This window comes from Oncorhynchus keta, chromosome 14 (genome assembly GCF_023373465.1).
Source record: "Oncorhynchus keta strain PuntledgeMale-10-30-2019 chromosome 14, Oket_V2, whole genome shotgun sequence".
Classification (NCBI taxonomy): Eukaryota; Metazoa; Chordata; class Actinopteri; order Salmoniformes; family Salmonidae; genus Oncorhynchus; species Oncorhynchus keta.
Window position 1 is genome coordinate 30,098,300 of NC_068434.1, and position 72,089 is coordinate 30,170,388.

The 72,089-nt window shown below is 44.1% G+C and overlaps 2 protein-coding genes across 6 annotated transcripts; one reads left to right on the top strand and one right to left on the bottom strand.

The window, feature by feature from the left end:
* Positions 1-6,588: 6,588 nt before the first annotated feature.
* Positions 6,589-27,634, bottom strand: LOC118393182 (indoleamine 2,3-dioxygenase 2-like). 3 transcript variants are annotated; one of them, XM_035785590.2, is made up of 11 exons: positions 27,614-27,634; positions 24,224-24,321; positions 23,572-23,667; positions 23,066-23,185; positions 9,172-9,290; positions 9,044-9,058; positions 8,761-8,860; positions 8,399-8,516; positions 8,253-8,304; positions 7,451-7,599; positions 6,589-7,197 (listed from the first exon to the last, which is right to left on the bottom strand). In XM_035785590.2, the coding sequence occupies exons 2-11, from the start codon at positions 24,314-24,316 to the stop codon at positions 6,827-6,829; spliced, it is 1,233 nt and encodes a 410-aa protein (XP_035641483.1). In that variant the 5' UTR covers positions 24,317-24,321; positions 27,614-27,634; the 3' UTR covers positions 6,589-6,826. The 3 variants fall into 3 exon arrangements, with proteins under 3 accessions (XP_035641483.1, XP_035641484.1, XP_035641485.1); XM_035785591.2 differs by lacking the exons at positions 23,572-23,667; positions 27,614-27,634 and having other exon boundaries at positions 24,224-24,454; XM_035785592.2 differs by lacking the exons at positions 23,066-23,185; positions 23,572-23,667; positions 27,614-27,634 and having other exon boundaries at positions 24,224-24,465.
* On the top strand, positions 25,661-38,894 carry LOC118393180 (rho-related BTB domain-containing protein 2-like). Of its 3 annotated transcripts, XM_035785587.2 has the most exons (11): positions 25,661-26,206; positions 26,310-26,434; positions 30,315-30,516; positions 30,849-30,952; positions 31,061-31,246; positions 31,496-32,439; positions 32,523-32,641; positions 32,862-33,012; positions 34,117-34,205; positions 34,393-34,498; positions 34,681-38,894. In XM_035785587.2, the coding sequence occupies exons 2-11, from the start codon at positions 26,370-26,372 to the stop codon at positions 34,884-34,886; spliced, it is 2,172 nt and encodes a 723-aa protein (XP_035641480.1). In that variant the 5' UTR covers positions 25,661-26,206; positions 26,310-26,369; the 3' UTR covers positions 34,887-38,894. The 3 variants fall into 3 exon arrangements, with proteins under 3 accessions (XP_035641480.1, XP_035641481.1, XP_035641482.1); XM_035785588.2 differs by having other exon boundaries at positions 25,661-26,434; XM_035785589.1 differs by lacking the exons at positions 25,661-26,206; positions 26,310-26,434; positions 30,315-30,516 and having other exon boundaries at positions 31,122-31,246.
* The last annotated feature ends 33,195 nt before the right edge of the window (positions 38,895-72,089 follow it).

Consider the following 72,089-nt stretch of genomic DNA (forward strand, 5'->3'; position numbering starts at 1 on the left):
TTAATAAAGATATTTATTTATTTTTCTGGTAAAATAATCAGTGTTTCTATGTCAAACAGTTTTGTTATATTTCAGTCTTCTGTGATGTACATACAGTGTAATATTGGGATGATAACTAAAAATTGAATATGTTTTATCTGACATGGTACAGGTGTCTTGTTTTTTTAAGCCCATAACCATGTGTGTGAGGTGTATTCTTTTGCTTCAAAGTAGATTTTTTAAAGACTTCCAAGAATCTCTCTGTGTGACCCTGACTTATCCCACTGCACAGCAGGTTAAAAAGAGATCCTCCTTTTCTATGTCTCCTTTTAAGCATATACCACATTTTTTTCTCAGGGAATATAATTTAGGTATCCAGTACATGATTTTAAAATATACTAAATACTGTACATGAAGAGTACACCGTGGGTGGCTAGCTGAAGAAATAACTTCAGCCTTGAACCAATATTTCAGTTGGATCTCTCATGCTCTCTTCTGCAAATAATTTGCTTAATATTTTTTTTAACGATTTTGTAATATGCTTATATCACTGTAGTAAGTCACAATATTTGGTTTCCAAATTCAGGGACTTGTATATCGCATGGCATAATATTTGAGTTTTGAGTTTTATTTTGGTTGTGTTTGGCCTGAGTGGCGGACATGATTTGGCAGAACATGTTGTAATAACTTAGAGTTCTCTGTAAATATGTGTTTCCATGACCTTAGGAATTGTCCAGGAAGCCACTGAAGGAAGAGCAGAGACCTATTAGTACTACATACATCAAAGATAGCGGTGGTAGCACAATACATACAACCACAGAGGAGCGACTTGAGCTATGTTTGTTTACAAAGCTTGGCCTTGTCTAACCAATGTACCAAGTATCAAGCTACTATTATCACACTGTACTCATGAATGTGCTCTTTGAATGCAAGGATACTTATGGAGTTGGATAAGAGTGCATCAACAGATGTGGTCCTCTCCTCTGGGTCTCCAGGAGTACAGTGTACCCGAAGTGCACTTCCCTAACACCCTCGTGTCCTGGTTGTCCTGGTGTGTGCGGGCCCCCCTCATCCTGATCCTGCCGTGGCACGGCGGACTAGTCCCAATCCCCTGGGAGGAAGAGGAATGTTTTCCCAGGGAAGCTCCACTCCAAAGAACCCATCCCTTACATAAATAAAACATCACTATGGATTAATGAGGTTTATCCCACGCAGAAAAGCTAACTGTACAGTGTGTCCTACAGTACACAATGTTCTTGACTGTGTGTGCACCACCATGTGTCTTTTCTCTGTCTGGAGTTAGAACCTCTCCATCCCTCTACTGTCATAGGGTTTATTATCACACTTTTTTCCATTATCATGTATCATCAAGGTGATATATTACACTCAGCTACTTTTTCCGTTGATTGTAGATCCGTATAGTTTTTCCTATACAATATTACTTGCTGGAGGTTTAAGGAATTGATATGCGTAATGCGATGTTACTGTAGGATGCCTGATCAGAGCGATAAGCATTATGCTCTATGGGGCCAATTCCTACACATGCCCTTCTTATGCACTTCTCAGTGGTTGTCATGTAGACTTACCTTATGCATCGTTCTGGTGACTGGGTGTATTAATACACCACCCAAAGTGTAATTAATAACCTCAAAGGGACATTCCATGTCTGCATTTAGGTGCCCTGCTTTGCGAGGCATTGGAAATCCTTCTTGGTCTTGTGGTTGAATCTTTTTTTGAAACTCACTGCTCAACTGAGGGACCTTACAGATAATTGTATGTGTGGGGTACAAAGCTGAGGTAGTCGTTGAAAAATCCTGTTACACACTATTATTGCACACAGAGTGAGTCCACAGAGTGAACTTATTATGTGACTTGTTAAGCAAATGTTTACTCCTGAACCTATTATTAGGCTTGCCATAACAAAAGGGTAGCATAATTATTGACTTAAGACATTTTAGCTTTTCATTTTTATGAATTTGTGATCATTTGAAAATAAATCATTCGACTTTGACATTATGGGGTATTTTGTGTATTCCAGTGACGCAAAACCTACATTTAATCCATTTTAAATTCAGGCTGTACTACAACAACATGTACTACAACAACACTTTCTGAAGGCACTGTAACGTTTATGTGTGGTCTGAGTTCCATAACGATTCAAATAGACTACAAGTCCCAAGGTTAGCCTAATATAATCGACTAAAGCTTGCGACCCTCAGGATCATCCACACAGACGTGACAGAGGAATGAAAAGTAAACAGAATGGAATGGAATGAGCCTAAATGTATGCTACAATTGGAAGAAAACTAACACTGAAGTTAGAGTTATAAATGTATGTGCCTATTACTGACGGTGGCTCTGGATAGTAGCTAATATTTAACATGTTACAAATTGTAAAATAAAATAGAGAAAAGCCTGGGCATATAATTAAAACATACATCAACTCATACATCAACTCGGCAGGTTCAGCCCTATAACTTGTGTCTCATAATTTTGAGGGCACACAATAAAAATGTGGAATAACTGCACAGTTAATTACAGCCGACTTCCCTGTGGTAAAGGGTCCTTAATACCTGTCATGCTGATATGATTTTCAGTTTGTTTCCATATGACTGGTTTCACATTCGCCTCCAGGGCTCATAAAAACAATTGTGTAATCCCCTCTTCCAAACGGATTACTCATTCACCTCGCTCTTATCAATAGCTCTTATATATTTATAAATTACAGTGCATGTAGAATGCTGTTATTTCTATCAGGAAAAATTAAGTAGATTATTTTTTCACATGGAACCGATAGGTTCGCTCGACCATATTCAAGGTTTCTCGCACATAAAGGTGGTGGAATTATGAGGGAATTAAGTCAAGGTTAGAGTGTGGCTGACCTTGACACACCTCTGCCACACCTTTATTTCTTAGATCTCCATCCCGGATGAATAGCATGCTATTCTCATTCGTATTTAAGTTCAAGGTCAGAATACGCATAGAGAGAACAATGCGCAAAAAGGGAATTACGCTCCATTTACGAACACTTAACTCGGGTCAGAATCAGCCCCAATATGCACAGGGACGTACACTATATACAGAAAAGTATGTGGACACCCTGTTTCTGACAGGTGTATAAAATCGAGTACACAGCCATGCAATCTCCAAAAACAAACATTGGCAGTAGAATGGCTTTTCTGAAGAGCTCAGTGACTTTCAATGTGGCTCCGTCATAGATTGTCACAAGTCAGTTCGTCAAATTTCTGATCTGCTAGAGATGCCCGTTCAACTGTAAGTGCTGTTATTGTGAAGTGGAAAGGTCTAGGAGCAACAACGGATCAGCCGCGAAGTGGTAAGCCACACAAGCTCACAGAACGGTATTTGGAAGCAATGTCAGCACAGTAACTGTTTGTCGGGAGCTTCATGAAATGGGTTTCCATGGCCAAGCAGCCGCACATAAGCCTAAGATCACCATGCACAATGCCAAGCGACGGCTGGAGTGGTGTAAAGCTCATCACCATTGGATTCTGGAGCAGTGGAAATGATGAATCACGCTTCACCATCTGGCAGTCCGACGGACGAATCTGAAATTGGCAAATGTCAGGAGAACACTACCTGCCCCAATGCATAGCGCCAACTGCAAAGTTTGGTGGAGGAGGAATAATGGTCTAGGGAATTAAGGGAAATCTTAACACTACAGCATACAGTACAATAACATTCTATATGATTCTGTACTTCCAACTTTGTGGCAACAGTTTGGGGAAGGCTCTTTCCTGTTTCAGCAGGAAACAGTGCCCCCGTGCACAAAGCGAGGTCCATACAGAAATGGTTTGTCGAGATCGGTGTGGAAGAACTTGACTGGCCGGCACAGAGCCCTGACCTCATCAGTGCCTGACCTCACTAAAGCTTGTGTGTCTGAATGAAAGCAAGTCCCCACAGCAATGTTCCAACATCTACTGGAAAGCCTTCCCAGAAGAGTGGAGGCTGTTATAGCAGCAAAGGGGGACCAACTCCATATTAATTTGGAGTGAGATGATTTTGGAATGAGATGTTCGACGAGCAGGTGTCCACATACTTTTGGTCATATAGTGTATTTTTAAAGCCTTGTGTTAAAGGGCCACAGATCCAAACAGCTGTCACTCAACTGCAGCACAGGCTCAACAGGACTGCTTTTAGCTGGGTTTTGAACAGGCAGTTGTGTGAACACAACCTAATGCAAATTCATCACCCTCATACATAGTTGATCGGTGTTTATGTTCGATTACCTGCTGTGTAATCTATTCAGTTTCTACTTTAACTCTCAGTCATGCTCTCCATATCAAGCTATGTATCTTTTAGTGTATCTGCATGTACAGTACTCGTAGGCGTGTGGGGTGGGGGTGTGTGTCAGAGAGAGTGAGAGCGAGAGAAAGAGAGATTGATGGATAGATGGACATTCCCTCTCCATGCTGGAGAGCCCCCGAGAGCTTCCTGTAAGTTTGTTAAAAACACGGATGAGAAGCTGTTGATAACATGATTGTGTGGGCGCCATCAGGGAAGGTGACATTAGAGACAACCTTTAGTGGAAGAGGAAGTCAATCAGTGGAGCAGGAGGGAGGTGGACAGCCAGCAGTGGGACGTGTGGTGGTGCACAGGGGAATCTCTGGCTACAGGCCAGACACAGGAACATGCGGGTAGTCACGGGTGTTATGACTGTGTGTGTGTGTGTTTTTGACTGTGCACATGTGTGAGCACGTGCGGATGTGTACGTGTGAGTGTGTGTGACCCACTGGTTTAAAAAAAACAAGTAAATCAACACCTCACGGCACGTGACCTACTTGTTGTGTTTATGTACTGACATGTATGTGTACCTGATAGATCCACACACAAACTACATGTTAATATTTTTAAATGTATGGAAATTGTGAAGTATTTTGCCTGTAATATATTGTTTGTTATATGTTGGGCCCCAGTAAGACTAACTTTCGCCATTTGGCGTTGGCTAATAGGGACCCTAATAAATCAAATCAAATCATTGCCACTGTTTCTGTTCCACATCTGGCCATTGAGTCACTCACTAGTGGTGTCAGTGTGAGCCGCTATGCTCGTCACTCTGATCGTGGCTCTGTTAACATTTAAGACAAAAGGCTCTGACGTGCTCAGGCTCCTACTAACCTTGTGAGGGGAGGCGCCTTGAATTACATGTATTCTTCTCTCTTCCAACGATGGCTCATTTTATAACAACTGGAAAAAATATCTTGAAAATCTTTCATCAACTCTTTCACTCAACTAAAGGTGAATCATAAAAGCAGTTTTGTCTCCTTGTTTGTAATATAACAGATTGTGAAATTCCAGGTTGTTTAATACAGTGCAATACAATCATTGACAGCAATATTACGAAATTTACATTATCTTATGGAGGTTTGACAGCTGTTACAGGACCTTGTACCAACACTACAGAATGAGGACAGAGACCAATAAATCCCCCAGCTCTAGGTTGATTTCTATGGCCATAGGTTAAGGTGGGGTTTCACCATGTAGTTTTTCCATTGTGATCGCAAATGTTTTATAACAACATAGGCAATACAATGGACTAACCTTGAATTAACAACATATGAAAGAATAAAGGGTGTGCGTATGTTTTTGTGTGTGTTTGTATATCACGTCCCCCGAAAAAGCTCCACTGAACCCTCTCCCACGTGACAGACAGGCCCAACAGGCCCGGACACACAATGAACAGATCCTTAGAGATGACCAGTGTTTACTGGAGGGTTGTCAGGGACTCCTCCACGCTGAGGTAATAAGGAAGGGATTATTTGCTTTGGCTGCAGAAGAGGGCTCTAATCAGATCACTGCGACATGTGAGTGCAGTATTTTATTTTTCGCCAACCAATTCTCTCCCTCCCTTCTTATTCTCTACTCTACTCTCCTGTATGTCTGTCTGTCTGACCGTCCCTCCTTTCCTGTCATGTTTACTACTCAGTTTCTCCGATTGTAAAAGAGATATGTGTGAGTAAGTAAAGGAGCTCTTTCCTTCTCTGTTTGCTTGTTTAGTGAAAAATAACTAGTATACAGCCCATAAAAACATGGCTTTTGGGACAGATGCCTGATATAATTTTCCCCTCAATGACAATCTCTTGTTTTTGCATGTCCTCCCTATTCAGTATGTGGGAGAAGAGGGAGGGTAAGATAGATCAGTCACGTTTGTGGAATTGGATTTCCATGGCAGATTGACACACATCACCAGCTTTATCTGATGGTGCATGACAGTTATTGTAATGAAACGCCAATGGAGGCGAGCCAGGAAAGGTGAAGATAATGCCACGGCACACAGGCCATTCATGGCACAATCCAGCTCTTTATTTCTTTGGGTATTCCATGCTTTATCAATCCAGGAAGTGATAGCTGGGGCATGTGAGGTGTGTATGTGGGCAGGAGGAGCGCTGGTCTAGAGGAGTGAAGGAATATCTCTGGTAACTGATGGAGCTTCACTCCACTGCATTGTGTTCTGAAATAACTCCCTGATGGAGATAAGACACCTTTATATAGAGGACAGACAATGGCAGTTTATATCCACTGTGCTAAAAATGTTAGTGCCCTACTTGGAAATAAATTGTATACACAATGACTACAGACATTAAGAATAAGCCCGTTTTTCCTGAACACTTTATGTCTCATGGCATGTCTCTGATGGAATTTGGTGTGATGCTTTCGTCCATCCTATTATCGTCAAACAGAAGATGAAAACATAAGGCTATTTAATCAATTCTAGAATAATACTTAAACATAACAAAATGTAGAAAAAGTCAAGGCGTCTGACCCTCATGCAGGAATTGGGGATTGTGGTATGAGCACAGTCGGTCTGGACTGATACATATTTTACATTCTATTTTAGATTAAAGACATCCCGTGTGCAGTCCCTTACAGTCTTTAGGAAGTTCATGATGCCCGAGCCGCCGGTGCCCTTCTCCTCCAGTGCCGTGGGCGCCCTGCTGACAGTCTCTTCCTGGGAAATGTTCCCCTGGTTTCGGAGCTGTCGGGCACGGGCAGCGGGCACAGTGATGAAGCGGCTGACCACGTTGATGTGGTAGCTACGGAGGGCAAGCAGCTTGGTCACACAGAGCTGGAAGGCTGCGGTTAGCGGCTCACAGGCCTGCTGCTGGACAAAGCCTCGCAGGGAGGGCTGCAGAGAGATGTCCTGGATCAGACGCTTGTGGGAAGGGGGCATGTAGTTCCTCATACGGGTCAGAAAGGCACCTGTACATGTAGATAGCACATTCACCCTCACTGGAAATGACGTCTTTAGGATACCTAAGTGCAAAATATATGTCTATGTAGAATAAAACAGACGTTTATGTCTGTATAACACGTGTTACAACTCTTTGTGGTGAACATTTCCTTATTACATAAGAAAAGGCCTGTTAAAAAGTATCTCTGCATAACATTGATGGATTTTTGTGAGGTAATATCTTTTGTACACACTGACTCTTCTGGACCTTTGCTTTCTTACCACTCATTGCTTCATGTTTGACACCCAGCAGCTCATCAAAGCAGTGCAGCAGACTGCTCTGGGCAGCACTCCCACCAGAATACTCCATAGGCTCAGCCTGGACGCCCTCATACACCAACCCAGCTGGCATGGAGGAGTTGTCTTTCCACCTGACCAACATACATACAGGTATATAATACAATGAGTATACAAAAACGTTAATAACACCTGTTCTTTCCATGACATAGACTGACCAGGTGAATTCAGGTGAAAGCTCTGATCCCTCATTGATGTCACGTGTTAAATCCACTTCAATCAGTGTAGATGAAGGGGAGGTGACAGGTTAAAGAAGGATATCTAAGCCTTGAGACAAATGAGACATGGACTGTGTATGTGTGACATTCAGAGGATGAATGGGCAAGACAAAAGATGTAAGTGCCTTTGAACAGGGTATCGTAGTAGGTGCCAGGCACACTGGTTTGTGTCAAGAACTGAAATGCTGCTGGGTTTTTCACGCTCAACAGTTTCCCGTGTGTATCAAGAATGGTCCACCACCCAAAGCACATCCAACCAACTTGACACTACTATGGGACGCATTGGAGTCAACATGCGCCAGCTTGAATGCTTTCGACACCTTGTAGAGTCCATGCCCAGACAAATTGAGGCTGTTCTGAGGGAAACTCAATATTAGGAAGGTGTTCCTAATGTTTGGTATTCTCAGTATATAGTCATAAATTACATGTATATTATATGCGTCATTAACTTTTGTCAGACATAAAAACTCATTTTATATCGTCTAGGCCTAGGGGTATTCAGTACCTACCCAGACAGATAGATCCTCATAATGCCATAGAAGACTTCTGGTTTGACATACACTGGAACAACATAAGAGACATCTACATGCTGAGAATGCAGGTGAACTGGACTGAATGTCAATGCAGTAAAAAATCTAATCTGTTTCAACTGTACCATGCATCAGTTTAAGTGCATCTGTCATGCCCTGTATGGCCTGGCTGAATTCCTCTAGTGCTCTGGTTACAGTCTCAGCATCACCGCGCTGGACCCCATTAATAACCAAAGGAATACTCTGAAACACAACAAAGCATCACAAATCAACATAACACTATGGATATTATCTGCTCAGTTATGTGAGCTACTGTAGTATTTTTTATTTGTGTGTCTTGTCTATTTTGTCTTTACTAGTCACAACTAAAAGACCACTGTTTCCTCTGACGGTTTCATGCCTGTCCTTCTCAGAAAGTGCAATACATGTGTGACCAACTGGACATATGATTATACAGCTCTTTGTGTGTTTCAGGAGAGGCCTCCACCTTAATGGCTGGCACTGCAGCCAGCTCCACTTGCAGAGTGACCATGAAGAACCCTCTCACACTGTCCCCACCAGGTAGCGTGACAAGCAGTTCCAAGTTCCTGGGAAAGCGATGAAAACAACAACTATCACCAAGGCCACAATGACAGCTGGTAAGAAGTCAAAGTTCCAGCAAACATTTTATGAGATTTACAAATTGTATTAGCTAACAAGCAAAGACTATTGGAATGTGTGGAATCTACAAAGACAGCTTGTTGGAATCAGTTATTCAAGGCGATACTTACTCCATGTCAAACAGTCTGGTATGGAAGATGAGGGGGTGACATGAAAAATAAACACATTTTCCTTAAATATCACTGACAGACAAAAATAGAATTGTGTAACAGGAGATTGTTGAGTGTTCTAATCTTACCCCTGTGGATCCCTCTTCCTCCAGTTAGCCAGTACTGCATCTGCATGGGTAAGGATGGGAGGAAGTCCTAGGCGCTGAGACACCTCACAGTATGGAATGGCCAGGTTGCGGGGAAGCATCTTATGGGAGATAAGAGTTCATATCAGAGGGACTTGCTGTTATATAACAGCTGATACTCAGTGTATTGCATGATGACTGGGGTTACATTTACAGATAGCCAATGTACATACAGTAAGTCCCTAATGTGCATGGATCTAGTAATGATTTGTTGCTCTTCGTATCCCTGGTACCATCTCCAATTCGCACAGATCCACAGATGACGCAATCTCTGTTGCACTCCACACTGCCCTTTCCCATCTGTACAAAAGGAACACCTATGTGAGAATGCTGTTCATTGACTACAGCTCAGCATTCAACAACATAGTGCCCTCCAAGCTCATCACTTAGCTAAGGACCCTGGGACAGGATCCTAGACTTCCTCACAGACCACTTCCAGGTGGTGAGGGTTTGCAACAACAAATCTGCCACTCTGACCATTAATACGGGGGCCCCTCTGGGGGCGTGCTCAGTCCACTCCTGTTCTCCCAGTTCACCCACGTCTGCGTGGCCACGCACAACTCCAACATAATCATTAAGTTTGCCGATGACACAAGAGTGGTAAGGCCTGATCACCGACAACGATGAGACAGCCTATAGGGAGGAGGTCAGAGACCTGACCATGTGGTGCAAGGACAACAACCTCTCCCTCAACCGGATCAAGACAAAGGAGATGATTGTGGACTACAGGAAAATGAGGACCGAGCACGCACCCATTCTCATCGATGCGGTTGCAGTGGAGCAGGTTGAAAGCTTCACGTTCCTTGGCGTCCACATCACCAACAAACTAACATGGTCCAAGCACACCAAGACAGTCATGAAGAGGGCATGACAAAAACTATTGCCCGTCCGGAGACTGAAAAGATTTGGCATGGGTCTTCAGATACTCAAAAGGTTTTACCCCTGCACAATCGAGAGCATCCTGATGGGTTGCATCACTGCCTGGTATGGCAACTGCTCGACATCCGACCGCAAGGCACTACAGAGGGTAGTGCGTACAGCCCAGTACATCACCGGGGCCAAGCTTCCTGCCATCCAGGACCTCTATACCAGGCAGTGTCAGAGGGAGGCCCTGAAAATTGTGAAAGACTCCAGCCACCCTTGTCATAGGCTGTTCTCTCTGCTACTGCACGGCAAGCGGTACCGGAGTGCCAAGACTAAGTCCAAGAGGCTTCTAAACATCTTCTACCCCCAAGCCATAAGACTCCTGAACATCTAATCAAATGGCTACCCAGACTATTTGCATTGCCCCCCTTCTACACTGCTGCTACTCTCTGTTATTATCTATGCATAGTCACTTAAATAACTTTACCTACATGTACATATTACCTCAACACCGGTGCCCCCGCACATTGACTCTGTACCGGTACCCCCTGTATTTAGCCCTGCTATTGTTATTTACTGCCACACTTTAATTATTTGTTATTCTTATCTCTTATTTTTTATTGGGGGGGTATTTACTTAAAACTGCATTGTTGGTTAAGGGCTTGTAAGTAAACATTTAACTGTAAAGTCTACACCTGTTGTATTCAGCGCTTGTGACAAATACAATTTGATTTGATTTTGTAGGCCTGATCACTGACGACGATGAGACAGCCTATAGGGAGGAGGTCAGAGACCTGGCAGTGTGGTACCAGGACAACATCATCTCCCTCAATGTCAGCAAGATAAAGGAGCTTATCGAGGACTAGAGGAAACGGAAGGCCGAACATGACCCTATTTACATCGACGGGGCTGTAGTAGAGCGGGTCGAGAGATTCAAGTTCCTCGGTGTCCACATCACTAAGGACCAATCATGGTCCAAATACACCAACACAGTCGTGAAGAGGGTATGACAACGCCTCTTCCCCCCTCAGGAGACTGAAAAGATTTGGCATTGTTCCTCAGATCCTCAAAATGTTCTACAGCTGCACCATTGAGAGCATCTCGACTGGCTGCATCATCCCTTTGCATTGCATTCAGAAAGTATTCAGACCCCTTTACTTTTTCCACATTTTGTTACTTTACCGCCTTATTCTGAAATTGATTCAATTGTACACCATAATGAAAAAGCAAAAACTATTTTTAGAAATTTTTGCAAATGTATATTTGAAAAAAGAATGGAAATATCACATTTACATAAATATTCAGACCCTTTACACGTCACTTTGTTGAACCACATTTGGCAGTGATTACAGCTTTGAGTCTTCTTGGATATGATGCTACAAGCTTGGCACATCTGTATTTGGGGAGTTTCTCCCATTATTCTCTGCAGATGCTCTCAAGCTCTGTCAGGTTGGATGGGGAGCGTCGCTTCACAGCTATTTCCAGGTCTGTCCACAGATGTTTGATAGGATTCAAGTCCGGGATCTGGCTGGGTCACTCAAGGACATTCAGAGACTTGTCCCGAAGATACTCCTTCGTTGTCTTGGCTGTGTGTTTAGGGTCGTGGTCTTGTTGGAAGGTAAAACCTTCGCCCCAGTCTGAGGTGCTGAGCACTCTGGATCAGGTTTTTATCAAGGATCTCTCTGTACTTTGCTCCGTTCATCTTTCCTTCGAGCCTGACTAGTCAAAGAGGTCAAAGAGTTCAATCTTGGTTTGATCAGACCAGAGAATCTTGTTTCTCATGGTCAGAGTCCTTTAGGTGCCTTTTGGCCAACTCCAAGTGGGCTGTCAGGTGCCTTTTACTGAGGAGTGGCTTCCGTCTGGCCAATCTACCATGAAGGCCCGATTGGTGGACTGTTGCATGAGATGGTTGTCCTTCTGGAAGGTTCTCCCATGTCCACAGTGGAACTCTGGAGCTCTGTCAGAGTGACCATTGGGTTTTTGGTCACCTTCCTGACCGAGGCCCTTCTCCCCTGATTGCTCAGCCAGCTCTGGGAAGAGTCTAGGTGGTTCCAAACTTCTTCCATTTAAGATTGATGGAGGCCACTGTGTTCTTGGGGACCTTCAATGTTGCAAAAATGTTTTGGTATCCTTCCCCAGATCTGTGCCTCAACACAATCCTGTCTCGGAGCTCTAAAGACAATTCCTTCAACCTCATGGCTTGGTGTTTTCTCTGACATGCGCTGTCAACTGCGGGACCTTATGTAAACAGGTGTGTGCCTTTCCAAATCTTGTCCAATCAATTGAATTTACCACCAGTGAACTACAATCAAGTTGTAGAAACATCTCAAGGATGATCAATGGAAACAGGATGCACCTGAGCTCAATTTCAAGTCTCATAGCAAAGGGTCTGAATATTTATGTAAATAGGTATTTCTGTTTTTTATTTTTAATACATTTGCAAAAGTTTCTAAAAACCTGTTTTCGCTTTGTCATTATGTGGTATTGTGTGTAGATTGAGAATATGTTTTTTCATGTAATCAATTTTAGAATGAGGCTGCAACGTAGCAAAAAGTGTGAGAAGGAAAGGGGTCTGAATACTTTCCCGAATATACTGTATGTCCTGATTGCCTAGTCACTATGACCCTACCCACATGTACATACAGTACTGCTGTCACGGTTCATGAATCCACTGCCTCCTTCTCTCTTTCTCTTTCTCTCTCTCTCTCTCTCTCTCTCTCTCTCTCTCTCTCTCTCTCTCTCTCTCTCCCGTGTTTGTGTGGGCGTGGTTCCCAATCTCGGCCTGATTGTCTGCGCCAGCTGGAACCACTTATCTTCCCTTTATATGTTCTGTAACCAGTGTTTCTTGTTGTCAGATCGTTGTTACTTCCCTGAGGTTGTGTCGTGTGTCTGTGCTCTTCTCTCGCCGCCCTTGTGTGGATTATCTGCTGTGCTCCTTCCTACCCATCCGGACACACTCCCCTGGATTTCTCAGCACGCTATCATTGGAAGATGCGCCCTAGTCCCTGGGTCGGATTCCGTCTGAGTACAGTCTGTCTGTCCTGTTGCTGTTGTAAACTCTATTCATTAAACCATCGTTGCTTGCATCTTGCATCCGCCTCTGTATTGTCACAGAACGATCTGACCAGACCATGGATGCAGCGAGTTCAACGAGTTCATTTCCCGCAGTATCACGAGAATGGATCAACAAGAGGAGAACATCTCCAGCACAGGTCAGGCAGTACAAGCCCTTGCGACGCAGGTATCCCAGCTGATCCAACAATTACAACATCTGAGGGGTTCCGCTGCGCCACCTACACCGGCAGTTCAACCCGCCCCGCCAGAGCCGGATTCCCAGCTAGAGCCACGGCTACCGACACCAGAGGGTTATTCAGGTGATCCTGACTATTGCAGAGCCTTTCTTACGAGATGTTCCATGCATTTCTCGTTGCAGCCACGGACCTTCAACCGTGAACAGTCTAAGGTAGCATTCGTACTCACACTGCTATCAGGCAAAGCGGCTCTTTGGGGAACGGCGGTGTGGGCGAACCAGGACCCATGCTGCACCTCTTTCCAGACACTCTCCGAGGAGATGAGAAGGGTCTTCGATCGGGCCGTGGCGGGTAGGGAGGCGGCCAGACTACTCGCTGACCTTCGCCAAGGAGACCGTTCAGTATCGGAATACTCCATCCAATTCCGCACTCTGGCCGCAGAGTGTCAGTGGAACGAGGAGGCGCAGTGGGACATGTTCCTGCATGGGCTGGAGGACCGGATCCAGAAGGAGATTTATGTTCTGGACCTTCCCAGGAGTTTAAATGGACTAGTGGAACTAGCCTTGAGGGTCGACGCTCGTCTGAGTCGTATTGGCCGCCGAGCATGCCCTAACAGACCGTATAACGACACGGAGGGCGGGCATGCCAGCGGCGGGAACACGGCCAGTTCAGCCTCCGCTCACGAACCCATGCAGCTGGGGAGAGCTCGCCTCTCCCGGGAAGAGAGGGAGAGGCGGAGATCCCAAGGACTCTGTCTCTACTGTGGTAGAGCGGGCCACTTTATCCACTTCTGCCCGGTAAAAGATCAGGCCCGGTAGTAAACATGAGGCTACTATCGGGTGGTGTCACCACAGAGAAGACCTCATCATCTACTCTCCTCCCGGTAAGACTAAGATGGGCCACCCACACGCACGACACCCAAGCCTTACTGGACTCAGGAGCAGAGGGTAATTTCATGGACTTCAAGCTCGCTCACAAACTCCAGATTCCTATCACCTCACTCACGCACAAGATATCCGTCAACGCTCTCAATGGTCAAGAACTCCCCAACATTTCTCACACCACTGAACCTATCACACTCATCACTTCTGGCAATCACACGGAGACACTATCATTTCTACTCATGGACTCACCCCTTGCACCATTAGTTCTCGGCCACCCTTGGCTCACCCAACACAACCCCAGAGTTGACTGGGGTCATAACTCTATATCCATGTGGAGTAACAAGTGTCTTGAGTCCTGTTTAGTGTCTGCCTGTTCGTCTGTGTCTGATTCTGTGTTTCTAGAGGAGGCAGTGGATTTGTCTAACGTGCCCGTTGAATACCTCGACCTGAAGGAGGTGTTCAGTAAGTCCCGTGCTGCTTCTCTTCCTCCGCATCGTCCCTATGACTGTGCAATAGAATTATTGCCAGGTGAGTCTCCGCCTAAAGGCAAGGTATATTCACTCTCTGTTCCTGAGAGGGAGGCTATGGAGAGATACATCTCTGATTCTCTGGCATCTGGATTCATTCGTCCTTCCTCTTCTCCAGCGGGGGCGGGGTTCTTCTTTGTGGGGAAGAAGGACGGATCTCTGCGTCCTTGCGTTGATTACCGTGGGTTGAATAACATCACAGTGAAGAATACCTATCCCTTACCGTTGATGTCCTCAGCCTTTGAAAGGTTACAGGGAGCATCCGTGTTCACTAAGTTGGATTTACGTAATGCATATCATTTGGTTCGCATAAGGGGGGGGGACGAATGAAAGACCGCGTTTAACACCCCCAGAGGGCACTTTGAATATTTGGTCATGCCTTTTGGGCTATCCAACTCCCCAGCGGTTTTCCAGGCACTCGTCAATGACGTGCTGAGAGATATGATTGATCAGTTCATATATGTTTACCTGGATGACATACTGATTTTTTCTTCTTCTCTCCAGGAACACGTTCAGCACGTCAGACGAGTGCTTCAGAGGCTGTTGGAGAATGGACTTTTTGTCAAGACGGAGAAATGCATTTTTCATGCACAATCCGTTCCATTCCTAGGTTACATCGTCTCGACTGAAGGTATTCGCATGGATCCTGACAAGGTTAAGGCTGTGGTGGATTGGCCAAGCCCAGATTCCCGTAAGGCCCTACAGAGGTTTCTGGGATTCGCCAATTTCTACCGGCGTTTCGTTCGCAACTTTAGTCAGATAGTCGCTCCTCTTACCGCCTTAACCTCCCCCAGAGTGACGTTCAGGTGGTCCGATACAGCCGAGGCTGCATTCGCCAAACTCAAGAGCCGCTTTGTTTCGGCTCCCATCCTCATAGCTCCCGATCCCTCGCGTCAGTTCGTAGTAGAGGTGGACGCTTCAGAGGTGGGGGTAGGTGCGGTACTTTCCCAACGTTCCTCTTCTGACGACAAGATGCACCCTTGTGCGTTCCTTTCCCATCGGTTATCACCTGCGGAACGCAACTACGACATTGGCAACAGAGAGTTGTTGGCAGTGAAGTTAGCACTGGAGGAGTGGCGCCATTGGTTAGAGGGTTCGGGGGTACCTTTTATAGTTTGGACCGATCACAAGAATTTGGAATATATCAGAACCGCCAAGCGACTCAACTCCAGGCAGGCGCGGTGGGCACTCTTTTTCGGACGTTTTGACTTCTCTTTCTCGTATCGCCCGGGTTCCAAGAATGTCAAACCCGATTCCCTTTCTCGCATTTTTGACCATTCCGAACGCCCATCCACTCCCGAGTGCATCCTACCCGGGACCCTAGTGGTATCCACACTCACATGGGAGGTTGAATCGAGGGTCAAAATGGCCTTAGAAGGGGTAACGCCTCCGCCCGGTTGCCCGCCTAATCGGTTGTTTGTGCCGGAGGGGTGTCGGTCCGATGTTATTCGGTGGGGGCATTGCTCCAACGTAGCGTGTCATCCAGGAGTCAGCCGCACTAGCTTTTTGGTTAAGCAACGCTTTTGGTGGCCACTGATGGCTCGTGACATTCACAGTTTTGTCTTGGCTTGCTCAGTTTGTGCCACTGGGAAGACTTCTAATCGACCCCCAGATGGGTTACTCCAACCGCTGTCGGTCCCTTCGAGACCCTGGTCCCACATCGCGCTAGATTTTGTTACCGCCTCCCGCCCTCCCAGGGCAAGACGGTGGTGTTGACCGTGGTGGACCGGTTCTCGAAGGCGGCTCATTTTATTCCCTTGCCTAAATTACCATCTGCCAAGGAGACAGCGGTAGCTGTCGTGGATCACGTCTTTCGCTTACATGGCCTGCCGATGGACGTAGTTTCTGACAGGGGGCCCCAATTTGTGTCCAAGTTTTGGCAAGAGTTTTGTAGGTTACTGGGAGCGAGTGTCAGCCTGTCTTCAGGGTTTCATCCCCAGAGCAACGGTCAAACGGAGAGGGCCAACCAAGATTTGGAGAGAGTGTTGCGATGTTTGGTTTCTAAGAATCCCTCTTCCTGGAGTCAACAACTCTCTATGGTTGAGTACGCTCACAATTCGTTGCCAGTGGCAGCTACGGGTCTCTCTCCGTTTGAGTGTAGTTTAGGTTACCAGCCACCTATCTTTCCCAGTACGGAGTCCGAGGTCACTGTTCCTTCCGCTCACACTTTCATCCAGAGGTGCCGTCACGCATGGAGCAGAGCCCGTGAGACTCTTCTCCGGGTGGGGGCGCGCACCAAGGCTAAGGCCGATCGCCACCGGTCGAAGCCTCCGGTATACGTCGTTGGCCAAAGAGTGTGGCTTTCTACTAAGAACATTCCACTCCGATCCGTTTCGAACAAGCTTGCCCCCAAATTTATCGGCCCGTTCAAAGTCACCAGGATCATTAGTCCGGTGGCGGTCCGGCTCAAGCTTCCTCCGGCGTATAGGAGAATTCATCCTACCTTTCATGTGTCTAAAATAAAACCTGTGTTTCAGGCACGCATTAACCCGCCGGTCCTGGTTCCCCCGCCGCCACGACTTGTTGATGGGGAACCCACTTTTTCTGTCAATCGTATTTTGGACTCTAGAAGGAGGGGACGCGGATTCCAGTACCTGGTGGACTGGGAGGGTTACGGCCCAGAGGAGAGAAGTTGGGTACCTGCTAGGGACATTCTGGATCACTCCCTTATCGATGATTTCAATCGACAGGTAAATTCGCCTGGGAACGCCAAGAGGCGTTCCTAGGGGGGTATTGTCACGGTTCATGAATCCACTGCCTCCTTCTCTCTTTCTCTTTCTCTCTCTCTCTCTCTCTCTCTCTCTCTCTCTCTCCCGTGTTTGTGTGGGCGTGGTTCCCAATCTCGGCCTGATTGTCTGCGCCAGCTGGAACCACTTATCTTCCCTTTATATGTTCTGTAACCAGTGTTTCTTGTTGTCAGATCGTTGTTACTTCCCTGAGGTTGTGTCGTGTGTCTGTGCTCTTCTCTCGCCGCCCTTGTGTGGATTATCTGCTGTGCTCCTTCCTACCCATCCGGACACACTCCCCTGGATTTCTCAGCACGCTATCATTGGAAGATGCGCCCTAGTCCCTGGGTCGGATTCCGTCTGAGTACAGTCTGTCTGTCCTGTTGCTGTTGTAAACTCTATTCATTAAACCATCGTTGCTTGCATCTTGCATCCGCCTCTGTATTGTCACAGAACGATCTGACCAGACCATGGTTGCAGCGAGTTCAACGAGTTCATTTCCCGCAGTATCACGAGAATGGATCAACAAGAGGAGAACATCTCCAGCACAGGTCAGGCAGTACAAGCCCTTGCGACGCAGGTATCCCAGCTGATCCAACAATTACAACATCTGAGGGGTTCCGCTGCGCCACCTACACCGGCAGTTCAACCCGCCCCGCCAGAGCCGGATTCCCAGCTAGAGCCACGGCTACCGACACCAGAGGGTTATTCAGGTGATCCTGACTATTGCAGAGCCTTTCTTACGAGATGTTCCATGCATTTCTCGTTGCAGCCACGGACCTTCAACCGTGAACAGTCTAAGGTAGCATTCGTACTCACACTGCTATCAGGCAAAGCGGCTCGATGGGGAACGGCGGTGTGGGCGAACCAGGACCCATGCTGCACCTCTTTCCAGACACTCTCCGAGGAGATGAGAAGGGTCTTCGATCGGGCCGTGGCGGGTAGGGAGGCGGCCAGACTACTCGCTGACCTTCGCCAAGGAGACCGTTCAGTATCGGAATACTCCATCCAATTCCGCACTCTGGCCGCAGAGTGTCAGTGGAACGAGGAGGCGCAGTGGGACATGTTCCTGCATGGGCTGGAGGACCGGATCCAGAAGGAGATTTATGTTCTGGACCTTCCCAGGAGTTTAAATGGACTAGTGGAACTAGCCTTGAGGGTCGACGCTCGTCTGAGTCGTATTGGCCGCCGAGCATGCCCTAACAGACCGTATAACGACACGGAGGGCGGGCATGCCAGCGGCGGGAACAAGGCCAGTTCAGCCTCCGCTCACGAACCCATGCAGCTGGGGAGAGCTCGCCTCTCCCGGGAAGAGGGGAGAGGCGGAGATCCCAAGGACTCTGTCTCTACTGTGGTAGAGCGGGCCACTTTATCCACTTCTGCCCGGTAAAAGATCAGGCCCGGTAGTAAACATGAGGCTACTATCGGGTGGTGTCACCACAGAGAAGACCTCATCATCTACTCTCCTCCCGGTAAGACTAAGATGGGCCACCCACACGCACGACACCCAAGCCTTACTGGACTCAGGAGCAGAGGGTAATTTCATGGACTTCAAGCTCGCTCACAAACTCCAGATTCCTATCACCTCACTCACGCACAAGATATCCGTCAACGCTCTCAATGGTCAAGAACTCCCCAACATTTCTCACACCACTGAACCTATCACACTCATCACTTCTGGCAATCACACGGAGACACTATCATTTCTACTCATGGACTCACCCCTTGCACCATTAGTTCTCGGCCACCCTTGGCTCACCCAACACAACCCCAGAGTTGACTGGGGTCATAACTCTATATCCATGTGGAGTAACAAGTGTCTTGAGTCCTGTTTAGTGTCTGCCTGTTCGTCTGTGTCTGATTCTGTGTTTCTAGAGGAGGCAGTGGATTTGTCTAACGTGCCCGTTGAATACCTCGACCTGAAGGAGGTGTTCAGTAAGTCCCGTGCTGCTTCTCTTCCTCCGCATCGTCCCTATGACTGTGCAATAGAATTATTGCCAGGTGAGTCTCCGCCTAAAGGCAAGTTATATTCACTCTCTGTTCCTGAGAGGGAGGCTATGGAGAGATACATCTCTGATTCTCTGGCATCTGGATTCATTCGTCCTTCCTCTTCTCCAGCGGGGGCGGGGTTCTTCTTTGTGGGGAAGAAGGACGGATCTCTGCGTCCTTGCGTTGATTACCGTGGGTTGAATAACATCACAGTGAAGAATACCTATCCCTTACCGTTGATGTCCTCAGCCTTTGAAAGGTTACAGGGAGCATCCGTGTTCACTAAGTTGGATTTACGTAATGCATATCATTTGGTTCGCATAAGGGGGGGGGACGAATGGAAGACCGCGTTTAACACCCCCAGAGGGCACTTTGAATATTTGGTCATGCCTTTTGGGCTATCCAACTCCCCAGCGGTTTTCCAGGCACTCGTCAATGACGTGCTGAGAGATATGATTGATCAGTTCATATATGTTTACCTGGATGACATACTGATTTTTTCTTCTTCTCTCCAGGAACACGTTCAGCACGTCAGACGAGTGCTTCAGAGGCTGTTGGAGAATGGACTTTTTGTCAAGACGGAGAAATGCATTTTTCATGCACAATCCGTTCCATTCCTAGGTTACATCGTCTCGACTGAAGGTATTCGCATGGATCCTGACAAGGTTAAGGCTGTGGTGGATTGGCCAAGCCCAGATTCCCGTAAGGCCCTACAGAGGTTTCTGGGATTCGCCAATTTCTACCGGCGTTTCGTTCGCAACTTTAGTCAGATAGTCGCTCCTCTTACCGCCTTAACCTCCCCCAGAGTGACGTTCAGGTGGTCCGATACAGCCGAGGCTGCATTCGCCAAACTCAAGAGCCGCTTTGTTTCGGCTCCCATCCTCATAGCTCCCGATCCCTCGCGTCAGTTCGTAGTAGAGGTGGACGCTTCAGAGGTGGGGGTAGGTGCGGTACTTTCCCAACGTTCCTCTTCTGACGACAAGATGCACCCTTGTGCGTTCCTTTCCCATCGGTTATCACCTGCGGAACGCAACTACGACATTGGCAACAGAGAGTTGTTGGCAGTGAAGTTAGCACTGGAGGAGTGGCGCCATTGGTTAGAGGGTTCGGGGTACCTTTTATAGTTTGGACCGATCACAAGAATTTGGAATATATCAGAACCGCCAAGCGACTCAACTCCAGGCAGGCGCGGTGGGCACTCTTTTTCGGACGTTTTGACTTCTCTTTCTCGTATCGCCCGGGTTCCAAGAATGTCAAACCCGATTCCCTTTCTCGCATTTTTGACCATTCCGAACGCCCATCCACTCCCGAGTGCATCCTACCCGGGACCCTAGTGGTATCCACACTCACATGGTAGGTTGAATCGAGGGTCAAAATGGCCTTAGAAGGGGTAACGCCTCCGCCCGGTTGCCCGCCTAATCGGTTGTTTGTGCCGGAGGGGTGTCGGTCCGATGTTATTCGGTGGGGGCATTGCTCCAACGTAGCGTGTCATCCAGGAGTCAGCCGCACTAGCTTTTTGGTTAAGCAACGCTTTTGGTGGCCACTGATGGCTCGTGACATTCACAGTTTTGTCTTGGCTTGCTCAGTTTGTGCCACTGGGAAGACTTCTAATCGACCCCCAGATGGGTTACTCCAACCGCTGTCGGTCCCTTCGAGACCCTGGTCCCACATCGCGCTAGATTTTGTTACCGCCCTCCCGCCCTCCCAGGGCAAGACGGTGGTGTTGACCGTGGTGGACCGGTTCTCGAAGGCGGCTCATTTTATTCCCTTGCCTAAATTACCATCTGCCAAGGAGACAGCGGTAGCTGTCGTGGATCACGTCTTTCGCTTACATGGCCTGCCGATGGACGTAGTTTCTGACAGGGGGCCCCAATTTGTGTCCAAGTTTTGGCAAGAGTTTTGTAGGTTACTGGGAGCGAGTGTCAGCCTGTCTTCAGGGTTTCATCCCCAGAGCAACGGTCAAACGGAGAGGGCCAACCAAGATTTGGAGAGAGTGTTGCGATGTTTGGTTTCTAAGAATCCCTCTTCCTGGAGTCAACAACTCTCTATGGTTGAGTACGCTCACAATTCGTTGCCAGTGGCAGCTACGGGTCTCTCTCCGTTTGAGTGTAGTTTAGGTTACCAGCCACCTATCTTTCCCAGTACGGAGTCCGAGGTCACTGTTCCTTCCGCTCACGCTTTCATCCAGAGGTGCCGTCACGCATGGAGCAGAGCCCGTGAGACTCTTCTCCGGGTGGGGGCGCGCACCAAGGCTAAGGCCGATCGCCACCGGTCGAAGCCTCCGGTATACGTCGTTGGCCAAAGAGTGTGGCTTTCTACTAAGAACATTCCACTCCGATCCGTTTCGAACAAGCTTGCCCCCAAATTTATCGGCCCGTTCAAAGTCACCAGGATCATTAGTCCGGTGGCGGTCCGGCTCAAGCTTCCTCCGGCGTATAGGAGAATTCATCCTACCTTTCATGTGTCTAAAATAAAACCTGTGTTTCAGGCACGCATTAACCCGCCGGTCCTGGTTCCCCCGCCGCCACGACTTGTTGATGGGGAACCCACTTTTTCTGTCAATCGTATTTTGGACTCTAGAAGGAGGGGACGCGGATTCCAGTACCTGGTGGACTGGGAGGGTTACGGCCCAGAGGAGAGAAGTTGGGTACCTGCTAGGGACATTCTGGATCACTCCCTTATCGATGATTTCAATCGACAGGTAAATTCGCCTGGGAACGCCAAGAGGCGTTCCTAGGGGGGTATTGTCACGGTTCATGAATCCACTGCCTCCTTCTCTCTTTCTCTTTCTCTCTCTCTCTCTCTCTCTCTCCCGTGTTTGTGTGGGCGTGGTTCCCAATCTCGGCCTGATTGTCTGCGCCAGCTGGAACCACTTATCTTCCCTTTATATGTTCTGTAACCAGTGTTTCTTGTTGTCAGATCGTTGTTACTTCCCTGAGGTTGTGTCGTGTGTCTGTGCTCTTCTCTCGCCGCCCTTGTGTGGATTATCTGCTGTGCTCCTTCCTACCCATCCGGACACACTCCCCTGGATTTCTCAGCACGCTATCATTGGAAGATGCGCCCTAGTCCCTGGGTCGGATTCCGTCTGAGTACAGTCTGTCTGTCCTGTTGCTGTTGTAAACTGTATTCATTAAACCATCGTTGCTTGCGTCTTGCATCCGCCTCTGTATTGTCACAACTGCATTACATCAACTACCTCATTCCCCTGCACATTGACTTGGTACTGGCACTCCTTGTATATAGTCTCGATATTGTTATGTATTGTGTTACTATTTCCTTTTTTATTTAGCAAATATTTGTCTTACTTTTGAACTATGCACTGTTGGGAATGGGCTCTTGAGTAAACATTTCACTGTAATGTCTACACCTGTTGTATTTGGTGCATGTGACCTAGAAACATTTATTTGATGATTTGATCTCAAACCTGAAGGTGCCAAAGTGGCTGGATATTTTGACCTTTGATTTATAGTCAGAAAATATGATCAGCAATTTTTTCACCTGCTGTGATTTTAGAAGAAAATAATCTAACGGTTACATGTGTTTCTCTTCCCTCTCCAGGTCCAGAATATTCCTACTAAGAAGGGTTGGTGAAAAACCTTGACTGTGTCATCCTCCCCCTCCTGCCACACGTAACCCATGGTCATCACACTCAGGGCCAAGTGGGCCAGACGCAGCTCTCTGTGGCTCTCCAGGAGTTGGGTGTTCAGCAGGGGCATCTGAGGGAGTAAGTATAAAAATGGAGCTGACACTACAGTCTATCGCGTACAAATGTTAGTCATTATTAATACACTATGCTTGGAATATTACACATTACCCATTTACTTTGTTAGATATTTGAATGCTTCAGGCTATGTAAATGAATCAATGAAATGAATGATCTTCATCATCAAACCAGATGTATCTTTTGTCATCATCTCTTCACACATGAAGTCACACATTGTTATTAACAGTGTGGAACTGTCACCAAAAGCTGTTGAACTTATAAATCTATTTAATTTCCACTGTTTAATGTCTTCCAAACCAGGTGGTAGAATTTCATTCCCCCTATTTCACCCCTTGTTACTTACTGATCAGCTGAGTTTTACAGTATAGACAGCTTTACCTTGAGAATGTGGGAGCGCAGCATGTGAGAGTAAATGAGCTCTGTAACATGCTGGGCAATGTCCATCCAGGGCTGGTAGTATGGCGGCAACTCTGCCTTTAGGGTATTGAGTCATATTGAAAAGTGTCAAGGTATTGTCCTGGATTGGAATGCTCTCATCTGCACTCCAAATTCAAACGCCAATGCAGTCTAGAGCAGGGCTCTCCAACCCTGTTCCTGGAGAGCTACAGTCCTGTAGGTTTTCACTCCAACCCTAATCTAGCCAGCTGATTCTAATGATTACAGTAGCTAGTTGATATGCAGAATCAGATTAGTAACAACTGGAGTTGTAGTGAAAAACCTACAGATGGATAGCTCTCCAGGAACAGGGTTGGAGAGACAAAAAATACCAATACCAAATTACCTACACAAAAAAACACAGCTTGAGTTGGGGTATCAGGAAAATGAATGTCACTGTTTGAGGCTAAGAAAGTTATAACCTGCCAAACACATATCAAAATTAATCAATGCTACTTACTTTACACTTACTTTCAATCAACAAACAAAAGTGAATGACTATAAGCAGGAGCAGCAGACCTAATGAGATTCAGCAAATACCAACTATTGACGGACACCAATTACAAATGCAATTGGTATCCATTGAAATACCTACCAGGGGTGCAGGGAGGATGAAGCCAAATTCCTCAGAGACATGGTAGGGGTCCAAAGAGAAAGGCTTCTGTGAGTCTGTGATAGTAGTGGCCATGGGGGCTGAAAGAGGGCAGTTTGAATGATCTGGTAAGTATGCAAAGTTAGAGCCCAGCCAGACCTCAAACTGTCTAGAGCCCAGCCAGACCTCAAACTGTATGGACCCCAGCACAGAGTTCACTTGTAAACCGTGTCAACAAAAATCTGCTTACACAACTTTTCTCTTTACCTGTAGTCACACTATTGCACAATGGTCTCATATCATTATGTGTTAGTAGTTCTAGGGTCGAGACATGATTTTGGCCTTGTGATCTAGTTTGACCTGTACTGGTATCAATCTATAAACATGTCTATGCGAGAAATGTTATGTTCAATCAATATCGCATTCTGATTACCAGTGATGTCAAAATAGTAGCTTATGTGAAGAAAATAGTAATGCAGCAGCCTCATCTAGTGGAATATATAACACATTACAATGGATAGAATAACATGGTGGACACATTTCGGTACTTATTCACATATGTCAATTAATATATGCAATGTCATTGTCTCAAGCAATGTCTTGATTAGGGTTACTGTAGCCAAAACCACACATGTGTTTATGAAAGTCTATAACTAATTAGTCCTTCCCAAAGGGGGTTACTGTTAACAATAGCTGTTTACTGTAAAATGACAGAGTGTGCACCGATATGGGTGCGATGCAGCCTCTGGCTCATTATTGTTATCTAAAAACATTGTGTCTGGGCAATTTTTCAATCTATAGAAAATACATTACTAACTGTCATTACACAATTATACCATTTTGGTGTATCCAGTAGGCCTACTCTGGATTTTCTTTCCACACAAGGACATTTAACACTGTGGAAAATTACTGCTCTGGGTAAGTTTATAGAAACTGTCAACTCTAATGGTAAAATGTAATTTAATCTTCCTGTTCTCTCAACAAAGTTAAAATATACCAAAACATGTGACTTTGTGTGTGTGTGTGTGTGTGTGTGAGAGAGAGAGAGAGAGAGAGAGAGAGAGAGAGAGAGAGAGAGAGAGAGAGAGAGAGAGAGAGAGAGAGAGAGAGAGATACAGAGAGACAGAGAGAGAGAGATACAGAGAGACAGAGAGACAGAGAGGCAAAAAAGAAAAGGTAGGGGGTGACAGCATGCCTCACAGACAGAGAGAGAGAGAGAGAGAGAGAGAGAGAGGGGGGGCAGGCAAAAAGGAAAGGGGGTATGGAATATTGAAAGTGGAAGGATGAGTGACCATTCTCTCTTAAACAAACTAAGGTGCAGTGTTTGGCCAGCCCACAAGAGAACAGGTCCTTAAGGAGCTTAAAATACAGTATTTATGATGCCTGTGGTTGTTTAAAATGTTTTAACATGTGTAAAATCTTGTTTATAAAGGCTATGCTTTGAGTTAGGTTAGAACTTTGCCAAATGACACATGGTTAAATTGACCTATAGTCATGCAAATATTTTATTTGTATTTGGAAGGTTTTATGTTTTGTGAACAGAATACTTGAGAGGGGAAAAACAACCCCATTGAGTGATGGCAGTCATGGCAACTTTAAAGTCCACTCAGATCACATCCCATTATGTTTGCAATAGCCTACGATTTTAAGAGATATGTATAGTTTATTGCTTATCTCAGACATAATATTTGGAGTTTAGACATTAACCGTAATAATGATCTGTACAGTAGCCGAGCTGAGACTAAATGTCTTTACAGTAGAATCTGAACCAGAAGATACAGCAGCTAAATAGCCTACGTTTGGATTGAATGGGATTTGCGGGAGATTTGCAGTGGAACGCTGTTTTATAATGAATGGGGTTTTATTGGTGCGCGTGCTTCTATAATAAATTACGTAGGTGACTGGAGCTGGTTCTTTGACGCGGCGTGGCCTGCGGTTGACGGTGAAGACGGACTCATGTAGACCACAAGTGTCCTCAGGCACACGGTGATGATAACCTTATTATTTTTACCAAGTATACTTTTCTGGTGACTTTAGCGGCGTGGCCGCTATTTAATTCCCTATATTTCATATATTTAATTCCCTATAGTTATCCTTGCTGCGAAAATGACGTTCAGCCCAGGCTACGGTAGAGTGCTAACCGCATCGGATGGAGCCCTCTTCTTCTCAGTCCCAAACATCGGTCAATCCGATGCACCATTTCCTTATGTTGAGGTAAGGAGACATTTTGGCCAAATGCGCAACGGGATAGGCTTTTGGGTTAGTAACCTATAATAGCCTATACTAATCTAACATTTTGGCATGCACCTCAATAACACAAAATGGCACAAGGAAGGAACCTCTGGGTGTTACGTAACGGTGGCGCTGAATGACCAGTGACTCGGCTTGATAGAAATAGCTTTTGTAGCAAGCTGGGTGAATGTTATTAGCTAAACCCTTTATAATTTGCTGACCTGCACGTATGGTCAGTTCTTGGAGCGGATATAGCCTATAGTATAGTTATATTATAAAGCGGCTATCATATGGTCTGTATGGCTAAGTTATCTAATTAACGGAATCCTCTGAAATGAGTTTTTTAGGCTATGATATATCGAACGTACTAGTCATGTCAGTCTAATTTGCATCTAAAGCTGCCTAACTAAAAGGGTCCATAGGCTCATGAGAATCCATACGTCCATAATATTAACGAAATAACTATGGAATTCTTCTTTGCACACAAGATAGTGCTAGACATGTTGTTGTATAGGCTATTCTATGACAGACAGGATTTGGTTGCATCACCTCGGCATTAGACAGAGGTCTGAACTGCAGCTGAAGTACCTCGGTTGAGTTCTTGCTAAATTATGATTGATGACGTGGCTATTTGTTAAAACCTCTTGGGGATAGTGAGACGCTTCGGTCCCAAGTGGCCAATTGCCCCGGGAAATGCAGAGGTCAATTTAAAATAAAATGTTATAAAACTCAAACTTTCATTAAATCACACATGCAGGATACTCAATTAAAGTTACACTCGTTGTGAATCCAGCCAACATGTCAGATTTAAAAAAAAAAATGCTTTTCAGCGAAAGCATGAGAAGCTATTATCTGATCTGAACCAGTAAACAAAAGAACAAGCGTAGCTTCATTGTTGGCACTCCAATATGTCCCATAAACATCACAATTGGTCCTTTTTTTCAATTAATTCCGTCAATTTATAAAGCAGGTTTGATCAGGAAAAAAACAGCTTGTCAAAACACAACGTCACTACAAAACATTTCAAAAGCTAATAAACTTTGCCAACATTTTTCAAACTACTTTTGTAACACAACTTTAGGTATTTTTAAACGTTAATAATCAATGAAATTGTAGACGGGGCAATCTGTATTCAATAGAGCAAGTAAACAAACCATGCACCTTTTTTCCTCTTGCGTAACTCAGTGTAACCAGGATGTTGTGCCTGCTACATAAGTTCTGTTATAGTCACAGACATGATTGAACCAATTTTAGAAACGTCAGAGTGTTTTATATCCACACCTATTAATCATATGCATATAATATATTCCTGGCATGAGTAGCAGGAAGTTGAAATTGTGCAAGCTATTTATCCAAAAGTGATAATGCCCGCACCCTATCCTTAAGAAGTTTTAAGCTTAGACTGTTGCCAAATAGTCAACATTACCAACAAGATAAAATGGCATTGAGGAGTAAGTTGGCAATCCACCACAGAATTCAGCTTCTGCCGCCTTCCAAGTTCACAGCCTTCTTCCATTCACGAACATAATATTGAAGCTATTTTTAATGAATTGGCGTGCTGCAGATAGCCTACTAACTACATTGCAGGTCTAATAGACCTATATTGGAACCCACAGAGACCAAGCATAACCAGCCAACAGTACAGCCATGCAGAGTGGACACTCGAATTTCGTCGAAAGACAATGTCATCATGTTTCGAGCCCTCATTGTCAAAGACGGTGGTGACATTGTTACAACTCATAGTTACGGAGGTTGTCTGGGTATTGAGAATGGACATTTTATTAACGAGTTAAGCTACGGCGGTGTAGTAGCTGGCCAGATATGCTATTACATTTTTTCCTCGTGGTCCAGTCTGGCTCATGTCTGGCCACATTGTTTACGTTTTTGCGAGTGGCTGTCAGTCTCCTTTGTAAAGGTCATTCAGTTGCCATACACATGTTACAGTAGGGTAAGGTATGACACAGAAGCAAGAAGCAAATCTGGTTCCCTTGGAAACTGGATAACGAGATCAGCAACCACTATTTTTCTAGACGTGGATAGGTGTCCGTCTGTCTGTCTGTCAACTAATTATGTTCACCACAATTTTCTTGGATCCTAGACTGATCTATGGTTTGTCACGACTCCGACCGAAGGACACTCCCCTTCCCGTTCGGGTGGCGCTCGGCGGTCGTCGTCGCCGGCCTACTAGATGCTACTGATTATTTCCTCCCCCTCCTTATGTGTTGATTGAGTGCACCTGTTTTGAGTTAGGTAGTAGGCTTTATTAGTCAGCCGGCCCGCAGAGTTCCTTGTGCGGGATTAATTATTGTGATCGTCTGTTTGGTGTACTTGTGTGCACTTCTATGGGTTTTGTGTTTTCCCATTTTGTGGGTTTTTCCTGGACAGTTTAGCCCCCCTGTTTGGGGCATTTGTTCGTTCAGTACGCCCTGTGTTTTTGTGAGGGTTGGCTTATGTTCAGCGTTTCTCAGTGCATTAAAATAGCACTCCCCTGAACTCTCTGCTTCCTGCGCCTGACTCCTCACCCACTACACTCAGACCGTTACATGGTTAGATTTTGTTTGGGGGGGGGCTTGCTAAGATTGCCAAGGAGGGGTTCTTGATCAAATAATGCTTAGATGATTGAATGTATAAATTCATCAAGAGACAGATGTCAGTGTGATTATTTTTGTCCAAAAGAACGCTGTTGTTTGACATTGCCAGGCCTATTAGTAAGACCATGGCTGAATTTATTGAAAAATGTGTTTTGGTTGCAAGTGCTTTATAGAGAACTGTGATTTCAGCTGCATCCTTGCATAATGGAACTCCCTGTAGTCTGTTTAATGTGATCAAAGATGTATCTCATCGGGTAATAATGTGAATCATGTTATATTTTGTTATGTTGAAAGTGGCTTATGTTGGAGAGAGATTGTGATCCTATAACACATTGTTCTGGGAAATGGAATGTCCTCTCCTTTCAGTATAACTTAGTATGTAAGTCTGCATAAAACACAGGGAAACACAAAATGACAAGACACAGATACTACCTGAGTATAACCCAGATGCTAGACAAATTAAGTTAGCAGAGTCTGTGCCTATTTTTAGGAACACATCCTACTTCACTTCCAGAACTCTGAAATCCCCAGTGTGTCTCTTGAAATGAAAGAGTAAGGAACATCAGGGACCTTCCGAATTGGCACAGGCACTCAGCCAGGCAGCCACATCACTGGGGCCGAGCTCCCTGCCATCCAGGACCTCTATACCAGAAGGTGTCAGAGGAAGGCCATAAAAATGTTCAAAGACTACAGCCACCCAAGTCATAGACTGTTCTCTCTGCTACCGAATGGCGAGCGGTACTGATACACCAAGTCTAGAACCAACAGGACATTGAACATCTTCTAGCCCCAAGCCATAAGACTGCTAAATAGACTGCTAAATAGTATCTGCACTAACTTTTTTGACTCATCACATATGCTGCTGCTACTGTTTATTATCTGTCACTATATTCCTAGTTGTATTCACATATCTACCTCAATTACCTCGTACCCCTACACATCAACTCGGTACTGGTAACCCGTGTATCATTGTGTATCTATTAGTATGTGTTTTATTACGTGTCCTGTTGTTTCTCTATTTTCTTTCTCTCTGCATTGTTGGGAAGGGCCCGTAAGTAAGCATCTCACTGTTAGTCTACACCTGTTGTTTACAAAGTATGTGACAAATAAAATGTGATTTGATTGCAGTATTGATACCTGATGGGGTCAGAGGGGTTTTGATGAGGTGAAATGCTTTTAACAAGCTCCTCAGTACCTCTGTGATATTTGATATCTCCAGTTGATTATCCCTTTGGAATTTTATCAAACTCTGCTTTCCTCTGCCCTGACAGGCCCCAGTTGATGGATTCTGACATGGACTATGAGAGGCCAAATGTTGAGACTATCAAGTGTGTGGTGGTAGGGGACAACGCTGTTGGGAAGACCCGCCTTATCTGTGCCCGGGCCTGTAATGCCACACTCACTCAGTACCAATTGCTTGCTACACATGTACCCACTGTCTGGGCCATAGACCAGTACAGAGTTTGCCAGGAGGTGAGTGGTGGAGTTCTCTGGTTTTGACTGTTAATTAATGAAAAGCTTTATTTGTTTGTCGGTTTTCTCTATTTGTGGCTATGGTTTTTGTAATGGACTGCATGGGGTTTTAAATTAACTGTTTGGTCCACCAGCAACTTGACGGTGAAGGAAAACAATACTGAAATCCTCTGTTTTAAGTGCTACAGTTGGGTAAACCGTTGTTGCACATTAACAAACCTGCAAGACAATGTATATCTTGGGCTTAGCACATTAGGCTGGTGGGCAGGTGTTAGTTTCACACTTTGGTTGTTGGTAATATCCATGCATATGATAGATGTCTCTCTGGTCAGGTTCTGGAGCGATCTAGGGATGTGGTGGATGAGGTCAGTGTGTCGCTGCGGCTCTGGGACACTTTCGGGGACCATCACAAGGACCGACGCTTTGCGTATGGAAGGTGAGATCAGCTGACCTTGTTTACTCATGCAAGTCATGGTACTGGTGCAGAGTAAAGTAAGTGGACCTTTCCTGTCTGTCCCTTCCATTACCCCACTCATCATTGGAGGTCGGATGTGGTGGTTCTGTGTTTCTCCATCGCCAACCCCAACTCCTTGTACCATGTGAAGACCATGTGGTACCCTGAGATCAAACACTTCTGCCCCCGGGCTCCAGTCATCCTGGTGGGCTGCCAGCTGGACCTGCGCTACGCTGACCTGGAGGCAGTCAACCGGGCACGACGGCCACTAGCAAGGTGCCCTACAACTCCTAAGTCCAGTGCTTTCAATCTAAAACAGTGCTTTTCATCTCAAGTTAAAGTTGATAGCCTGTGATTGATAGATTCACTGTGTCATTAGAAATGTAGGTACCACTTTGTACTAAGATTTGTAAACAATATACAATGTTATTCATCCTCATGCTGCTCTGAATCATGTTAATTTAGTCTGTAAACTCACTTAACCTTTGGCCTCTTTTTGGCCTCATTTATGGTCATATCTTCCAGACCCATTAAATACAATGAGATTCTACCTCCAGAGAGGGGCCGTGAGGTGGCCAAAGAGCTGGGAGTGCCGTACTATGAGACCAGCGTTGTGGCTCAGTTTGGAGTAAAGGACGTATTTGATAACGCCATCCGGGCCGCCCTAATCTCACGACGTCACCTGCAGTTCTGGAAGTCACACCTGCGCAACGTGCAGCGGTCTCTCCTCCAGGCCCCCTTCCTGCCTCCCAAACCCCCACCACCCATCATCACTGTGCCACCTCCCCCCACCACCACTGAGGAGCATCCTGTCCGTCTTCTAGAGGACCCCCTGTGTTCCGATGTCATCCTGGTCCTACAGGAGAAGCAGAGAATCTTCGCCCACAAGATCTACTTGGCCACGTCCTCCTCCAAGTTCTATGACCTCTTCGTCCTGGACGCCCGGTCTGAGGAGACCGAGCGGCCCCCTCGCGCCACTGCTCTGTCTGGCCGTGAGATGCTGATGCGTGCTGCCAGCTTCGATGTATGTGAGAGCCCTGACGAAGGTGACAGGGCCAACCTACGGGCCTGCACCAGTGACGGCACCCTGAGGGAATCTGAAGGGGGCCGGAGGGGCAGACTGCTGTCTACCTGGAGCAGGGCTTTTGTCAGCATCCAGGAGGAGCTGGTGGATGACCCAGTGACCTACAGCCCCAGGCCTATGACCGTGGTGCACATGGACCAGTCCATGCAGCTGGGGCCCTTCCGCGCTGTGCTGCGCTACCTGTACACTGGTCAGCTGGATGAGCACGAGAAGGAGCTAATGCACATCGCACACATTGCTGAGCTTCTGGAGGTCTTTGACCTGCGCATGATGGTGGCCAATATCCTTAACAACGAGTCCTTCATGAACCAGGAAATCACAAAAGCCTTTCATGTACGGCGCACCAACAGAGTCAAAGAGTGCCTGGCCAAAGGCACCTTTTCTGGTGAGCGCACATCATAATACTGAAGGATTTTGTACACTCTGTGTTTCTCCTTGGTTGCAGTATGATTTCTATTTGTGTTCCAGATGTAGTGTTCAAGCTGGATGATGGAACGATCATGGCCCATAAGCCCTTGCTCATCTCCAGCTGTGACTGGATGGCAGCTATGTTTGGGGGGCCCTTTGTGGAGAGCTGCACCAAAGAAGTAAGTCAATTCTTTACACCCTCTCACTGGAGTTAGAGAGTGTGCCACTATATTACATTTTTGTGCACAATAACAAGACCTCCTGCAAGTCACCTGAATAACCAGCCTGAATAACCAGCCTGAATAACTAACCTAAATAACCAAACACACAAGATCACAGTAGAATACACTAGTGAATAGGAACTGGAAGAATGATGTTGATCTGTGCCTTTTGTCTCAGGTGCTGTTTCCTAACACGACTCGCAGCTGTATGAGGGCTGTGCTGGAGTACCTGTACACTGGGCGTTTCTGTTCCCGCACTGACCTGGATGCCATGGAGCTCATTGTTCTTGCCAACCGTCTTTGCCTCCCACACCTAGTTGCACTAACAGGTATCTACTTGTTTTCGAGCACACCGTCATACACAAAGCCACATCTGTGCAACTCTAGACATGCACACTTATAGTTTAACACACACTTCCCCCTCTTTTTCCTTCTCTTCATAGTGTCTATTAGGCTAATATGTGTGTTGAGAGAGTTGTTTCTGTTACTTTAATAATTCTGTTGCAAGTTAGATTTGGCAATGTGCACAGTGACAGACTGGGTTTTATAGGATAGGATGATCTTCAATGTCCCAGAAGGAAATATTGTCTTAGACACATTACTGCTGTAAACAAAATAGACTCTCATTACACACTCAACATAATATATAAACTACATGTTACTCTTATTATACATGTTGTACACTTCTTATATAGCCAAATACATAATACGTTGCACATTCCCTTATATTCTGTCAGTGGTGTACTATCATAGCTCAGGTTGACTTACAGTATTGCTGTTTAGGTATTTGATGGACATGGGAAGGAAGGAGTGCTTATATCTGTTCAGCTTACAAGTAGGGACCCTATAGCGTCTGCCTGAAGGGAGGAGTTGATACTCAGAGTGAAGTACATGGGAGGGATCAGAAATTATGCTGCCTCACACCCATGACCTTCATGGCAGTTTGTATGAGGTGGGCAATTTGAGATTTCAGTTGAATATCTATATGACCGCATGGTAGATCAGTATAATTATTTTCAGGACAACTCCTGAAAGCCATAGGAAGTAGAGGTGTTGTTGGACTCTGGAGCAGACACTCTTTACTTGGACGTTCCAGCTCAGCACATTGTCCATATATACACCCAGGTACCTGTACAAACTAAGCTGTGCTATGTTGACATTGTGGACAACCACAGGCACATGGTCACTAACAGATTTGGGTTCAAATACTATCTTCTCTGTTTTCTTTACATTAAGGATGAGCTGGTGCTCATCAAACCACTTGACAAATCTTTGAATTTCTGACCTGTACACAGTAGTATCAGCATGTTTATACATCAGACCAAGAATGGTGGTATCATCAGAAAACTTGACAATACAATTATCATAATTACTGCAAATGATTATTATTCTGTTGTTCTTGGGATACCCTGCATGTCATGCCTCTGTTTTAGAACTCTATACAGTGACAGTCCTGATGGAGGCTGCTATGATGGGGGCTGATATTGACGGAGATGTGCTGTTATACCTGGAGATGGCTCAGGTAAGATGGAGGCCTTGTTCCAATTGCAATTCCATGAGTGTATTTATTCTTTACACTGTTTTTCTCCAATCTCACAACTGTTTCTATTTCTAATGCTAATTTCTTTAACAAGTGTTACACTTTTAAATGTAAAAAGTTAGAACATGTGGAATAGGGTCTTCTATAATATCTTGTGTCTCTCTGGCAGTTCCATTGTGCCCAACAGCTAACTGGCTGGTGCCTTCACCACATCTGCACCAACTATAATAGTGTGTGCCGCAAGTTTCCTCGAGACATGAAGGCCACGTCTACAGGTAATGCAAGTGAAATACTAACTAAAGAGACCTGTATGTGCGTGAAACTACGACTGTCATTTGAATCTCCCCTTTACATCAATGCAGGATTTATAGAGAAGTTATCATTATATGAAGCATTTGTGTCTGCACATCTGTCTGCATTTGATGTTGCTAAAGCTGTTGAGCCATGCCTCTTGCAGACAACCAGGACTACTTTGAGAAGCACCGCTGGCCACCAGTGTGGTTCCTGAAGGAGGATGACCACTACCAGAGAGCAAGGAAGGAGCGGGACAAGGAGGACTACTTGTACCAGAGGAGGCAGTGTAAACGCAAGTGGCTCTTCTGGAACTTTCCCTCTTCTCCCTCTGCCAACTCCGCCTCTTCTGGTTCCAATGCTGTCGTCTGATTGGCACTCAGGTTACAGGCAAGGCCCTCTGTGGGGATCTGTAGAGATGGCTTGGGAAAGTGGAGAATCAGCACTGTTGGCCAGACGCTAGGCCCACTCATTCAGGCCCTCACCTCTCCCTCCCTCATTTCTGTTTTGCATCTGCAGCCAAGCTACACTCCCCCAGGTTTGCAGGCTCAGCTAAATCCGATAATGAACGTAATTAGTCTCTTTCTTTTTGTGTTAGCATATCCATGCAAAGACAATGAAGCTAAAACCTTAAAGATCAGTGACTTAAACCTTATGAACAAGGCAAGGTAGATGGTGCTGGTGACTGCTCAATATGTTGTTGATATTCCTGCATACACCACCAGGGGGAGAACTGAGCAAGTTATGAAGGGGCTTGGCTTCAAGGTATAGAACTGTGATCCTAAGCTCATGATAACCATTGACTGACTTGAATTGACATCCAAGTGCTTATCAGCTGCAACAGACATAGCAAAGACCAATAACCAGCAAAGTAACACAGAAATCAAATCTCAGTGATAACACTTTCTTGCCCTTAAGTGTTTGCACAATCTACCAAACCAGGATGTGTACAGTACAATTATAATCACTCAACCAGAAATATCAACAAAATGCATTAGGTCTGCATTAAGATGAATCTATTCAAGTCATATAGGACATCCCCTTAGATCATCTGCCTACTGGAAACCACTAAGTCTGTACAGAATTACGACTTAAATGACAACAGCGGAGATTTGACTCCTGTCCTCTTTTGTACAGTTATTGTATCTTGCATTTTTCTGTACAACTTGCACAGCTGACATTGATGTGAGTGTATACACGACCCCTGTGTTGTGACGTATGGCTACATGTCAGAAAAGGGCTTTCTTTTACACAGCCACGTTTGTCTTTTGACAAGATGCAAGAGAACCTGAATCACAGAGTATTGTTCAGCATTTGCTTTTGAAACGCCAACAAACATAAACAAAGCTCACCACACTGTGTTGCAACAATGGAATAGCTTTGCACTACCAAGTTTCCTTTTCCTTAAAATCGGCAATTGTACCTTATCAGGACAGTCTGATATAATTATCCACGTATCTTGGACCCCACAGCTTTATGGTGAATGCCACTATCAACCGGACCATTCCACATTATAGCAATGGATCTGGTGCATTTCAGAAACCAATAGGCCAACACTTGGACTTGGAGAATCCACATGTACAGCAGTTCCCCTCTTGGACGGTGGTGTCTTAGGCTTGTCTGTCTGTAATGGCAGTGACCTTGCCTTTTAGAAGTTTGACATTATGCTTATAGGGTATCCCTGTGATTGCATGTCATTGGTCATTTCAGACGTACACATACAGGAGACTGTCTCGTGTCTGGGTCTCATCATTCATCTATAAACTCCTCCTCACACCCTGCTACTGGACTCTTCTCAAGAGAGGTGAGAGCACCACCTGTATGTATCAGCATTCTGATGAGAAGAGCACTGAGGCCATTACACTACTGGACACACATGTCTGACAAGCTTCAAACAGTCTAAATGAGCTTGGAGAGATGATCATAGGATGAGAAAAATAACAGCACTACAAGACAATCCTCGGTGTACGCTGAAGAGATATCTGAAGAGGATGTTTATATCCCTGTTGTAATTTTAACCAACGACAACCCACAGTATTGTTTTGATTTAAATGCATGGTGCTCATTCATTATTGTGAGTATTTACAGCAGGTGTATATCAAAAGTGGATCACCGATTTCTAGCAACACTTTACATGAAGTTGTCCCCATTGCAGTGCCCTGGAATTACTATGGAATGCCGGTGGTGACCAGAATTAATAACAAAACTTGACTTGTTTCACACACATAATTATGAATGCTGCTAACTTATCAATGAAATTGAAAATCCATGTTGGTTTGTGCTATTTGGGCAACTTATTGTAAGGTGTGATAGTCTAGTAGATTTTGTTTGTTTTATGGATAGTTTTTTTCAGATTTCTCCAGTGCTTGTGCTGACCTCCGGTTACATGTATGGTATGCAGGCAAACTGCTTTCAGATCAAAAGAAGTGGCTCTATGGCTTGAGAAGGAAAATATGACATGGAGCACCCTTCTAGCCAATATACATTATTGTGAAGAATTTACTTGTAATATATATATATATATATATATATAGAAATAATAGATTGTAGACATAGCTTTTTGTAAGATAATGTAAGTTACTTGTAGGATATTGTTCTCCTTCATGCACTTAGAAAATATAGCCTACATCCTTTATGACATCACTAAAACGAGCTTCACAGTAATTTAAATACCATGAATCCACTTAACATGATATCTCAGAATGTTGTTTAAATGCTCAATTATACAAATAGACTGCATGTACAAGGCTCATATAGATGTGTAATCTGTCATTTAAGGTATAGATTATGGCAGTGCAGGAGCACAAGGCAGTAGCTTTACATTTTTAGATCAAGTTCATATGTGATTTGTTGCTATAATCTAATTGAAAAAGGCAGGTTTGACATGTGTATCTTGTAAAAGGATGAATCACTTGGCATACCATCCCAACTCCTAATCACTTGGGTCATTCTGTATTGCACTGGACATCCGAGTATGTAAGCTTGTTTAGTCGTCAATGTTCTGTTTCTACCAAGTAGTGACATTATTTTAATGTTTTGGAATTGTTTGTCTGTAAAATGGTTTTGTTGTGTTTTGTCAAATTGGTAAATGCATCAATGAACCACTGTCTCATTTTGAAATATTGTATTAATCATATATTTTATCAAATTTACCCTTAGAAGATTTATGTTTTGATTCAGACCTTTGTTTTTTGTTTTTTTCAGTTTTGTCCATTCCACTTGACAATCCGCATTGACATGCTGTGGTTGAAATGCATTTGAGTATATCTCAATTAGCCCTCTTCTGCTAATGCACTGCATCCAAGAAGACACCTCATGCCTTAATGTATAGTGTGTGAGAGACATTGAATGTAGATATTGTTACTGTGGTCACTAGTTTGTGTGTACTAAAGATGTGTCAATGTACCATGGTACTGAAGGCTTTGTTTTTGTGTAAGTGTACATATCTGAGTGTGGCATTAATGTGTGTACACTTGAAAGCATCATGAGCCTGTGCTTTTGTTAGTTTAGACAGTGTTTTGGTTGAATATTTTCATGCTCTGAATGGAATGTTTAGTAGTAAACCACTTTTCACCACACCAATAGACTAACACGACGACAAGCCCACTCTAGGGAACACATTAATCAATTCCAAAAGTCAGCACATCCCCATCAAATTAATGCAGAGAATACCAATTCTAATTTGTTTTCTGATCATTAACTTCACTATGGAGAAATATCAGTATTATCATTACAATGGATGGCATTGACTTGGTGTGGGAATTAGAAGTTGGGATTATAAATCAAAAACATAGATAATGGCCAATTGTTTTACAACTGTTATAATGTGGCCGAGCTGTACATATTTCAGCATAGATACTGGCTGATTTTGTACACTATACAGGACATAGGCACACCAGTGTCGTTTAAACCAGAAATGCACATTGCATTATGTAGACTGAGAGCCTTAGCTCATATTCTTAGATGAGTAGGCAACCTCAGGTGTTAATTGCAAATATATTATGACTAGATAAAAAAAAAAGTTAACTCAGAACTTTTAAAGCCCTTTTCCATGTGTTTAGGTGCTATATCACCGCTGCAGAGAAGCACAAACCAAAGGGAGCTTGTAGCAGTACCAGGACACCATTCTGCTGCACAATCAGTTGCATAGTTATAAACAAGACTTGTATTGAATGGTTGAATTCAAAACTTGAATCTTTTCTCAGTGTTTATAGCCTGGTCTGACATTTTTGCTCGTCAACAGGTATTTATTTTTGTTGTTCTGGAGAGATACAGATGTTTGTATTGTTTGTTAGGAGCTGGAGATCTTGAGTTCTGTAGCATGTGTTCTTGAAATGTGTAAATAGTGTTTATGTAATAAATATAAAGTAGCAGCCTGCACACAGATGTCTTTGTGTATGACTCCGATCCTATAGAAAGTGGTCCAATCGCCAAACAGGGTGTTGATTAATGATCTGACTTCTCCAGTCATCTAGGCAGGGTTATAGCATTTTTGGGGGACTTAAGCGAGATTTGGTTCGGAGGCGCCCCACCTCGCTGCAAAATATTTTAATGGCCTCTGTCATGACAGCAGATAGAAAAATGTACGTTTTTACAGTTCATTTTCTGTAAGCTTTAAACCACTCCAGCCGACGCTTGGCATTGCGCATGCTGATCTTAGGCTTGTGTGCTCCTCCTCGGCCATGGAAACTAATTTCATGAATCTCTCGACTAACAGTTATTGTGCTGACGTTGCTTCCAGAGGCAGTTTGGAACTTGGTAGTGAGTGTTGCAACTAAGGAAAGACTATTTTTACGCGGTACCCACTTCAGCACTTGCCGGTCCCATTCTATGAGCTTGTGTGTTCTACCACTTCACGGCTGGGCCGTTGTTGCTCCTAGACATTTCCACTTCACAATAACAGCACTTACAGTTGACCGAGGCAGCTCTAGCAGGGCAGAAATGAGATGAACTGACTTGTTGGAAAAGTGGCATCCTATGAGGGTGCCACGTTGAAAGTCAATGAGCTCTTCAGTACGGGCCATTCTACTGCCAATGTTTGTCTTTGAAGATTGCATGGCTGTGTGCTCAATTTTAAACACCTGTCAGCAATGAGTGTGGCTGAAATATAGCCCAATCCACTCATCTGAAGGAGTGTCCACATACTTTTGTATATATAGTGTATATTTTATTTTAATACAGACCAACAAAAAAAGTTAAACATTACAAATTATCCAGTGGATAATGTCAGTGCCCTACTTGTTGTTATTTCTCCATTCCACGTGGAAATCACCACAACCTTCCAAATATACTTTAACATGACTATAATCCAATCAAAACCATGTAGAAATGATAATGGACCTACATTTCTACACTTTCTAAAAACTGGATAGAATAATTGGCCAATTTTGACACATTTTCAGTGTGGCTCTGGACCTCTTTGAAGACCGAATGCGGCCCTGGGACGAAGTCAGTTTGACACCCCTGATGTAAATACTGTATATTTTGGGGGAATATCTCATCTCAGAATGCTTTGCCCTTTACAAAAGCATTTGTTTCTATATAATCCTGCACAACTCTCTTCTTAATCAGGGATGAGATTGGGAGATGTAAGTAATCAACTTCTTTTTTTAATTGGGAGGGTAGAGTTGACTGATCCAGAACTGGACATCAACAAGTGCCTGATATTCCCTGGGGATCATCAAATCAGAGAGAAGATCAGCAAAGGACAGGGAGCTCCAAAGATACACCGGTCTAGCCAGCGCTAAAAAGGCGAGGAATCTGTAATGTATCTGATTCACAAATACCATTCAATTAACTTCTTTATTTAAACACTAGAGAGTACTAAAGCACATCTAAGTAAAACAATTAAAATAATTGTTTGAGCCTAAGTCATTGAATGCAGTGATTATGAGCAATTGTGTGCCTTCAGTGTGTACAATAGATGAATTATTCAAACTCTCTAATCAATTAATGTCACAACACTAGGCCTCTGTCACCATAACCTATTTTTTACTTGGGTTTATGTGCTTCTCTGAGCCTTCACATCCTTCTCAGTGTTGTTATAACCATTGTTTACCAGAGGGTGGTGTAAGCACCCTATATTTTAGCCAAATGTTTCTTAGCCAGAACTGCATTGTGATTTGAAATCTAATTTTTACATTTTTATATAGATTTGACATGTTCTGTACATAATTAAAATACAGACAAATAAATGTGGAGGATTTTAAATACATTTGAATCTAAATCGTAGAACTATACTGAACACATTTTTCAGTTATGTTGTTTCTACTCACTACAGTACCATAAGCAAAGAAAATGATCACTGTATTAGTCTTCTTGTGATAGCTGCAGATGATTCAGTAATTACATCATAGAAGAATGTTTTATCTTATTGGGAATAAAATCAGTGGAATATAAAGTCTGCTTCACTCAATCACTAAGATATGGTATAATATGCTTTAAAATTGTAAACCATTGTATGTAACAGCATACATTATTTTATTACTGTATTATCAGTATGAATTTGACTCAGTTTAAAAATGCAGATTTTCAAGATACAATGTGGAAATTTAATTATTTTGAATTTGATATAGTAGCAAACTATGAAATAATCATACTGTCATTTATCATGTTAGCAAAAGGTGACACCACCGGCACATCCCTTGATATGCATTATTCTACTCATATTCATGTGCATTCAGCATTATGACCAAAGATGAAGATATGATGTGAAAGGGAACAAAATATAGTGTATCAGTAGCTCCTAATGTCACAGCCAACTGTATGGCAGATGATTTCCTGACATAACTTTATATAAAACAATGGTCTGAACAGGTGTGAACCCCTGCAAGTGTACTGTTGAGCAATGCATTCCTTTTAGAATCGGCCCAATGGCAAGTGTGGTTCAGTTTGAGAGATCTAGAGCCCCCCTTAGACAAACTAAACACAAAACAAATCAACTCAGACAAAATTCTGTCTTTAAATCGAAAACTAAAATTGAAAGCCACCTCAATTTAGGAGGTAGTTTATAAATTCTAGAGCTAAGCAGTGATCTATTGCCCTTATGTCAGCCAAACTCCAATTGATGTATGGTCGTATTATCTATAATACTGTCTTACATAATTCCCTTTTATTGCCAGAATCGGTGGCAGACAGCAAAACAGATTACATGTTAGATCAAATCAATACAAACTTTATTTACTGGGCTTTGAAATGTAATTCCTTTTTTCCCTGACACTTTTAAAAACACATGCAGTACTAGCTGAGGCTTGAGCAGGAGGTTTCATACAGGTAGTGTACTACTGTACAGTACACGTGTGTTTGTTCTGCGGTAGGTCTACAGCGTGTCTGTTGCTGCCACTGTAGTGCTGCCAGCAGTGCCATTAGGGCCCACTGCAGGAGCCAGTGTCTGAGGAACAGAACAGAGCTCCAGAGCAGTGGTCAGTCACTGTCCGGTCCACCCACTGTGACACCCTCTTCATTACCCTGATGCTAGCCTGCTGAGTAATTGTAATGGAGCGGAATGGGCAGAAGTCCAGCAAACGCTGCCTCTAAATAGGTTTTTATTACCAAAAACAAAAGCAAAGGCCCACAGAAACAACAGATTTCCTTGTCCACACTACAAAGTAATGATTCACCACATGACTTGAATTTAGTTTCCCATTTGGAGAGGCTGTGCGTATGTTGTTGCAATGCACTTTGAAATGACTAATTGAGCCGTAAAGCACCATAAGCATCTATTATGTGGATGTGAAGTAGTAATGATATAACATGATGAGTTGAAATGCTTGTTGATAGCACTAGGAGTTTGTTTCAGTTGGCGGTAGATTTAAAAACCTACGTGCTGTTACACATTCCTTTATATTTAACTTTTTTGATGTCATGAAGTGTTAATGAGGATCAAGAGTGGGCTATGGACAAACTCCTTGGGAGTGATTGAAGTTGTTTATCATTTAATGATAACCCGTGGGAAATGTATTAGGATCACAGAGGGTCGGTCCCCTTGGGAATAGTGTGCTGAAATCTATTCCACAGAATGCTGCCATGAATAGTCTGTATAACAACATGGGCCATTGAACACACATAAGAATATGTAGAAGTGTTTTGCATTGAGTGTTATTTATGTGGATGGCATTCAACATCTACTGCTTTAATGGTAAATATTTGCATACTTTTCACTACCAAGGCAAATCACATTTCAAGTGAAAAAAGTGAAAAAATGTGTTGGCTCACCTACCATCAACCTACCACCTACCCAACGTCCATCCATTAATAAGAAGTGTTTAGGCTGTGTGTTGTCTGTTGTGCAGCTACACTACTTGAACTTGTGAGCTTTGCATTAAGGTATCAGTTGTGCATCAACTTACAGTAACTGCAAGATTGTAAATCAATCTTTTCAGCTTTGTTTAAGCAAATCTGGCCTCTGGAGTACTCTTCACTTCCTTGGTATTCTAAAATGTAAGTCAGTTGTGGAGTTTGGTTTTTGAGAAGGGCCCAGAGCCACAGGGCACAGTCTTAGGCATGGGGATTTTGGTTTTTGTGGAGATGTTTTTTTCCACATCTGGTGGAGGGTATGAGGGCTTAAACCATTACTGCGATTAGAACTGCCTCACTATGATCTCTTGAGCTTGCTTACTGCTGCTAATAGCTGTTTCCTCTCTATTTCTCTCAATATCTTTTTCTCTCTCTTTCTGTCTCACTCTGTGTGAATGATTTTTTACGCTTTGCTAAACCATGTGGGGGCGTTGAGAGAGGATTTAAATTTGAAGATCCCCCTCCTCTTTTTTTGGTGAATCTCAGTGTTCTTTTCTGCAAGCCTCTGATGACGACAGGGCAGCATTAAGCCTGGCAGTGCCCACGGCAGGCTGCCGTTTCAGTGCTAGCTGCCCACTCTCACCAGCCTTGGCATGGTGGAGAACGCGAGGGTGGGGTTCCTCTCCAACAGACCCTGTCATTCCCAGGAAAGCCTACACGTCCACCCATGCAGAATTCCTGAAAGGTCTTCCTGTTGGGGATGTGAGAGCGCAGAGATGTGGATTTGAATTTCTGTAGGCGATCGTCCTCATTCAGTGGAAGAGTCAGCAATTTATATTTAGATGTCTGAGGATACTTCACAATACCATTAGTTATCATAACATGAGACCCAAGGTCTGCAAATTAAATGTGATGTCTGTCTCGTGTCATCAAGTGGGTGTCATTGGCTGGTAGGATTACAGCATCTCATTTAGCCAAGATTGAGGGTGTTTATTTCCGTAGCTAATGGTCCAGTTTGTCATAATAACAACCCTGTTAAACTGACCTGTGACCCACTTTATTCAGTCATCACCCATTCTTACTCAACTTGTATGATTCATGGAATGCTCTAAAGAGTAAAGCATTACCTCTGATACTAGAAGTGATCGATTGATTATGCATATTCAGTTGAATGGAGAGAAGGCAAGACAGCCTAGAGGTTTAAAAAACAAAAACTGTCGTTGATTTCCGCGCCCCCTCTGAAATCTAATTAGCATAATATAAAAAAATCCCCATAAAATCTGTCACTTTAAACTTGATATCAGTTTGTTTTGCATTGGATGTGTCTCCATACATCGCATCCGCCTATGTCGTACTTCCGTAACGGTGACAGAGCTACAGCGATGTTTGTCAGACCATGAGGCATCCCGAAAATCAGTCTTCTCACAAAATCGTCTGTAGCGTCTGAACGGTTTGGCTTGCAAACTATTATTACTATTATCTCCGTTTTGCTCTACTACCTCCACAAGTGTCAGGATACTTGTTGGGAAGTCTGTACTGCCGAACTGCCAACTTCTGTCTGTAGCATCCGAACCGTTTGGGCGACACAGTAACCCCTCTGTGCAAAGGTGAGGCTCTCAGGAACATGTAGAACATGTCAGTTGTTTTGCTCTAGGACACCCACAGACCTCACAAGACTCGTCTGAATGTCCCCTGGTACCAGTTGAAAAAAAGGAATGGAAGTATATATGGAGACTATTTTTTGCCAAAAAACTTTAAAAACGTTTTAAAAAAGGATATATAGGAGAGACACTTCAGAAGAAATTTACTTTGATATTATTTTTGAACTCTTGTTCCATGGAGTGACCAAAAGGTTGCTGGGTCTGTCAGTATTTCTCTCCGTTTCCACAAAGAGGAATGATTTACATGTTGTGTACAATGCTGTACATACTGTAAAGCCCATAGCAGCATAGCAGCCTATGTTAACCTATGAAGTTTGCCCTGGTTGACTGCTGTGTTGGGTTGAGGTGAGCATTGTGGTGCTTGCTCATTTACCCCTTTTTAAATTTTACCCCTTTTTCTCCCAAATTTCGTGGTATCCAATTGTTTTTAGTAGCTACTACCTTGTCTCATCGCTACAACTCCCGTACGGGCTCAGGAGAGACGAAGGTTGAAAGTCACAACCCAACCAAGCCACACTGCTTCTTAACACAGCGCACATCCAACCCGGAAGCTAGCCACACCAATGTGTCGAACCCGGACTACGCCAATTGTGCGTCGCCCCACTGACCTCCCGGCCGTGGCCGGTTATGACAGCCTGGGCTCGAACCCAGGGTCTCTAGTGGCACAGCTGACGCTGCAGTACAGCGCCCTTAACCACTGCGCCACTGCGCCCCATTCACCCCTCTCTTTCTGTATTCCTCTGTCTCTACCCCTCACTCAATTATTATGACTTTCCTTATTGCTACAGTAATGGCAGTATTCTTATCCTTATTTGTAACGTGTACCCTGGGAGTTTGGAAGCAAGTATTGGGAGTGAATCATTTTAATAGAATAAAACATGGTAGAACATGGTACAAAACAAGAAAAGCGTAGACACAAAACCCAAACAGAGTCAATAACAGCTGAGGAAAGAACCAAAGGAGTGACAGATATTTGAATTTGTTCTTCACTGACTTGCCTAGTTAAAGGTAAAAAATACAGTGCCTTGCGAAAGTATTTGGCCCCCTTGAACTTTGCGACCTTTGGCCACATTTCAGGCTTCAAACATAAAGATATAAAACTGTATTTTTTTGTGAAGAATCAACAACAAGTGGGACACAATCAGGAAGTGGAACGACATTTATTGGATATTTCAAACTTTTTTTACAAATCAAACACTGAAAAATTGGGCGTGCAAAATTATTCAGCCCCTTTACTTTCAGTGCAGCAAACTCTCTCCAGAAGTTCAGTGAGGATCTCTGAATGATCCAATGTTGACCTAAATGACTAATGATGATAAATACAATCCACCTGTGTGTAATCAAGTCTCCGTATAAATGCACCTGCACTGTGATAGTCTCAGAGGTCAGTTAAAAGCGCAGAGAGCATCATGAAGAACAAGGAACACACCAGGCAGGTCCGAGATACTGTTGTGAAGAAGTTTAAAGCCGGATTTGGATACAAAAAGATTTCCCAAGCTTTAAACATCCCAAGGAGCACTGTGCAAGCGATAATATTGAAATGGAAGGAGTATCAGACCACTGCAAATCTACCAAGACCTTGCCGTCCCTCTAAACTTTCAGCTCATACAAGGAGAAGACTGATCAGAGATGCAGCCATGAGGCCCATGATCACTCTGGATGAACTGCAGAGATCTACAGCTGAGGTGGGAGACTCTGTCCATAGGACAACAATCAGTCGTATATTGCACAAATCTGGCCTTTATGGAAGAGTGGCAAGAAGAAAGCCATTTCTTAAAGATATCCATAAAAAGTGTTGTTTAAAGTTTGCCACAAGCCACCTGGGAGACACACCAAACATGTGGAATAAGGTGCTCTGGTCAGATGAAACCAAAATTGTACTTTTTGGCAACAATGCAAAAAGTTATGTTTGGCGTAAAAGCAACACAGCTCATCACCCTTGAACACACCATCCCCACTGTCAAACATGGTGGTGGCAGCTTTTCTTCAGCAGGGACAGGGAAGATGGTTAAAATGGAGATGGTTAAAATTTATGGGAAGATGGGAAGATGGATGGAGCCAAATACAGGACCATTCTGGAGGAAAACCTGATGGAGTCTGCAAAAGACCTGAGACTGGGACGGAGATTTGTCTTCCAACAAGACAATGATCCAAAACATAAAGCAAAATCTACAATGGAATGGTTCAAAAATAAACATATCCAGGTGTTAGAATGGCCAAGTCAAAGTCCAGACCTGAATCCAATCGAGAATCTGTGGAAAGAACTGAAAACTGCTGTTCACAAATGCTCTCCATCCAACCTCACTGAGCTCGAGCTGTTTTGCAAGGAGGAATGGGAAAAAAATGTCAGTCTCTCGACGTGCAAAACTGATAGAGACATACCCCAAGCGACTTACAGCTGTAATCGCAGCAAAAGTTGGCGCTACAAAGTATTAACTTAAGGGGGCTGAATAATTTTGCACGCCCAATTTTTCAGTTTTTGATTTGTTAAAAAAGTTTGAAATATCCAATAAATGTCGTTCCACTTCATGATTGTGTCCCACTTGTTGTTGATTCTTCACAAAAAAATACAGTTTTATATCTTTATGTTTGAAGCCTGAAATGTGGCAAAAGGTTGCAAAGTTCAAGGGGGCCGAATACTTTCGCAAGGCACTGTATATACAGTGGGGAGATAAAGTATTTGATACACTGCCAATTTTTCAGGTATTCCTATTTACAAAACATGTAGAGGTCTGTAATTTTGATCATAGTTACACTTCAACTGTGAGAGACGGAATCTAAAACAAAACTCCAGAAAATCACATTGTATCATTTTTAAATAATTAATTTGCATTTTATTGCATGACATAAGTTTTTGATACATCAGAAAAGCAGAAAATAATATTTGGTACAGAAACCTTTGTTTGCAAATACAGAGATCATACGTTTCCTGTAGTTCTTGACCAGGTTTGCACACACTGCAGCAGGGATTTTGGCCCACTCCTCCATACAGACCTTCTCCAGATCCTTCAGGTTTCGGGGCTGTCGCTGGGCAACATGGACTTTCAGCTCCCTCCAAAGATTTTCGATTGGGTTCAGGTCTGGAGACTGGCTAGGCCACTCCAGGACCTTGAGATGCTTCTTACAGAGCCACTCCTTAGTTGCTCTGGCTGTGTGTTTCGGGTTGTTGTCATGCTGGAAGACCCAGCCACGACCCATCTTCAATGCTCTTACTGAGGGAAGGAGGTTGTTGGCCAAGATCTCGCGATACATGGCCCCATCCATCCTTCCCTCAATATGGTGCAGTCGTCCTGTCCCCTTTGCAGAAAAACATCCCCAAAGAATGATGTTTCCACCTCCATGCTTCACGGTTGGGAATGTGATCTTGGGGTTGTACTCATCCTTCTTCTTCCTCCAAACACGGCGAGTGGAGTTTAGACCGAAAAACTCTATTTTTGTCTCATCAGACCACATGACCTTCTCCCATTCCTCCTCTGGATCATTCAGATGGTCATTGGCAAACTTCTGACGGGCCTGGACATGCGCTGGCTTGAGCAGGGGGACCTTGCCTGCGCAAGTCATGGATTTTAATCCATGACGGTGTAGTGTGTTACTAATGGTTTTCTTTGAGACTGTGGTCCTAGCTCTCTTCAGGTCATTGACCAGGTCCTGCCGTGTAGTTCTGGGCTGATCCCTCACCTTCCTCATGATCATTGATGCCCCACGAGGGGAGATCTTGCATGGAGCCCCAGACCGAGGGTGATTGACCGTCATCTTGAACTTCTTCCATTTTCTAATAATTGCGCCAACAGTTGTTGCCTTCTCACCAAGCTGCTTGCCTATTGTCCTGTAGCCCATCCCAGCCTTGTGCAGGTCTACAATTTTATCCCTGATGTCCTTACACAGCCCTCTGGTCTTGGCCATTGTGGAGAGGTTGGAGTCTGTTTGATTGAGTATGTGGATGGTGCAGTTAATACAGGTAATGAGTGGAGAAAAGGAGGGCTTCTTAAAGAAAAACTAACAGATCTGTGAGAGACGGAATTCTTACTGGTTGGTAGGTGATCAAATACTTATGTCATGCAATAAAAGGCTAATTAATTACTTAAAAATCATACAATGTGATTGTCTGGAGTTTTGTTTTAGATTTCGTCTCTCACAGTTGAAGTGTATCTATGATAACAATGACATACCTCTACATGCTTTGTAAGTAGAAAACACTGTCGATTGTGCAGGTTATCAAATACTTGTTCTCCCCACTGTGTGTATATATATATATATATAGGTGAGGTAATCAAGAAAGTGAGTGTCATGAGGCACAGGTTCACATAATGATTAGACAACAGGCGACAACGAGCACTAGAGAGGAGCGGGAATAGACATGACAGTACCCCTCCTTGACACACGGCTCCAGCCGCAGGATGCCGATCAGAGAGACTGTCTCAAGGACAATGAATGGCCCGGTCGCTGAGGCGCGGGGAACCTGACGAGCCAACCAAGTCTTGAGAACCTTTCAAGCCAGCTGAGGCATCCCCGTTTGCTTTGGCCCGAGGCACGGGAACCTTTAAAGCCGGCTGAGGTATGGGAGCCTGACGAGGTGGCTGAGGCATGGGAGCCTACCGAGCCAACCGAATCCTGAAAGCCTGACGAGCCAGCTGAGGCATCCCCTGTTGCTGGGCAGCGGCATTTGGACCCGAAGTCACCAGAAAAAAAGGAGAAAAACCCTCCCTGATGCTCCACTTCGGGGAGGTGTTATTCTATCATGTGTACACTGGGAGTCTGGGATCAAGTAGAGGGAGTGAATAATTTAATAAATAGAACATGGTACAAACAAGAAACAGGAAAAACGTACAGACATGAAACCCAAACAGTCAATAACACCGGAGGAAAGAACCAAGGGGAGTGACAGATATAGGGGAGGTAATCAAGAAAGTGATGGAGTTCAGCTGAGTGTCATGAGGCACAGGTATGCGTAACGATGGTGGCATGTGTGCTTAATGATTAGACAACTGGGGTGACAACAACGAGCACCAGAGAGGAGGAGTAGATTTGACATGATCTTATTTTTTATTTTTCTCCTTCCCTCTCTTGCTTAGTATTACACAGTGACCATGAGTAAAATATGCTTTCAATTACCATGAAATTATGTTTTTATCACCAATGAGGGTGGTGTGTAAGGGCAGAGCAGGGGGATACCAATGTAGTGTGAATGGCTAAGTCCAGGTTAGTATGCAAGCAGACATATAACATGTTGTAAATCCTGGATTATTGTCCAAACGTGTCGGCTGCTTTCAGTGAACCCTGGTCATGCGTTTTCACAGTTCGCTCTATTCTGGTGAGGTAAAACAGAAAGAATCAAGAGCAAAGACAACTGAAAGAGGAAGATGAAAAGACAGTCAGTACCCAACCTGTGGTTTTTGTGAATATCATTCAAATGGCAGCTCCGTCTTGCCAGTTTAGCCAGTTGACTCTCAGATCTGTTTGAACAGAGATTCATAATCTGCGCAGGAAAGTGCATTTGCTGCTGTGAATGCTAGGAGAAACATACAAGATTACATTTCTATTTATATGAGGGCACAGAAACCAACTAATGCTGTAGCATAGACCACAAGAGCAACCTCGGCCACCTTCGGTATAAGCAATAATGTTAAAGATGTACCGTAGGATGTTTTCACTTTCAGTTTGGAGGTAGGCTCATGAAATGTGTTTTGTGTTTAGTTGTCTGTGGCCTTACTGAACAGTGCAATGAAATTCAACACTGGCATTTCAAATCATGCTTGTTTTATTCAGACTCTTCTCTGCAGTTTCCTGCCTATGTCTTTCCACCTCATCTCTTCTCTATAGAGACAGAACTATTGGATTTAAACTTTAGTGTACCACAAATGTTTCTGAGTGATGATAAAGTTAAAGAAGTCGTAGACTATAAAGTTGACAGCCTACGAGGAAGCTTTGGCTCTGTGGTATTTTGCCCAAATTGTATTATGCTTCTCATCCATAGTCCAGCTTTGGGTTTAGTTACAGTTCTGTCCCAATCCTCTGATTCACCTTCTTTAAGAATAGCTCCAGGGCTGCTCTTAATGCTAAAGTCTCCATAATGCCGTCCCCATTCCATCCCTCCTGGTGGTGTTATTGTCTTAACTCTGGATGGAGACGATGTCAGGAAAATGGGGTAAACACACATTTGGCAACCTGCACATTTTAGTTTAAAGAATAAGACGATTTGCCTAATTGAAATAAGAGCGTCTCTTTCTCTTTCTATCAGAGGTAGCTCTGATAGATAATAAACTGATCAAAAAAAATATCTGTTCCATATCTGATTTAATGGAAAACTCTGATTGATCTGAGCTGGCTTTGTTCCTCTCTAGAGAATACAGTTGCTGATAAGACGGAGCAGCCATCATTTCCTTGTCATTCCTCTGATCCTGTGGTTTAGAAGCAGTGAAAATGGTATGCAAATGATTTGTTAATCCCTTTAAATTATTTTGTTCCATTTCTCCCTTTTATTTTCACACTCAATGATTTCTAGTGCAGCTTCCGTGTTTAACAGAACGGCAAGCTGACAGCCAGACACCCTCAGTTTCACAATTCCTCTGATAGAAAAGGACTGACAAGCAATCCTGCATTGGGAAAATATCTGATTGAATTAAGTAATTTGATATATCTCAGTAATAAATAAATGGAAATTATGATTTTGATTTTGATAAAAAACCAAATAATTTCCAGGGAAACCAATCAATCAATGACAAAACGTGTGAAATACAATGGTTGTTGATAGTTTTATCCAAAGTATTATTGAAAGTTTGAACTACTTAGGGATATAATTTACATATTATTTTCTCCATATCTACTTAGTTATCTCTCATACTTTTACCAATAGATTATGAACCCTTAGAAAATACCAACATTTCATGATCAAAATTAAGACCATATACAGTATTGGCACAGGCAGAAAAAGACCAAACCAAATCTAATTCAAGAGTAGCATAACGGAGATATGAGATTGTGACCTGTGTTTTGTTGTCCTAAGGGTTGGTGTTTAAATAATAAGAAGGAAGTGGGATGGTCTTATATCCAAGAAGCTTAAAATGCAAAATCTGGAATAAGCCTCATTTTCTTCAGCCAATCGCATTTGATTTTGGAGGGTTTCTGTTGATCGTCTGAACTGACACACACCCCTCCCTAAATTAAAATACTAGAGGTTTATGTGGCTTTTCCCCAAAAATTATCTAGACATTTATCCAATTTAATCTTCTTAACATATTAAAGTGATTTGCATTACCCTGAAGTGGCTAAAGCTGTATCGAGATCATCCCCTTTAATGCATTGAGACCTGGAAGGCATTGTGGACATATGCAGCTCTTAAATAAAACAGAGGTGGGCAGGAGTCAACTTTCTCAGGCGTGGAGATTTGGCCGTCACTGCTGTGCGTCCATTTTTCTTGCTCTGTTGATAATCAAACTATTGCACTCAGTCTTTATGCTTCTGCACGTGGCTCTGCCAGAACTACCCACACTGTGAGGTGGAGGGTTGAAGCGCTCATCTTTTGAGCTGCACTGAATGAGCTTTCCCATAACATACACTACTGGTCAAAAGTTTTAGAACACCTACTCTTTCAAGGATGTTTCTTAATTTTTACTATTTTCTAAATTGTAGAATAACAGTGAAGAAATCAAAACTATGAAATAACACATATGGAATCATGTAGTAACCAAAAAAGTGTTAAACAAATCCAAATATATTTTATCTTTGAGATTCATCAAAGTAGCCACCCTTTGCCTTGATGACAGCTTTGCACACTCTTGGCATTCTATCAACCAGGCTCACATGGAATGCTTTTCCAACAGTTTTGAAGGAGTTCCCACATTTGCTGAGCACTTGTTGGCTGCTTTCCCTTCACTCTGCAGTCCAATTCATCCCAAACCATTTCAATTTGGTTGAGATCGGGGGATTGTGGAGGACAGGTCATCTGATGCAGCACTCTTCACTCTCCTTCTTGGTCAAATAGCCCTTACACAGCCTGGAGGTGTGTTGGGTCATTGTCCTGTTGAAAAACAAATGATAGACCCACTAAGCCTGAACCAGATGGGATGGCATATCACTGAAGAATGCTGTGGTAGCCATGCTGGTTAGGTGTGCCTTGAATCCTAAATAAATAACAGACAGTGTCACCAGCAAAGCACCCCCACACCATAACACCTCCTCCTCCATGCTTTACAGTGGGAGATACACATGCGGAGATCATCCATTCACCCACACCACGATTCACAAAGACACATCGGTTGGAACCAAAAATATCCAATTTGGACTTCAAACCAAAGAACACATTTCCACCGGTCTAATGTACATTGCTCATATTTCTTGGCTCAAAAGCAAGTCTCTTCTTCTTATTGGTGTCCTTTAGTAGTGGTTTCTTTGCAGCAAATTGACAATTAAGGCCTGATTCACACAGTTCACACACTCTGAACAGTTGATGTTGAGATGTGTCTGTTACTTGAACTCTGTGAAGCATTTATTTGGGCTGCAATTTCTGAGGCTGTTAAGTCTAATGAACTTACAGTATCCTCCTTATCTTAACTCTGGGTCTTCCATTCCTGTCTTAAAGTAATGATGGATTGTCATATCTCTTTTCTTTTTTGAGTTGTTCTTGCCATAATATGGACTTGGTCTTTTTCCAAATAGGGCTATCTTGTGTACACCCCAGCTTGTCACAACAGAACGTATTAAGAAGGAGAGAAATTCCACAAATACAATTTTAAGAAGGCCTACCTGTTAATTAAAATGCATTCCAGGCGACTACCTCATGAAGCTGGTTGAGAGAATGCCAAGAGTGTGCTATTTGAAGAATCTCAAATATAAAATATATTTTGATTTATTTTGGTTACTACATGATTCCATATATGTTATTTCATAGTTTTGATGTCTTCAATATTATTCTACAATGTTGAAAATAGTAAAACATTTAGGAAAACCCTTGAATGAGTAGGTGTTCCTAAAACTTTTGACCGGTAGTGAAATGTTTCGAGTTTTTCCTCTGTGAATGTTATGAGAAGTGATATGAATAGTTAGAAAAGGCATAACCACAGAGTGCAGGCACAATTGGTCTGTATGTTAATAGGTTTGCGCATTTCAAGTGGAGGATGCTCTAACCTTTTCAGGGTTAAAAGCTCTGGGCCGGAATCAATAGTGACAGTTACAATGTGTTCCTTTCAATCTCTGCTCCATTGTCTAAACACTTGGGGAGCCTTGGTCACAACAAAGTAACTAATTCAAAACTGAGCCTTTCTGTGCTATGATGTGTCCAGTATGTTGCCAGGCATTTTCTCATCAACTAGTGACTACCCCATGTTGCATTACACATTTATTGTCATCATTTAATCTGATAGTGTTGTCATCAGAGTCACTTCACCAGGGGTGGACTGGGACCAGAAATTGTCCCTGGCATTTCAAACACACCAGCCCATTTTTTTCCTTGAGGCCCCACACCAGCCTATTTTTCCCCCCCTTGAGGCCCCACATCGGCCCATTTTTTCCTTGAGGTAAGGAGTTAGGTGACGCGACAAACAATGGACTCTATGCAGGAATTCTACAAAAAAAACACAATTAACAAATCTGTTTTCACCATATATCAATAATGTGGTCAGCAAAATACATAAATAATTTTAAAACATTAAATTGTCAGATGTTACCCATGTCTAAAACAGGGAGATTGTTCAAGATTTACTTAGAAATTGGACGTCTATCCATTTCTTGAGGACTTCGGAAAATGCCTTAAAAACCGTCCATTATGGACAACAGTGAGCGCTATTACCATGGTTTTGCTAGGGCATTGTGTGCATGTCACGGCCGTTGAATGAAGAGGACCAAGGCGCAGCGTGGTGAGTGTACATTTTCTTTTTATTAGAAAAGACGCCGAACAAAACAATAATCACTACAAACAAACCGTGAAGCTAAAGGCTATGTGCCATAAACAAAGTAAACTTCCCACAAAGACAGGTGGGAAAAAGGGCTACCTACAGTGGGTCAAAAAAGTATTTAGTTGTGCAAGCCCCAAAACATCACTGCTCTGGAGGAGATCTGCATGGAGGAATGGGCCGAAATACCAGCAACAGTGTGTGAAAACCTTGTGAAGACTTACAGAAAACGTTTGACCTCTGTCATTGCCAAAGTATTGAGATTAACTTTTGTTATTGACCAAATGCTCATTTTCCACCATAATATGCAAATAAATTCATAAAAAATCCTACAATGTGATTTTCTGGATTTTTTTTCTCATTTTGTCTGTCATAGTTGAAGTGTACCTATGATGAAAATACAGGCCTCTCTCATCTTTTTAAGTGGGAGAACTTGCACAATTGGCTGCTGACTAAATACTTTTTTGCCCCACTTTGGTGGCACCTCTGGTGCGGGGACCATCGTCGCCGACCCCGGACTGGGCACCCTCGTCGCGGGCCCCGGACTGGGCACCCTCGTTGGAGGCCCCGGACTGGAGACCCTTGCTAGGGGCCCCGGACTGGAGAAAGTCGCTGGGTGCTCCGGACTGGAGACCGTCACTGGGGGCTCAGGACTGGAGAATGTTGCTGGAGGCTCCGGACTGGAGAACGTCGTTGGAGACTTCGTGCCATGACTCCTCACTGGAGGCTTCGTGCCACGGATCATCACTGGAGGCTTCGTGCCGTGGATCGTCACTGGAGGCTTCGTGCCACGGATCGTCACTGGAGGCTTCTTGCCATGGATCGTCACTGGAGGCTTCGTGCCATGGATCGTCACTGGAGGCTTCGTGCCATGGATCGTCACTGGAGGCTTCGTGCCATGGATCGTCACTGGAGGCTTCGTGCCATGGATCATCACTGGAGGCTTCGTGCCATGGATCGTCACTGGAGGCTTCGTGCCATGGATCATCACTGGAGGCTTCGTGCCATGGATCATCACTGGAGGCTTCGTACCATGGATCATCACTGGAGGCTTAGTGCCATGGATCATCACTGAAGGCTTCTTGCCATGGATCATCACTGGAGGCTTCTTGCCATGGATCATCACTGGAGGCTTTGTGCCATGGATCATCACTGGAGGATTCGTGCCATGGATCATCCCTGGAGTGGAGAGACACACAGGAGGCTTGGCTCTGGGAGCAGGCACAGGACTTACCAGGCTGGGGAGACATACAGGAGGCTTAGTTCTAGGCACAGGCACAGGACTCACCAGGCTGGGGAGACATACAGGAGGTTTTGTACTTGGCAGAGGCACCGGATACACTGAGCCATGGAGGCGAACTGGCGGTCTCGAACGCAGAGCTGGCACAATCCGTTCTGGCTGGATGCCCACTTCCACCCGGCAAATGCGGGATGCTGGCACAGAGCACACCGGCCTGTGAATGCTCACTTGAGACACCGTGCGCATCACCCCATAGCACGGTGCCTGACCAGTCACATGCTCGCCACGGTAAGCACGGGGAGTTGGCTCAGGTCTCCAACCTGACTCTGCCACACTCTCCGTGTACCCCCGCCCCCCAAAAAGTTTTGGGGCTGCCTCTCGGGCTTCCTTGCTAGCCGTGTTCCCTCATAGCGCTGCCGCTCTGCTTTAGCTGCTGCCTTCGCCTTCCTCTCTGCTTCTACCTGCTCCCAGGGCAGGTGATCCATCCCGGCCAGGATCTCCTCCCACGTCCAGGATCCCTTGCCATTCAAAATGTCCTCCCACGTCCATTCCTCCTTACCACGCTGCTTGGTTTGTTTGCGATGGGAAGTTCTGTCACGGCCGTTAAATGAAGAGGACCAAGGCGCAGCGTGGTGAGCATACATTTTCTTTTTAATAGAAAAGACGCCGAACAAAACAAACACTACAAAACAAACCGTGAAGCTAAAGGCTATGTGCCATAAACAAAGTCAACTTCCCACAAAGACAGGTGGGAAAAAGGGCTATCTAAGTATGGTTCTCAATCAGAGACAACTATTAGACAGCTGTCCCTGATTTAGAACCCTACCCGGCCAATACATAGAAATACAAATAATAGAACATAGAATACCCACCCCAAATCACACCCTGTCCAAACCAAATAGAGACATAAAAGGATCTCTAAGGTCAGCGCGTGACAGTACAGGGATGTCCGATGGGCGCAATCCCATGACTCTAGAATGCAAGGTTACTTGATCGATCCCATGGGTGGATATTAACCCTATCCCAAACCTTAACCATTCGGAATGAGTGCCTAAACTTCACCCGTAAATTTGAAATTTTAATTTCGAGAAACTTGGATAAATGTCTAATTCTGCAGTGAGAGCTTGTTGGTCTAAAAATCTCAATACTGTACGATGTGATATTTACGCAAAGTGAGCCCAAATGTAAGTGCCATGCTAAGAACGTTCAAATCTCTGGGACAGCCTATTACAGAGTACTAAGCACAGTCGCGAGCTGCCCAGTGACACGAGCCCACCAGACTAGCTAAATTACTACTATTCTCGCTTCGAGGCAAGTAAAACTGAAACATGCATGAGAGCATCAGCTGTTCTGGATGACTGTGTGATCACGCTCTCCGTAGCCAATGTGAATGAGACCTTTAAACAGGTCAACATTTACAAGGCCGCAGGGCCAGACGGATTTCCAGGACGTGTACTCTGAGCATGCGCTGACCAACTGGCAATCGTCTTCATTGACATTTTCAACCGCTCCCTGACTGAGTCTGTAATACCAACATGTTTCAAGCAGACCAACATAGTCCCCGTGCACAAGAACACTAAGTTAACCTGCCTAAATGACTAACGACCTGTAGCACTCACACCTGTAGCCATGAAGTGCTTTGAAAGGCTGGTCATGCCTCACATCACATCCACAGATGATGCAATCTCTATTGCACTCCACACTGCCCTTTCCCACCTGGACGAAAGGAACTCCTACGTGAGAATGCTATTCATTGACTACAGCTCAGCATTCAACACCATAGTGCCCTCAAAGCTCATCACTAAGCTAAGGACCCTGGGACTAAACACCTCCCTCTGCAACTGGATCCTGGACTTCCTGACAGGCCAACCCCAGGTGGTAAGGGTAGGTAACAACACATCTGCCACGCTGATCCTCAACACCAGGCCCCTCAGGGGTGCATGCTTAGTCCCCTCCTGTACTCCCTGTTCACTCATGACTGCATGGCCAGGCACAACTCCAACACCATCATCCGGTTTGCTGATGACACAACGGTGGTAGGCCTTATCACCGACAACGATGAGACCGCCTATAGGGAGGAGGTCAGAGACCTGGCCTATGGTGCCAGAACAACAACCTTTCCCTCAACATGATCAAGACAAAGGAGATAATTGTGGACTCCAGGAAAAGGAGGATCGAGGATCGACTGAAAAGACTTGGCATGGGTCCTCAGATCCTCAAAAGGTTTTACAGCTGCACCATCGAGAGCATGGTTGCATCACTGCCTGGTATGGCAACTTCTCGGCCTCCGCCCGCAAGGCACAACAGAGTGTAGTGCGAACGGCCCAGTACATCACCTGCCATCCAAGACCTCTATACCAGGCGGTGTCAGAGGAAGGCCCTAGAAATTGTCAAAGACAGCCACCCTAGTCATAAACTGTTCTCTTTGCTACCATACGGCAAGTGGTATCATAGCGCCAAGTCTAGGTCCAAGAGGCTTCTACACAGCTTCTACCCCCAAGCTATAAGACTCCTGAACAGCTAATCAAAGGGCTACCCAGACCCTATTTTACGCTGCTGCTTCTCTCTGTTTATTATCTATGCATAGTCACTTTAACTCTACCTACAGTACATGTACACATTACCTCGACTCTCTCGACCTCTGTATACAGCCTAACTTGTTATTTTAATGCTGCTGTTTAATTTTTTGTTACTTTTATTTTCTATTTCTATCAGTGTACGATCAATGTGACATTATATTGCCAAGAAATATTGGAATGTGCTGAGTGTGTTTCAGTCATTGGATGTCTTTTGACTGAAATTTAAGGTGAAATGTTTTTCCTTAGTTTCTGTCGTTCCGATATTTTCAGAGACACTAAAAAAACATAGCACAATTTTCATGTATGGGTTGTCAGGGATTGGTCCAAATTAACTTTTTTCCACCCCATTTCCATGACGAGTGCGAGCTTGCTAGCTGTGTGGGAGTGCCTGATGCTGTTTGCTGAGGCAACGAGTGTGTCTGATAGGCTAACACACACACACATCCTAACACAGACACAAACAGTGTGTTGGTGGGGGTGCTGTGTGTGTTGTGGGGGTGCTGTGTGTTTGGATGCTGTGTGATGTGTGTATGTATTGAGTATCTAATTTGCATAAGGTTGTATCAAAAGTTGTATTCTAATTTCACAAATTGTTACGAACTTTCAGTTTTCCATAAAGCATGAAGATTTGTTAACAATATGCATATGAAGTACTTAATTTGCATAACACCGCATTTTAATTGAATAATTTGTGTTTTTATTTGAATCATCTCATTGTTTTACATCAGCCTGGAAATGTCATAACAATATGACCACTCTATGTGTAGATATTAGACAAAACATGTTGAATTTAAGAACCCAGACAGGTGATTTGGTGCCATTATTGAGTAGGGATTAACATTGACCTTTCTGCAACCTTTTTTACCTTTTCCGATAACTTGAAAATAAGACATCTCAGCAATGGTAAATCTTATCCTCCTTAAATTGAGTGTTCTGTATTCCTGAGAAGCTTCTCTATCAGCTTCTCTTAATTATCACACCAGAATTAAAGTTTCACTTTGTCCCATAACACGCTACTTGAGTAGCGGATAATTAACCAGATAATGATCATTATGCGCAAAAAAACGAAAACAAGTTAGACAGGCCCACTGGGCTGAAAATGGACCAGCCCATCTGGCATTTGCCCCGAATTCCCAGATGGCCAGTCCGCCCCCTGCACTTCACAGCGTAATAGATGTTGAGATCTTCATAGTAATGAGTGATTTTCTAATTTTTTATGTGTCATACTCTTATCTGTAAAAATACATTGTCTTTCTATTATGCCTGCAGAGGTTTTCAGATACTTTTTTGTAAAGCTGTTCAAAGGAAATGATCGTTTTTAAATCTCAATTACTTTTTATTTTCTAGGTTGCATTAGGTTTATTGGCTATATAAAATTAAGCTGATGATACTCAGAGTGTGTCTGAAAAATACTTGTTCTAACCTTAGTTAATTCATGTATAACCATAGTATAATGCAGTGTTCACATCATGAGAAATATAATTCTTCATTTAACTCTGTTCCTATTTTCAATGCTTTTGTATGTTTTCCTATTGCCTCCTATTTGCTTTCCTGTTCATACTGTAGCTACTACTCCACAACTATTGCCAGCCATCTCTTTGCAGTGTTAAAATGTTGGCCTCTTACTGTAGTACTTCCTCTAAGAAGCTGAGAGATGGTTTAAGAACTGCTGTTTGCAGCAATCCATAGAGGATCTTCATCTCTGTCAACATGGCTGAGTTACTCACAGACACTTCACATAAACCACCAGTCGTTGCTTCTTTTCATATCATATAAAATTTAAGAAATGTATTGAAACTGGAAGGTTTGAAAACAGGCCTTTCCCCTTTTTTCTCAGTCAACCATGAATACCTTGCTAGAAAATTCGATTTTTTTGTTGTTGTTGTTCTGGCTTTGTTTTTATTTCTTTGTCCAAGTCCTATCGAATGGTGCTTCAGGTTCTTCCTTGAGTAAAAAGTTGATGTTGTAGTGAAGTGGAAGAAAGGACTTTTTTCTTTGAGTTGGAATGTGGATTTTCCCCCCGTGAAATCCTAATTGTGCCTTGGAGGGCTGGTAGTATGTAGGGTATCTCTGCTCAGCTCAGCAGGATTTGTGTCTGTGTATGTTGGAGTGTCTTTCAGCCGTGATGCGAATATAACCCTTTCAGTGCACAAGCGTCGGATTCCTTGTATTTGCCGCTAGGCTGATCCTGTGCATCTATGCAGCTTTGTGGTGAAGACATTAAAACTTCTTTTTTGGTTGCTACCATTTAGAAAAGGACAGGTGTTTGTCATGTGCAGAGTAGGGACTGAAAACTTGGCATAATTTCAGTTTAGTACAATACGCTCTCAGGTAGTCGACTCTTGGCTGTGGAACAACCACATAAGAAAACTAAGGGCTTACAAAGCTATTGTTAATATGGCTCATGGCCAGAGTGGACCATAAGATAGCAACAACGCAGATATCAGGTCAAGACTCAGGCCTCTGCTTAGCCCCAGAATTATTTATTTAAATGTATCTATGCAAATCCAGGATAAGATATCTGCCTGCAGCTACCAACTCCCCAGGGGCAAACATGCCTGGGTCCATCAGAGGTCCATCAGGTTATTGATGACAGTCAAACAAGGAGGAAAAGGCCACATCTGTTAAGATTGTGGTGCTTTGGTGGTTAATTGTATTCTGAATGGGGTTCAGACCTTTAGATCAGTGTCAGTTCGATAATCTATCAGCACTGCCTGATCTCACATATCTTTCCGTTTTCATTTACTTATCTTAGAATTCAGTAAAATATGCTTTATTCAAATGAATGGTGGAGAGTATTCAGATGATATATGGCCCCGTGGGGATAGGCCAGGATGGAGCTGTTTGTGGAGCAGCTTTATTTGTTGTGTCTTTATCAGTGTGTCAGGCAGGGGGAGAGGCAGAGCATGCTCTGTAAGAATGGACGAGCCCTTGAACCATAAACCTGCAGCTCGGCTGATAACATTTTCAGTATTGTGAAATCTGTCATTCTGCCCTGCGTTTTCCTCTTGACAGAGCTTTATATATCAACACTTACTAAATCAGGGTCCTGCCACAGGGAGGATCATTTTGAACCTGCCCTCCGAATTAAGGTTTTCCGTTCCTCACTCAGTGTTTTTTATTGCAGTTTCTTTTTGAGATTGAAGGGGATTAAATAACAGAGGGAGAACATCTAACTCTCCTTTTGTGTTTTACCCATTTACTGTTCTATACCTGGTGGGTAGGAGCGTTTGGCCAGTAACCAAAAGGTTGCTGGATTGAATCCCCGAGCTGACAAGGTAAAAATCTGTTCTGCCCCTGAGCAAGGCACACAGCAAATTGGCCTGTGTTAACAAGTGTTAATTTTCTTGGTGTTACATTTTTAGTGTTCAGAGGTGTTTATTTAAGAGTTGTTTTTACACCCTCTGTGCTAATATTGTCACGCCCTGATCTGTATCACATGTCCTTATACAGGTGTTGCCCATCTTCTCCACTTATCCTCTGGGTATTTATACCTGTGTTTTCTGTCTGTGCCAGTTTATCTTCTTTGTTTAAGCCTACCAGAATTTTGTCTCAGCTCCTGTTTTTCTCCAGTCTCTCTTTTTCTCGTCCTCCTAGTTTTTGACCCTTGCCTGTCCTGACCCTGTACCCACCCACCTGAGCACTCTGCCTGAGCCTGCCTGCCGTCCTGTACCTTTCCTCCACCTCTGGATTACCGACCTCTGCCTGACCTGACCCTGAGCTTGCATGTCATCCTGTACCTTGGGTTTGCATGTCATCCTGTACCTTGGCCCCTACTCTGGATTATTGACCCCTGCCTGCCTTGACCTGTCGGTTTCCTGCCCCTGTTGTTACAATAAACATTGTTACTTCACACAGTATGCACTTGATTCCTGATAGTACGAACTGACCATGACTGACCCAGCGGACTTGGACCAGCTCCGCAACGGGATCTCCCCACAAGGAGCCACCATTGTTTTCGAGTTGCAGCCTTTTTCGTTCCCCTCGGACCGCTCGAAGATGGCGTACATTATAACGCTGATGTCCGGGAGGGCACTCTCCTGGGCCATGGCGGTGTGGGAGCAACAATCTGCTGTCTGCCTCAGTCTTGAGGTATTCATGGCAGATGTGAGAAAACTTTGAGGCTCCGGTGTCCAGGAGAGAGGCTTCCCGGAAGTTACTCCAGCTTCGGCAGGACACCCTCAGTGTGGCAGACTATGCGGTGGAGTTCCACATGTTAGCAGCTGAGGGGACCTGGACCTGGAAACGCTGTTCGACATGTTCCTGCATGGATTATCGGAGGAGGTAAAGGATGAGCTGGCAGCCCGAGAACTACCAACGGATCTCAACTCACTCATCGCTTTAACCATCCGAATTGATGGTTGGCTACGGGAATACAGGAGGGAGAAGAGGTCTGATTGCGGTCCCAATCGCTCACTCAGGGATCCCACCTTGCATCTCATGAACTCCAGAAGTCCCCGGCGTCTACGTCACCGAGCGTATCTGAGCTTACCCGAGTCCCTCCAAAAGCCTCCGGAGACTGCCGATTCACCTCTTCCCAAGCCAATGCAGCTCAGCAGGGCTAGACTGTCTCCAGCCGAATGCCTACGTCGACTTGAGACCCAGATTTGTCTGTATTGCGGTACTGCCATTAATTTTGTATTTACCTGGCCCTTCAAGAGACCCAGCTCATTCGTTGGAGTGAGTACACTGATGGATCTCAAATAGAATTGTTCTTCTCCCTTTCTCCCCTCTCCATGCCACCCTGTTGTGGGGCGACCAGTCCAGGTCTCTACAGGTACTCATCGACTTGGGGACCGATGTGAGTCTCATGGACGCTACCCTGGCGTCTGAGCTGGGCATCCCACTCAACCCCTCTCCATGCCCATGGGTGTTAAGAGTGCTGGATGGGCGCTCTATAGGCCGGGTCACCCACCAGGTCACCCCCGTCAACCTATGAGTGTCGGGGAACCACAGTGAGACTATCCCAGTGGTTCTTAACCTTGTTGGAGGTACTGAACCCCACCAGTTTCATATGCGCATTCACCAAACCCTTCTTAATTGGAAAAATAAAATATGATTTTTTCAAATTCAAAACATAGGTATATATTTTACTGGTGCACAAAATGAACCGTGCATCAACATCACTGTGTTCAAAGATCAAAATCATCAAAACATGATTTTCACAAAAAAACAAAAACATAATAATGAATATTTACTGCAAATCAGTGTGACTTCTGCTGTTGCCTTTCAGAGATCAGTTCAGAAATGCGCGGCTTCACCTTGGCAAGTGCCACTCTCATGTAATTTTCGCAACAAAGTCTGTTCCTTTTCTTCGTTTTTATGTCCAGCATCCTCAAAAAGGATTGCTCGCAAAGATATGTTGTAACAAACGGTATGAAAATCTCCAGAGCTTTCTTAGCAATAACAGGGTACGTTACCATTTGTTGACACCAAAACGTTGAAAGCGTTGTTGTTCTGAAGAGTTGCTGTTGAACCTGGCTCTGCTGAATTTCAATGATTTCATCGAGGTATTCATCATTGACATCTGTTGTCTCAACACTAAACGTGAACGGCTGTCTCACCCATGCTGGATATGACTCTCTTGTAGGGAAGTATCCATCGAGAGACTTTGCAAGCTCATCTAAGTTCGTGGCAATTGCTTGCTTCAGTTCCGTGGGTACAGAAATATCTCCGATTACAGATACATCTTCGATCTTACTTACACAGTCGTCCTGCAGGGGAAAGTTTGCAAAGTTATCGTTCTCTGTTCATCGTTTTCATAACGGTAGCTTTTTTTTAAAAAGCCTTCAGGTTTTCCTCCGCTTCGATGATGTTGACTCCACCGCCCTGCATCTTTTGATTGAGATGATTGAGAGCTGCGAAGATATCAGCCATGTACGCTAAAATGAGAATGAACTCAGAATTTTTGAAGCAATCTGCATGACAATGTTGGTGCTCTTGCAAAAACAGGGCTAATTCCACACGCACGGCAAAAACACGATTCAGCACCTGTCCCTGGGATAACCACCGAACATTAGAATGGTACAGAAGTACCTCGAATTCAGAGCCCATTTCTTTACACAGCTCACTGAAGATGCGGTGCCTCAGAGCACTAGTTTGCACATAGTTCACGCATTCCACTACAATTTTTAATACTTCTGCCAGTTTTGGAGGCAAGGTTTTTGTTGCCAACTCATGCCTGTGCAGAATACAATGCGTAACAATAATGTGTGGTGCATCGGCTTTCACTAGCCCAGCAAAACCAGACTTTCTTCCCAGCATGACTGGAGCTTCGTCCGAACAAACTGCAGAAACCATATCCCATGAAAGATTGTTGTCTTTGAAGAAGTCATCCACAAGTTTCTTCACATCGGCTGCCTTAGTTGTTGTTGTAAGAGGCTTACAAAATAGAATATCTTCCTTTATCACGTCGTCTTTCACATAGCGCACGAATACAGCAATCTGGCTTAGATTGGAAACGTCTGTGGTCTCGTCGAGTTGAAGGCTGCATTTTGCCGGGCTTGAAATCCGATCTGCAACTATTTGAGCCAAGATGTCTTTGCTCATGACCTCTATTCTGTCGCTGATGGTGTCATTTGAAAGAGGAATTTGGGATAACTTAACTTCAGCCTCTTTTCCTAGCATGATATTCGCCATCTTCAACACAGCTGGTTTTATGAGTGTTTCACCAATGGTGTGTGGTTTGCCCTGCTTTGCAATCAGGTAAGCAACTTCGTACGATGCTGTGAGGATCGGTTTGTTGATGGGTACAAAGCCGAGAACAGGCAGAGTAGCCTTTTCATCGAATCTGTCTCTCTTCACCTTGAATTCAGCGAGTGTTGTGTTCATGTATTTTCCATCTCCATGCAGCTTAAGGAAGTGTTCTCTTAGTTTTGCCGGTGCTAGACTAGAATTGCTCAACTTGGCATTGCAAATCATGCAGTTAGGACGCTGACTCCCATCACGTTCCGTTATACATGTGAATCCATATTGTACATATTCATCCGCACCAAATTCCCTGTAGCACAGATAGGCCAAGCGATGTAGCGTGATCACCTGCAGCCAATGATGGCCAAGTGGGGCGTGTCATCACGAATCATATGAGTCGGATGTGTGTCTTGACCTCCGCCGAACCCCTGAGACTGACTCACCGAACCCCTGGGGTTCGATCAAACCCAGGTTAAGAACCACTGGACTATCCAATTCCTGCTGGTTGAGTCTCCGCAGGTTCCCGTGGTATTGGGATTCTCTTGGCTCCAGTGTCACAGTCCCTCCATTGACTGCTACTGGTGCCATCGTGGGCTGGAGCCCGTCCTGCCGCACTCATTGCCCTCATCACAGCTCTGCCTGCCCGGGTTTGTCTTCCTGGGGGTTTGGAAATTGCCCCTGACCTCTCTGCCAGCTCCGCAGAGTACCAGGACCTGTGGGAGGGGTTCAGTTAGGCCCGGGCCACTTCGCTTCCGCAGCACCGACCGGAATCCAAGAAGGTCAAGCCTGAGGCGCTGACACGCTGCTATAGTGCTGCGGCTACACCCCCGGAAGTTGAGACCTTTCCCCTCCGCTCCAAGATCATTAGCCCCTCCGCTGTACGCTGACTAGTGCACTTTCATAAGGTGAAATGATACAGTAATAGTTGTGTCATTTCTTTTTTTAGTTGTCTCTTCATTGTCTTAATTAACATGTGGAGAGTGACTTAAAAATACCCTTTGTGTGTTGCAGTCATGCTGCAGCATTGAAGACCATCTTGATGGGAGTCATGGTCAACAGTCATTCCTCCTTGCCGCCGGAAGAAGACAGAGCAAGATTGACAACTACTACATCGTGGTGGACAAGAGGCTTGTTCCCTGCCAAGCAACTAGTGGTCTGTGTGCGTTTGATGAACTGTTCAAAGCCCACTTTGTCTTTATCCTGACGTACGATGATGCTCTTGTCAACTTCTACACATTTGTGCAGACAACCATCTACAACATTGATGTATGCAAAACAAGAGAGGCCCCTAGCATGATGGAGATGAGGTGTCACGACTTCCGCCGAAGTTGGTGCCTCTCCTTGTTCGGGCGGCGTTCGGCGGTCGACGTCACCGGCTTTCTAGCCGCCACCGATCTACGTTTCTTTTTCCATTTGTTTGGTCTTGATTGTACACACCTGGTTTCCATTACGTTATAATTTATTCCCTATTTAACCCTCTGGTTCCCACATGGTTTTGTGCGTGTTTTTTCTTTGTTAAGTGGTCGCTCTTTTGTGTCGAGCTGGAATATTTTCCCTGTATGGAATTAGTTTGTGATTTATTAGAGTGAAGTATGCTTTTACTCAGTTCTGTGTCCTGCGCCTGACTCCGTCCTACCCGCTGCACACTGACACTTGACATGAGGACAACACTTCTTAACTAGATAAATGTATGTCACAGTGCTTTTATTGTAAAGTGTTGCACAGAAACAACCAGTCACTGATGTCTAAGTTTTAGACTTGAACCTAGCCTCTGTCCCTCCACCAAGTTTAGATTTGTCTGTGCTCAAGATGATTGTAGACGGCAGTTTTCAACATACTTTAGGTTCAAAAAACATTTGAATAGTATTCATAAGGATATTGGTCAAGTAGTTGATGCTTTAAGCTTAAAAGGGCCCTCTCATGTTGCTGATTCTCCAGTCTAATCAGGAGCTCCACAAATAGGTTGTGACATTGGTCTCACTTGATAACACTCAAAGTGATTGTTTTGAGAAGAATAGACATTCTTGCTAAAGATATGTGTGCCTCCATCATTTCCAAGTTGCAAGCAAGTGGTGTGGCAAATAGTTTTGTCAACAATAGTGTGTGATTTAGAAGAACTTACTACTGAGCTGCACTCCCAAATTAAATAAGATGTTCTGTCAGTTACGCCTATGGATAACACCTCTACATCTGCTGTAAAGGATGATAGCAGGTGAAATAAACAAACAGGCATGTATGGTCAAGTCATCTGTGGAAGACACTTATGAAGACTTGTGATGGAAGTTACTTTAAGATTCATCCCTTGGTCTCAAAACATAGTACAATTGGATCTGAAAAGCATTTCTATGATGACTTTGAATCTGCCAACCAGCTTGGATCCAAGCGTGGTGTTCATAAGATAGGCGCCACCCAAGTTTAACTCTGCTGTGATGAATATTCATTGTGTATCATTATTTCATTATCAAGATCTAAAGAAATATGGCTTTGATGCCATTCTAGAGCCCTTGGTTAATGATGTTAAAAAACTGGAGTGTGATGGTGTAAATTTGCCTTTTCAACTTAACTGACAGTACCATAAACTCGATCTGACAAATAACTAGACACAATTTGGGCAATGCATGCAGTCCTTGGTTTCACAGAGTCCTTCAGTGGTCATTACTTTTGCCTGTTCTGTTTGATAGAAAAGTCTAATGCTCAGACGGTTTACAGAGAGGATGACCCTAAGATTGTCTTGTGTGGTAAATATCAATTTGGAATGCATTTTAATCAGTTGCAATCAGACCCACAGCTCCCATCTGTGTATGGTGTAAAGAAAAATTCTAAACCAAGTTTATAGCACTTCCATGTTTGTAGTCATTTTTCTGTGGACATAATGCATGACATTCTTGAAGGGGTGGCTCAGTTTGAGTTAAAATTGTTGTTTGAAAATTGTATTTCGAAACGTGCACTTCTCTCTAGAATCTACTCGATTGACTATGGGTACATGGAGTGCAGACTAAAGTCAACCTATAGAATAGTGGAAATAGCATAGTACTTCATTCTATTCAAACTCTTGTGAGAAATGTTCCCTTTATTTTGGGTGATGTTGTTCCACCAGGAAATGAGAACTGGAATTTCCTGCTAATCTTACTGCAAATAATCAACATTGTTTCTTCCCCCCTTTTCTTAGCCAGGACATGACTATATCTGAAGCATTTGATAATTTAACATCACACACTTTTCAAACTTTTAAAAAACTTAATACCCAAACATCACTTTATGATACGTTACCCAGCATGCACAAGACAATTCGGTCCTTTATTACATATGTGACTCACCACCTGGATTTGGTGTTGTGTAGCAAAATTTGAAATTGTGTTTTTTACATTGAATAAAAGAAAAGACTCAGAGCTACAAAATGGTATATCATACACTGCATTTTTGAGGAACAATGGGAAAGTAATTCTGCTTTGAAAGTTGATGAACTTGTAAATTCACTTTTGAGAAAATGGCCTTTGAACGTTTTGGTACCTAGTGAAGAGCTCTTCTTTGCCTACACCCTTTCAGCATCATTCACACCCTCTTAAGCCACCCATCTCGTTCCGCTCTCGGAGCGCACACTTAACTCTCTGGCCGATGATTTGTTTACCTATGGATAACATGAAAACAGCCTAACCAGTTCTGCTGGCGACAATTTCATTACGCTTTTTTGCAGACGTTTACTGACACTGGCCATATTCAACGAGTGTTGTACACACAAATAATAATGTCAGTTAGAGAGCCAGCCAGCTAACGTTAGCTAGCTAACAGTACACTTTAGCTTAACTTCTTGACGCACCCATCCCGTTAACGGGATCATCAACATCCACTGACGTGCAGAACGCCAAATTCAAATTAAATTACTAAAACTATTTAATTTTCATGAAATCACAAGTGCAATATAGCAAAACACAGCTTAGCTTGTTGTTAATCCACCTGGCGTGTCAGATTTTGAAAAAGCTTTTCAGCGAAAGCATACCAAGAGTTTATGTCAGAACATCTTTCTCAGCAGACAAAACATTACAAACAGAAAAGTAGATTGGTCACGAAAGTCAGAAAAGCAATAAATGAATCAACCTTTGATGATCTTCAGATGTTTGCACTCACGAGACTCCCAGTTACACAATAAATGTTCCTTTTGTTCCATAAAGGTTTATTTTTCAAATATATATATATATTGATTTTACCCCCTTTTCTCGCCAATTTCGTGGTATCCAATTGTTGGTAGTTACTATCATGTCTCATCGATACAACTCCCGAACAGGCTCGGGAGAGACGAAGGTCGAAAGCCATGCGTCCTCCGAAACACAACCCAACCAAGCCGCACTGCTTCTTAACACAGCGCGCATCCAACCCGGAATCCAGCCGCACCAATGTGTCGAAGGAAACACCGTGCAGCTGGCAAGCTGGTTAGCGCGCACTGCCCCCGGCCCGCCACAGGAGTCACTAGTGCGTGATGAGACAAAGATATCCCTACCGGCCAAACCCCTCCCTAACCCGGACGACGTTAGGCCAATTGTGCGTCGCCCCACGGACCTCCCGGTCGCGGCCGGATGCAACAGAGCCTGGGTGCAAACCCAGAGTCTCTGGTGCCACAGCTAGCACTGCGATGCAGTGCCCTAGACCACTGCGCCTCCCGGTAGGCCCATAAAGATGATTTTTATATCCAAAATACCTCCATTTGGTTGGCGCGTTATGTTCAGAAATCCACAGGCTTGAGCGGTCACGACGGGGCAGACGAAAATTCCAAATAGTATCCGTAAAGTTCGTAGAAACATGTCAAACATTTTTTTATAATCAATCCTCAGGTTGTTTTTACAATATATAATCAATAATATTTCAACTGGACTGTAGCTTCTTCAACAGGGGAGAGAGAGAAAATGTCTGCTCCACTCTGCAAAAGCTCATCATCAAGCTTGAGGTCCTGGGTCTGAACCCCGCCCTGTGCAACTGGGTCCTAGACTTCCTGACGTGTCTCCCCTAGGTGGTGAATGTAGGAAACAACACCTCTTCGCTGATCCTCAACTCTGGGGCCACACAAGGGTGCGTGCTCAGCACCCTCCTGTACTCCCTGTTCACCCATGACTGTGTGACCACACACGCCTCCAACTCAATCATCAAGTTTGCAGACGACACAACAGTAGTAGGCTTGATTACCAACAGCGATGAGACAGCCTAGAGTGAGGAGGTGAGGGCTCTGGGAGTGTGGTGCCAGGAAAATAACCTCTCACTCAATGTCAACAAAACTAAGGAGATGATCGTGGACTTCAGGAAACAGCAGAGAGAGTACCCCCTTATCCACATCAATGGAACCGCAGTAGAGAAGGTGGAAAGCTTCAAGTTCCTTGGCATACACATCACTGACAAACTGAAATGGTCCACCCACACACAGTGTGGTGAAGAAGGCGCAACAGCACCTCTTCAACCACAGGAGGCTAAAGAAATTTTGCTTAACACCTAAAACCCTCAAAATTTTACAGATCACCACCTGGTATGGCAACTGCACTGCCAACAACCGCGGTCTGCCCAACGCATTACCGGGGGCAAACTTCCCGCCCTCCTGGACACCTCCAGCACCCGATGCCATAGAAAGGCCAAAAAAGATCATCAAGGACATCAACCACCGGAGCCATTGTCTGTTCACCCCGCTATCATCCAGAAGGTGAGGTCAGAACAGGTGCATCAAAGCTGGGACTGAGAGACAGAAGCTGTTTTTCAGTCTCAAGGCCATAAGACTGCTAAACAGCCATCACTAGCACATCAGATGCGGCTGCCTATAGATTAGGAATCACTGGCCACTTTTACAAATGGAACACTAGCCACTTTAATAATGTTTCCTGTATCTATCATTGCTCATCTCATATGTATAAACTGCACTCCACACTATTCTACAGTATCTTAGTCACTTTTAAATTGTGTTTACGTATTGCATCACCCATTTCATATGTATGTACTGTGTTCTATTCTATACTACACCACTGACTGTTAAACAGGCACCTCCAGCACATCAGAGGTTGCTGCCTATAGACATAGATTAGGAATCACTGGCCACTTTAAGGAAATTAAACACTAGTAATGTCTCCGTATCTTGCATTACTCATCTCATATGTATAAACTGTACTCTATACTATTTTACGTTATCTAGTCTCTTTAATTGTGTGTAAATATTGTATCTCTCATCTCATATGTATATGCTGCATTCTATACTATGTCACTATCTTACTCCAATGCCGCTCTGATATATGTATTCTTAGTCCATCCCTTACTTAAATGTACGTGTATTTTTGGGTATATGTTTTGAAACATAGATATTACTTGTTAGATATTACTGCACTGTCGGAGCTAGAACCACAAGCATTTCGCTACACCCGCAATAACATCTTCTAAACACGTGTGTGTGATCAATACCTTTGATTTGATACAAATAATGTCAGCTAGGGAGCCAGCCAGCTAACGTTAGCTAACTAACAGTACAATTTAGCTTAAGACATGTAGCTAGATAGGTAAACAAAGCGTAAGATCACACGTCATGTAACGTTAGCTAACGAGCCAGCCAGCTAACGTTAGCTAGCTAGCTAACAGTACACTTTAGCTTGAAATGAAACCACTTTCTGTCAAAATTAGAAACATGTCATATCTGAAAATGTAGCTAGCTATCTTACCTTTATACATCATGCATGATGGATGTGTTTATACATTATGCATGATGGATGTGTCTCCCTGTCAGGAATGCCATACCACCATTGCCCTAAATTTGAAGATGTAATCCGGAGACAGGTGTTTCCTCCTCTCTTTAGCTATCATAGCTATCATACTCTCTAATTTCACTGACTTCAAAACTTGATCCTCCAGAAAGTGGAGATCAACACTTATGCAGCTCCACTACACAATATATTTTTTTAAAGCCGCGTTCGACAGGATTACCAACACAGACTGACAACCTCAAATAGACAGAAGCCCTCTGGCATATGGCAGACCAATCCGAACTCATCTCTTGGCTTGTCCAGCCCACTCATTATCTCAGCCAATCATGGCTCGTGGGTAGGTTGCTGCCTTTTTCTGTGGCTAGCAAGTCTAGCAATTTAACAATTTTATTCGTATTTACAGATGGCATACAATTTTCACATGTTCGAGAAGGCATTTCTGCCCCCCAAAAAATGTATTTTGCTAAAAATATATATTTTTTACGTTCAAACGGCTTTTCCTGAATCGGGTCTCATATATGGAGAATGAGGTTTGAGGCAAACCACAAACTCTTTAACAAC

Bases quoted from the DNA above. Each gene is read 5' to 3' on its own strand.
- LOC118393180 (XM_035785588.2), top strand. From the start codon at position 26,370: ATGGAGCCCTCTTCTTCTCAGTCCCAAACATCGGTCAATCCGATGCAC. The intron at 32,440-32,522 runs GTGAGCGCACAT...TTTGTGTTCCAG, and splicing joins GGCCAAAGGCACCTTTTCTG to ATGTAGTGTTCAAGCTGGAT. The intron at 33,013-34,116 runs GTATCTACTTGT...CCTCTGTTTTAG, and splicing joins ACACCTAGTTGCACTAACAG to AACTCTATACAGTGACAGTC.
- LOC118393182 (XM_035785590.2), bottom strand. From the start codon at position 24,316: ATGGCCACTACTATCACAGACTCACAGAAGCCTTTCTCTTTGGACCCC. The intron at 9,291-23,065 runs GTTTTTCACCAA...ATCTCCCATAAG, and splicing joins GGGAGGATGACACAGTCAAG to ATGCTTCCCCGCAACCTGGC. The intron at 8,517-8,760 runs GTGGAGGCCTCT...GTTGTGTTTCAG, and splicing joins CTGCAGTGCCAGCCATTAAG to AGTATTCCTTTGGTTATTAA.